At 55.2% G+C, this 69,854-nt stretch overlaps 2 protein-coding genes and 1 non-coding gene across 13 annotated transcripts in view; 1 reads left to right on the top strand and 2 right to left on the bottom strand.

Moving 5' to 3' along the window:
• Window positions 1-11,905: 11,905 nt before the first annotated feature.
• ASPG (asparaginase) lies at window positions 11,906-35,481 on the bottom strand. 11 transcript variants are annotated; one of them, XM_029238130.1, is made up of 17 exons: window positions 35,348-35,452; window positions 31,080-34,697; window positions 30,440-30,548; window positions 29,700-29,820; window positions 28,336-28,461; window positions 26,760-26,843; window positions 26,027-26,153; window positions 22,574-22,686; window positions 20,293-20,475; window positions 20,083-20,196; window positions 19,464-19,580; window positions 18,026-18,121; window positions 17,620-17,783; window positions 15,121-15,207; window positions 13,107-13,206; window positions 12,681-12,761; window positions 11,906-12,193 (listed from the first exon to the last, which is right to left on the bottom strand). In XM_029238130.1, the coding sequence occupies exons 2-17, from the start codon at window positions 31,147-31,149 to the stop codon at window positions 12,128-12,130; spliced, it is 1,758 nt and encodes a 585-aa protein (XP_029093963.1). In that variant the 5' UTR covers window positions 31,150-34,697; window positions 35,348-35,452; the 3' UTR covers window positions 11,906-12,127. The 11 variants fall into 11 exon arrangements, 7 of the variants coding, with proteins under 7 accessions (XP_029093963.1, XP_029093964.1, XP_029093961.1 ...); XM_029238131.1 differs by having other exon boundaries at window positions 31,080-31,164; window positions 35,348-35,446; XM_029238128.1 differs by lacking the exon at window positions 31,080-34,697 and having other exon boundaries at window positions 35,348-35,481.
• A 9,424-nt stretch (window positions 35,482-44,905) lies between these two features.
• Window positions 44,906-45,012, top strand: LOC114905268. Its single transcript, XR_003796127.1, has one exon. It is a non-coding gene; the product is annotated as a U6 spliceosomal RNA (small nuclear RNA).
• Window positions 45,013-64,556: 19,544 nt separating this feature from the next.
• TDRD9 (tudor domain containing 9) overlaps window positions 64,557-69,854 on the bottom strand; it is an 85,698-nt gene continuing 80,400 nt past the window's right edge. Inside the window, exons 30-31 of the mRNA XM_029239270.1 lie at window positions 67,557-67,629; window positions 64,557-66,288 (exon numbers count right to left, since the gene is read on the bottom strand). Coding sequence (XP_029095103.1) covers window positions 66,187-66,288; window positions 67,557-67,629 — 175 coding nt within the window. The 3' untranslated portion in view covers window positions 64,557-66,186. The remainder of the gene's footprint in view (window positions 66,289-67,556; window positions 67,630-69,854) is intronic.

Here is a 69,854-nt window from a genome sequence, read left to right as displayed (position 1 = left end):
CTGGGCGTATACCCAGAAAAGATGAAAACCCTAATGTGAAAAAATACATGCACCCCAATGTTCATAGCAGCGCTATTCACAATAGGCAAGACATGGGAGCAACCTAAGTGTCTCTCAACAGAGGAATGGATTAAGGAGATGTGAGATATCTCTGTGTATGTATATGTCAGAATAGTACTCAGCCATAAAAAAGAATGAAACAATGTCGTCTGCAGTAACATGGATGGACCTAGAGATGACCATACTAAGTGAGGTAAGTCAGATGGAAATAGCATATATCACTTAAATGTGGAATCTAAAAAAATAACACAAATGAACTTATTTACAAAACAAAAACAGACTCACAGACATAGAAAACAAACTTACGGTTATCAAAGTGGAAAAGGGGGATAAATTAGGAGTTTGGGATCAACACATGCACGCTACTAGATCTAGAATAGATAAATGACAAGGATTTACTGTATAGCACAGGGAACTATATTCAATATCTTGGGGTTTTTTAATTCTGGTTTGTTTTTGGGTTTCTTTGGCTGCATTAGGTCTTAGTTGCGGCATGTGGGATCTTCGCTGAGGCACATGTGATCTTTCATTCCGGCACACAGGCTTCTCTCGTTGTGACGTGTGGGTTTTCTCTTCTCTAGTTGTGGTGTGAGGGTTCCAGAGCGCGTGGGCTCTATAGTTTGTGGCACGCGGGCTCTCTCGTTGAGGCGTGCGAGCTCAGGAGTTGTGGTGCGCGGGCTTAGTTGCCCTGTGGCATGTGGGATCTCAGGTCCTCGACCAGGGATCAAACCCATGTCCCCTGCATTAGAAGGTAGATTCTTTACCACTGGACCACCAGGGAAGTCCCTCAATATCAATATCCCTATAAAGCAAAAGAATCTGAAAAAGAATAGATAGATAGGTAGATAGATAGGTAGATAGATAGATAGGTAGATAGATAGGTAGATAGATAGATAGGTAGATAGATAGGTAGATAGATAGATAGGTAGGTAGATAGGTAGATAGATAGGTAGATAGATAAATAGATAGGTAGATAGATAGATAGATAGATAAGTAGATAGATAGGTAGATAGATAGATAGGTAGATAGATAGGTAGATAGGTAGGTAGGTAGGTAGATAGATAGGTAGATAGGTAGATAGATAAATAGATAGATAGGTAGATAGATAGATAGATAGGTAGGTAGATAGATAGATAGATAGGTAGATAGATAGGTAGATAGATATGTAGATAGATAGATAGATAGGTAGATAGATAGATAGATAGATAGATAGGTAGATAGATAGGTAGACAGGTAGATAGATAGGTAGATAGGTAGATAGATAGATAGGTAGATAGATAGGTAGATAGATAGATTGATAGATAGATAGGTAGATAGATAGATGTATACACACATAACTGAATCCCTTTGCTGTACACCTGAAACGAACACAATACTGTAAATCAACTATACTTCAATAAATAAATAAATAACACGCACACACACGCACACACACACACGCACACACACACACACACGCACACACACACACAGAAACAGACCCAGAAGTGATGTACATGATAAAATCAGTTCACAAGAACATTAAAACTACTGTTGTAACTATTGCAGTTCAAGAAGGTCTAGGAATGCTTAAATACATTAAGCAGAGATTACGCTATTAAACAGACCCAGTCAAGCTTCCATAGGTGGAAAATATAATGTCCAGGATGACAATTACACTGATGTAATTAATACCAATTAGACACTGCAGAAGAAGCAATTATTTAGCTGGAAATAGAAACTATCCAAAGTGAAACACAGAGAAAACAAAACTGTAAACAATGAACAGAGGGGCTCCCCTGTTCCAGTGGTTAAGACTCCGCGCTCCCAATGCAGGGGGCCCGGGTTCCATCCCTGGTCAGGGAACTAGATCCTGCATGCTGCAACTAAAGATCCCTAACACAGCAACGAAGATCCCATGTGCCGCAACTAAGACCTGGCACAGCCAAATCAATCAATCAATAAATAAATATAAAAAAAAACAATGAACAGAGCTTCAGGGAGCTTTGGGTCAACCTCAAATGGCCTAACAGACACCATCTTAAGAAGCTAGAGGGCTTCCCTGGTGGCGCAGTGGTTGAGAGTTCGCCTGCCGATGCAGGGGACACGGGTTCGTGCCCCGGTCCGGGAAGATCCCACATGCCACAGAGCGGCTGGGCCCGTGAGCCATGGCCACTGAGCCTGCGCATCCGGAGCCTGTGCTCCACAACGGGAGATGCCACAACAGTGAGAGGCCCACGTACCGCAAAAAAAAAAGAAGAAGCTAGAAAAGCAGAACAAAAAACAAAAAGAAAAACAAAACCTAAAGTAAGTAGAAGAAGGGAAATAACAGAGATAAAAGAGTGGAAATCAATTAAATAGAAAACAGAAAAATAAAAGAGAACATTAATCAAACTCACAGTGGGTTCTTTCAGATGATCAATAAAAATGATAAACCTCTAGCCAGGCTGAGAAAACACAAAATCATCAATATTAAGGGCGGGAGGGGGGACTTCCCTAGTGGTCCAGTGGTAAAGGATTCACCTTACAATGCAGGGGATGCAGGTTTGATTCCTGGTCAGGGAACTGAGATCCCACATGCCATGGGGCAACTAAGCCCGTGCGCCACAACTACTGAGCTTGTGCGCCTCAATGAGAGAGCCCACATGTCACAAACTACAGAGCCCACGCGCCCTGGAAACCGTACACCACAACTAGAGAGAAGCCTGTGTGCCACAACAAAAGATCCCTCATGACTCAGTGAAGATCCTGGTGCCACAACTAAGATCTGACCCAGCCAAAAATAAATAAAATAAATAATAAATTTAAAAATCTTTAAAAAAAAAATCCTCCCTGAAAACCATCAGGGAGTTTGGGTTTTAAAAAAAAAAAAAAGAAGGGGAGGGAACTTCCCTGGCGGTCCAGCAGTTAAGACTCCGAGTTTCCACTGCAGGGGGGTACAGGTTCAATTCCTGGTTGGGGAACTAAGATCCCGTATGCTGGGCAGATAAATAAATAAATAAAATTTTGAAAAAATAAAAGAATGTGAGATGGGACATTGTACAGATGCTACAGATGCCAAACAAATAATAATGGAATATCATGAATAACTTTATACCAATAAATCTGACAACTTAGGTTAAATAAACAAATTCTTTGAAAGATACAAACTGATAAAACTCCCCTGAGAAGAAATAGATAAACCAAATAGTCCTATATCCAGTAAAGATATTGAATTTGCATTTGAAAATGTTCCAAGAAAGAAAACTTCGTGTCAGGGGTGGGGGGCGTTGGGGAAGGGAGGAAGTAATCGCAAAGGGCTACGTTAACCCCGTTGGGGGGTGGATCTGCTCCTTACCTTGGTAATGGAGATGGTTTCATGGATGTATGCATAGGGCAAACGCCATCAGATTGTACGCTTTTAACATACATTGTAGATTTTACTATATGTTAATTACCTCTTTAGACACTGAAAAAATAAAGACAAGGGTGATCCCCATATACAATGGAATATTACTCAGCCATAAAAAGGAACGAAATTGAGTTATTTGTAGTGAGGTGGATGGACCTAGAGTCTGTCATACAGAGTGAAGTAAGTCAGAAAGAGAAAAACAAATACCGTATGCTAACACATGTATATGGAATCTAAAAAAAAAAAAATGGTTCTGAAGAACCCAGGGGCAGGACAGGAATAAAGGCGCAGATGTAGAGAATGGACTTGAAGACACGGGGAGGGGGAAGGGTAAGCTGGGACAAAGTGAGAGAGTGGCGTGGACATATATACTCTAACAAAGGTAAAATAGATAGCTCGTGGGAAGCTGCCTCATAGCACAGGGAGATCAGCTCGATGCTTTGTGACCACCTAGAGGAGTGGGATAGGGAGGGTGGGAGGGAGACGCAAGAGGGAGGAGATATGGGGATATATGTATATGTATAGCTGATTCACTTTGTTATACAGCAGAAACTAACACACCATTGTAAAGCAATTATACTCCAATAAAGATGTTAAAAAAAAAACAAAGAATACCTGATTAAAGTCATCAACTATGTGTATTCAGTAGTATCCATTGCAATTTCAGAGCTATTTTTTTAGATGAGGTATGATTAAAAAATAAAATAAGACTTCAAAAAAAAAAAAAAGAGTGATCCCCAACGACTGGAGGGCTTGAGGGAAGCTCTCTTGGACATGTCCCCTGCCATCTGTGTGCCCCGCAGTCTTCAAGAACCACAGCACCGTCACAGTGGACACTCACCAAGTCACCAAGGATGTGGAGAAAGTAGGGAACTGTCATCTGTCCCTCCTCCTCTATGAAGATTCTCAACCTCAGGGGCACTTGGATGTAGACTCACTATAGCCTGGGGGGAGCCTCCAGCAGGTTGCCCAAGCCCTAGGGACTCAGGCAGGGATGCTGGGGACAGAGGGACTGACAGGCAGTGTCTGTTCTGGGCTCTTGCTTCCCTGGGGATTAGAGGCTCGGGACATCTGCAAAAGCCACAGGTTCCGGGGTCTGTCTACCCTCATTCCTCCAATGCTTTTCTCTTGCTGAGATCGATCACTTAAGACAGTGGTTCCTGGCCTTGGGCCTCGATCAGAATCACCTGGGAACCTGGCCAAGGCGTGGGTTCCCCGTCCATCCTGCTCTGAGCCTGGGCCTGGTGACCTTCACCAGCCCTCCCAGTGACAGCCACATGGCAAAGCTGGAGACCACTTGCTCAGAAGACTGGTTTAGCTACTTTAACAGAGACCAAAATAACAGTGGCTTTAAAAAACAGAAGGTTAATTTCTCTTGTGGAAAAGACAAGCTGGTAAGTGGTCCAAGGAACCAGGGTGGTGGATCCCCCGAACTAGTCCAGGGTGGGGTGATCAGCTGTCCCAGTTTGCCCTGAACAAACAGGGTGCCCAGAACATGAGATTTCCAGTGTTAAAACCTGAAAGTCCCAGGCAAACCTTGATGAGTTGGTCAGCCTCATCCAGGGAGGCTCTGCCATGGCCCAGGGTGGCCCTCTGTCTGCAAGGCCAGGGCGGGCTTAGCACCACAGTGGCCTGGTTCCACCCGGAAAGGGGAAAGAGGAAGTAGAGGCAGGCCAGAACCCCACACTAGCAGCCCAGGGGGCCAAGTGCCCAGTGGACACTAGGGGCTTCCATTGCTAAAGAGAATGGGTACTGGGGACCCTGGGCATAATGCCAGAGAGAGGAGAGGGGCCGGGGGGCAGGGGCAGGGGCCAATGTATGTGAGCAGAGACAGGGCTTGTCACAGAAAGCCCCAGGGACCCAGGGGGCGTGGGCTGAGACCCCACCCCATTGCTACCTGGGCTCTTCCCCCCATCAGCCCTCCCACACGAGGTATTACCGTCCCTGCGATAAGCTCTAGCTCTGCCCCACATCAGCGCTCTGGGAGTGGCCCTGCAGCGAGCCCCGCGAGATGGGCACTACCAGCCCCGCTGCCAGAGGAAACAATGGGCTCTCTGAGAGGAGGGAATTGCCACGGTCACTTGCTTATGGGCGGCAAGGCTTGTAACCACGACTGACTCTCAGTCTGTGCCAGGATGGGGGAGGGGGGTGGGTACGGCCGAGGAGGGTCCTCCATCACTTCAGCCCCTAAGCCCTCCAACCTTGCCCCTCCCGGTGACCAGAGTCCAGCAAGGCTGGGCACGGTAGCAGCCAGCCGGGCGCCAGTATGGGGTGAGGCTGGAAGCAGGTGGAGCCACCTGAAGTTGGGGCCCCGGGACCAAGCCCTCTCCCCAGCCCGGCTCTTCAAGGCAGCAGCTCAAAACAGAAGGGGAAGAGGGGCCCAGGGGCCTGGGTCGGGGAGGTGGGAGAAGGTTTCAGGAGGTGTCCCTTCCCCAACTAAGAGAAAGCTGGTGGCAGGGGCTAGGGGCTTGCTGGGAGACCACGGGGCCAGAGGCAAGGCAGAGGCTGGCAGCCAGGCCAGGTGGGGACCTGGCCACCCCCCTACACAAGTGTCCTCATTTCTCTTCCTCTGGGGCTGGAAGGAAGAAGAGACCACGACGAGGCCCGGGGGAGAAAGGACAGCCAGCCCGGGACACGATGATGCTTTAGAACATATGTTTATTTTCATCAGTCTGTAATGTATATATTCACATCGTACAAAATGATTCCAGACCACAGACTAGGTAACACCCCATGACCCCTCACCTGGACCCCAGCAGGGGAGCCCCTGCCTCTGGGCTGCTGGGGGCACAGCAGGCGGGGCAGGAAGAACACTGTCGAATGAAGCTGCCACTGGCGGTCAGGAGACAGCGTCAGCAGCCTTGCTGAGACCCTCTGGGCCCCTCAGAGCACCGCGGACCTGGCCTGGCCCTGCTGTGCTCCCGAGAAGCGGCTGCAGTAGAGTTTACTGAGCAAAGGGGGAAAGTGCCGGCTGGAAGGTGGACCCTCATGCCGGGTACACGACCCCTCCCCCAGGCAGCCAGAGGGCCCACAGCCTGGGCTGGGGCCACATCCTGCGTGCGGCCAGCCTCTCCCTCCACACCACGTCTCCTGTCCTCACATCCACCCTGTAGAGGCCTGGCATCCGCCCTCCCACCCCGCGAACCACCACCACCACACTCACGAGCTGGTGACTGGCCCAAAGCCATCCAGCTGGTCCGCGCGCCTCCGGTGGGCCTCAAACCCAGGCCTGTCCGACCCGCCATCCAGGCTGCCCTTCGGCTCCCCTACTCCCGGGGGCCAAGGAGGCAGGGACCTTCCCTCCCCAGAGGGTGGCGCCAGACCCGCGGGCCAGGCAGGCTCCCGGGCAGGTCAGTCTCATCCTCCGGGAGGGACGCCTCGCCCTGGCGGGAGGTGGGAATGGGGTGACACTTTGCTGAGCCCCCCCTGGGGCCAGCCCCTCCCAGAGATACGCGGGCTCCCGCGGCTCCCACGGGACCTATCGGGCGCGTGCTCCCAGGACGCACTGCAGAGGGGACGCCCTGGCCAAGGCGGTCCGGCCCACCGAGTCCGCGGGCCTGTTCCCCTACCTGGGGCGTGGTCTCCCAACTTCCTCCCCCCCACACGTTTCTGTCCCTGGGGGTCCTTCATTCATTCCACACGCTGTCACTGGGCCCCTGCAATCGCCCCGCACGGGCCCTCTGCGAAGCGAAGGCTCCAGCTCTCCACCAGCAAGCCCGAGCCCACGACCCACTCCCGCCCCGGAGGGCGCGGCCTCCGCGTCACCAGGACCGGGAGGCCGAGGGCTAGGAGAGCTCCTTCACCCCGCGCGGCCACCGCCAGGGCCCGGCTGGGAAGCCGACGGAGTTTTAAGTGTCGAAGGGGTGGGGGGGGTGCTCGGGCTACAGGAGGACAGCAGTGGCTTCTCCGCGCAGGCAGCGCGCCAGGAGCGTGGGCCCGGCGCGCCCAAACCCCAGCCCTTCCCAGGGCTTCCCAGGGCTTCCCAGCGCCTCCCAGCGCTTCCCAGCCCTTCCCAGGGCTTCCCAGCCCTTCCCAACCCTTCCCAGCGTTTCCCAGGGCTTCCCAGCGCTTGCCAGGGCTTCCCAGCCCTTCCCAGCGCTTCCCAGCCCTTCCCAGCGCTTCCCAGCGCTCGGCGCCATCACGCCCCGCCGCCTCCCGCTGCTTTCGGCCCCAGGCCCGGCCTCGGGGTCTGCCGGGCGAGGTGCAGAGGGCCTGGGCCGGCCTAGGGTGCGCGGCGCAGGGTCCGAGGTCTCCTTCCAGGCGCCCCCGCCCCTGGCCCTGCTCCCGGGCCGCGCGTGGGCCGCTCCATTGCTGTCGCTGCGTGCAGGCCCGCCGGGTCTAGTGGTCCTAAACATTTCACAATTGCGCTACAGAACTGTTGAACTGTTAAGAACCACTGAACCCAGCGCGCGATCCGCGTCCGCCGCGCTGTGGAGAGAAGAGCCCCGCCGCCCGGGACCCCGGCCGCGCGCCCCGACGCCCGGACACGCAGGGGGAGCGCGGCAGCCGGACCCAGCCCCGACCGACCGACCGCGCCCGACGAGCCCCCGCGAGCCCAGCCGTCCCGGCGGCGCGTCCCCTCTGCCCACGGCCCCGCGATGCCCGGCGGTGCGTCCGTGCGGCGGCGGCCAGTGCCGCAGCGCCTTTTAAGCTGGTGGCCGCCCTCCCCCGCCGCCGGAATGCGCCCGGGCCGCGCCGGCCCGACCGGTTTTTCCGGGCGGGGCGGCTCCCGGGCCGGCAGGTCGCGCGGCCGGTCGTCCGCGGCCCCGGTACCTGCTCGGCGCGCCCACGCGGGGGTGGCCCTGACTCACCGGCCTCCCGGCCCCGCCCGGCCCGCTGCCCCCAGTGCCCCTGGGGTCCACGCTCCGGGCCCGGGGACCATACCCGCACCGTCCCGCCAGGGACCCGGGGCGCCCGGGCTCACTGCGGGGAGGTGGGGACGGCAGCCGAATTGGTGCCCAGGTGAGGACCGGAGCCGGCAGAAGCCCGGGACCCGGGTACCGCCCATGGGTGGCGGGAGGGCCGGCTGGACACGCCCATCCGTGTCCCTTCTCACTTCAAAGGGAACTTCGTGGGAGAGGGGAGGAAGGGAACAAATGGAAAGTGAAACTAGAGGGAGGGTGAGGACGCGCCGGCAGGTTTCTGGTTCTCAGACCCTGTCTCCTCCCAGAGGGTAAGGAGGGCAGCCCAGACCCCTCCTCAGAGCCCACGCTGGAAGCCCCATCCTGCGCCCACACTCCCCACCCTGGGTGGCAGGGGAGCCAGGGCACAACATTCCTGTCCCCGTCCCCTCCACGCCCGGCAGAGCCCTGGGCCGGCACCCCGCAGCCCCGTGCACCCCGGCCTGCCCACTTTAGTCACCCGGACATGTTGGGGCAGCAGAGCTGCCCGCTGGGGGCTAATGGCAGAGTCCAAGCTTTAGGAAAGAGAAAATTTGGAGGGAGGTGACCCCTAAAGTCCTCGGCCCAAACCCTGAGCCACTGGTGCGGCCCGGGGGTGGGGGGGCGGCGGGTGGTGGTCACCATCGTTTGGCTAAGTCCAGGGTGGCCACACAAGGCCGCGCCACCAGCTGCACCCCCGTGTCCTCTGGGCTCGGGAGCCCAGGCTGGTCCCAGGTCGGGATGCAGCCACCGAGTTGTGACGGACCCTCTAGACCTTGTCACACATGCTGTGTGTGGTTTACCTGCACCACCACCCAGTAAAGTGAGTAGCAAAGGTTTCATCGTTTCCATTTGCAGTTGGGGAAACTGAGGCTCAGAGAGAGGCAGTGGCCTCTCAGAGGTCACACGGCGCTCCACGGTGGAGCTGGGACCCCACAGCCCACGTCTCTGCTGAGCCTACAGGCCTGAGTGGCAGCGTGTGTGGGCAGGAGCTGGGGGAGGGGGCACAGAGGGGTGTAGCCAAGACAATGAGCTTGGGAGCTCCTGCCCCCCCACCCCCCACCCCCACCCCCCCACACGCGCACCCCCGTCACTGCATGGGCGGAAAGACCCCACCTCTCCTGTCCCCTGTTCTCGGCCCTGGTGCAGCCCAGTCCGGGGCAGACCTCTCCCTCCACACTGCCACCGTCGCCGGCACCAGAGGGGACTGGTAAGAGTGGAGAGGAAGAGGTGACCAGTACCAGTGCCTGGGGCCCCCACTCGCAGCAGGAGGTATTGAGGTGTGACCTGTAGCTGGGGTGAGGGCGGCCCTGACTGAGAAATCTAAGGACAGAAGACACTGGGTAAACGTGGATAACGGCCTAAATGAGAGATGTTTCCCAGCGATAACCCTGGGATCCCAGTGACAGGAGATGGGCTGTTGGGAGCCGAAGCGCCACCCCAAGTGAAATCACCGGGTGCGAGCCACGCAGCTCCGGCCCCTCCGAGACCCCGAGGGGATCTGGGCGCCTTGCACGTGTACCCCGCCCTCGCCGAGCTCGCCTCACTCCCGCATTTCCCACCAGCCCGGCGACCTCTCCCGGTGGCACTACCTTCAAGGGGTGAGGGGGCCGGTGCAGTGCCAGGCGGGCTGGTAGCCCAGCTCTGCCACGTGCCCGCCTGGGACCCTGAGCACAGGCCTGGGCCTTAGTTTCTTCAGCTGTAAAGTGGGAAGGAAGATGGGCTGGTGCCCATTCGGGGGCGTCGCGGGATGGAAGCTAGCACCTGGCAGGTGACCCTTCAACTTTGTTATTCGCAGGGCTATCCCCCCGCCCCCACCTTGCGCAGCGCTGGGGGCGAGGAGGGCGGCCCCTTACTCCCCTGCTGCGACTTGGCCACTCTCTGAGGAATGGCCCTGGGGAACTTTTCAGACAGATGTCTGAGACTTTCCAGAGCTTCCTGGGACACCTGCCCAGTCCAGGAGCCGCTCATTGTGGGGCTCTGCATCCCCCAAGTGTGGGGAGGGGCCTGAGAAGTGGGGGCCTGGAGGGGAGCTGGCAGAAGCCTCTCCCCTGCCCTCGATGACCCACTTGGGGAAAAGCCAGTGCAGCGAGTGCTCTCGCCCTGGGACACCGGGTTCCAGTGGGCACTCCTCCACTGGCCGGCTTTCTGGGAGGGAGGGCCCACGTGGGGTAACTTGAGGCACTGCAGCTCTCACGATCTGGGCTCCGCGGGGCCTGGGAGACGCGCTGAGTGTGGCGTGGCCGTGAGCACAGGCTCTGCCCCATCCGGTCCCCCGTCCCTTGGCAGCAGAGCCAAAGGGGATGGCTGTGTCTGGTGAGCTGCTGTGTGCCGGGCGCCACGGAGGACGTGGGGATGGGTACCGGCAGTGGGATGCGGAAGGTGCTCTCCAATTGTCCAGGTATCTGTCCAATGGTCCTGCCACCCTCTGGCCTTCTGAGGGTCCCAGCCCACCGGCAACTGCAGGGGCTCCCGGCTCTGGAGCCCCAGGGTCCCTCTTCCCCCCAGGCCCCCGCTCACTGGGCTGTCGTCAGGGTATGGGGCCCCACCACGCTCGTGTGGTGTCACCTGTTTGTGCAAGGCCCAGGCACACCTGTGTCTGGGCAAGATCTGGAAGGCTGCCAGGCCGGGCCTGGGAACCGGGCTGAGAAGCCTGGGGGTGCGGGCGGAGCCGCCCCCGGCCCAGCGCCTCTGGGAGAAGCTGCATGGTGGGTGCAAGGGAGAGCTCTTTAGGGTCACCCTTGCCCTCAGGTTGGGCCCAGCGGCTTCCTGAGCCCCCAGCTCAGGGGCCAGACGGACAGATTGAAGGCAGTCCTTATGGGGGCAGTTAGCGAGGGGCCAAGGTGGTGGGGGACCTGGAGCGGGGAGGCTCCTCACGCCCAGCAGGGCCAGGGGCGGGGCAGGGGCGGGAGGCCTCAGGCCAGCCCAGGCCCAAGGTCATGCCCTTGTCGCCCCACCGGACTGCTTCCGGTGCTTCCAGTTCAGGCCGTGGGTCCAAACACCTGATTTCAGCCCCAGCGGGGCCTCTGGTAAGGCAGTGACACTGGCCTCAGAGAGCCACACCCACCAGGCCCGGGCCTGCCCTGCCCATCCCACACCTGCGCACAGCAGGGCGCTCCCACCCACCCAGGCTCCCCAGGATGGGCCTGGCTCATAAGAGGCAGCAGGTCCCGCGCTACCAGCAGATCAGGGGCTGCAATGAATGGGGCCAAGGGGCCGGCACACCGCAGAGGCCCCCGTGAAGAACGGACGAGGGGCACCGGGAGAGATAGAGAGATGGTCTCCATGAGGAGAGTTCAGCAGAAGAAGATGTGGGTGGGGGCTGCCTGGAGGAGGTGGCCCCAAGCTTCAAGAGGAGGTCTGGGAGGAGAGGAGATGGGGCAGAGGCTGTCTGGGGAGGGAACAGCCTGCCCACCCCACCCAGGGGCCCACACTCACACTCACTCCTGGTGCCTTGGGAAGGATTGGCGGAGCGTCCCTCACCCCCAGGGTGCTGAAGACACCGCCCTTTGACCCAGAGCCTGGGGCCTGACACCCCACACACATACCCACGGTCCTGGGACCCAGACAGACCCACTGGAGCCGGGCTTTGGGGATCTCGGGAGGGAATGGCCCTCGGAGAGATTTTATTGCCACTCTACCCAACAAAGACCTTTAGGCTGCATTCTGCAAACAGAATGGGAAGCAGCTCCAGCAGCGAGGAGGGGGGCAGGGGAAGGGGGCGCACAGCACAGTCAGAGCCGCGGGGGTGGGCCTGCCGTCATCCTTCCGGCAGGTCTCAACAGGAAGGAATGGTTTACGCTGCAGCAGGACAGCTTCAGGTTAGACACCAGGCAGCACTTCCTGACAACGGGAGGTCTCTAGAGGAGTGGAGGCCCAGATACTGTATGGAGGCAGAGCAGACAGACAAGCCCGGGCACCTGTCAGTGGGAAGCAGGCTTTCACAGGGGAGGGACCCAAGGACCTGAGCAAACCCAACCAGCCTGGAGAGTTTTCCGGAAGGCCAGCTGATGGGGTGGGGGTGGGGAGTCAGCTGGAACCTGGCCCACCCAGCCCAGTGGGTGCTGGTCCTGGTGGGGCGGGGCAGGGCGGGCAGGCCCCCTCCAGGCTCGGGGAGCTTCTTGACCATGGCTGGGGCCTCCAGTGCCGCGGCAGGGTGCGCCATGGGGCAGGGTGCACTATGGGGCGGCCTGACAGGACGGAAGCAGGGGGTCTGGGGTTGGCCCTCCCTCCAGGCAGTTTGCAGCTTCCCACAGAGGGTGCGCCCCACCCACAGGAGGGGCTCTGCAGGCCCCACTGACTTAGACCGGTTCTGTCCCCAGGACACAGTCCCCACCAGGTCCAACCCCACAGGGGGGTGGGGGACTTACTGGGCCCAGGGCCTGGTCACCAACCCCACCCTGAAGGCTCTGCAGAAGGGCCACCACTTCCAGGTTCCCAGCTGCCTCTGCCTGCAGGGTGGGTGAAGGGGAATGCGGGAGGGGCTGCCTCAGGGATTCGGACCAGCAACCTGGCCCTGAACCCCGCCTCCCACCCCCAGTGGCCCACCAGGCTGCCCTCCCACCCATGTACCAAGGACCCCATGACTCCTCCGTTGCCCTTGTCCCCACAGGTCTCGGCCCTGGGAGGGAACCTGGGACAGGAAAAGGGACAGCCCTCCCACCCCTGTGGTTCCCGCATATGAAGTGCATCCACCCGGAGAGCAGGAGTTGGGCATTTGGGAAGCGGGAGCCAATGGAGCTGTCAGGGAGGCCTTCCTGGACGAGGTGGCCTCAGAGGGCACTGGTGGCACTCACGACATGCAGGGCGCTGCGCCCATCATAGCCCGGCTGCCTCAGGTCGGCCCCTGCCTGCCACCATGCCCGCAGGCCTTCACAGTCTGCCCTGGATGCCAGCCTGGGAGGGGGAGCGGAGGACGGGGAGCCGTCAGAGACCACCGGGCACACGTCCATCTGCCCACCGGCACTTTTGCAAAGCCAGCCCCAAACAGCTGACCCAGCAGTGCCCGAGCCCTGGGGCAGGAGCGCAGGAGTCGCTGCGGGCCAGCTGACGGCCTGGAGTCTGGTTTCACCCAGCAGGGGTGACTGGGACTCAGGTCAAGGGTGCACACACGAAGGCACACGCGTGAGGATGCACGCACACGCGTGCACGTGCACACCACACACACCCCACCGGCTGAGTGCCGCCCGCCAGTTTCATATTTCACAACACAGCTCTCCCTGGCGGGGCCCACAGAGGCAGGCCGCATGGGGGGGTCCTGGCTAGGAGGGGGCCTGGGCCTGCCTGCCCTAGGGAGGTGGCGGGGGACTCACAGCGCACCTCCCGGGCCCTCGTGGGGTCGTCTGCATCCTCCCTTTGCTCTCACCCTGGGACCAGGCAGGGAAGGGGTCCAAGCCAGGTGTGCTGGCCAGGACTGCCGGGCAGAAGGGCCATCCCCCAACGGGGCCCTAGGGACTCCCTCTGGGTCAGGAAACGGCAGCAGCAGCCCCCGAAGCGGCGCTGGGTCATCCCTGAGGTGAATCACGCTGACGGCACCACCACCCGCCCCGCCCCCAGATCTGCCTGCAGGCCTCTCACGCTGGTTCCCACACACACTCACCTCCTGGAAGAGCTGGCCAAGGGCCCCCAACAAATCCAGCCAAGCAGCTCAGGTCGGATGACCCACTCCCGTGGGAGCTGGCTGCCACTTCCCCCCTCTGCCTGTTTCCCCATCTGTCAATGGAGCCATCGAGGCCCACCTGGGGTGCAGCTCTGAACCAAATCACCCCAGAAGTCCCTTCAGAGCCAAGACCCTCCCCGCCTGGGCCCCGCCACCATCCCGCACATCTGACACCCCCCAGCCCCGCCCGCCTTAGCCCTGTCGGTGCTGAGAAGAGGCAGGTCAGCCAGCAGGATTCGTCCCCCCAGGGACGCTGCACTCCAGGGAGGGAGGGGCTGAGGCTGGGGCCAGTGGGCTCTCTCCACCCCACTGTGTCTAGGACGGGGGCCTCCAAGGCTCGGGGGTGGGGGGATGCTGGCCGGTGGGGACGAGGGGGCCAGAGCTTCAGGTCCTCTTCCTGGAGAGCAGGCAGCCACCCCTCCTCACACCACAGCAGCCACGGTCTAAGACACCGCCCTTGTCACCCAGCCCACGCCTGGGGGCTCTGACTTCCAAGGCGCTTCCAGCCCCCAGCCTGCCCCCCCTCGGCCCCTCCCCTCCTCGAGGCCTCAGACCTGCCCAGGGCAGCCCGGGCTGGACACAGGAGGGGCTGGTGGGCAGGGCGGGGTGGGGGGGAGCCAGCAACAGAACATCTGCAGCGCCACGGGGAGGGTCCCAGGGGACGGAGGAAGGAGCGGAGGCTGCCTGCCCCCTGCCCAGCCTACCACCACCCCTCCCGGGCCTCAGCCTCCCCAGGTCTGCCTGGTGGTCACTCAGAGCGGCTGAGGTCAGAGTCCTGCTGGCAGCTGGCAGCCGAACGCCGACCAGGGCAGGGCAGCTGCTGGGCCTTGGTGTCCTCCCCACGGGGGAGCACGGCCACGCGTGAGAGCTGCCGACTGCCCTGCCCCCACCCCGTGCCCCCAACCTCCCCAAACGCAGCCCAGGCTCCCCCGAGCCCACACCCAGGCACCCTCCCAGCCGACCCCTCCACGGCCCTCCTCTACCCACACACACTCACGCACACGCCCACACGCACCCCCTTGCTGGACTGCTCCCTCTTCTAGGAACAAACCCCACCCTCAAGTGCTCCAAGGGCCCAGCTGGTGCACGATGGGCTCTCCCCGCTCTGAAGCCCACGTCCTGGGAAGCACAGGTACGCCTGCGACCCTCACCTGCAGAGCTCTGTCCCCGAGTCCTCCAGTTCCTGGGGGGACAGGCAGGCCCCAGCCGCCCGCAGCAGCCCAATGACACCCTGATGCCTGCCGTGAGAAACAGCGTGGTGACCGCCTGCCCGCCGCAGCCTCTGTGAGACGCCAGCAGGGCCTTGTCCTGTGCCCAAGACCAGGAACCCACCCTCCCCAGACTAGGGCCACCCCACCTCGGTCCCCAGCACCCAGAGCCACGCCGGGGGGGCGGTCAGTCAGCCCTGGCTGTGCAGCACCTCCGTCCGCAGCACCCCCGCCAAAGGCCCCGAGGCCCCGCTCTGGGCACCTTCGGACGGCCCACACTGGAGGAGCCTCCCTGCCGAGCTCACACCCGCCAGGGCCGAGTCTGGGAAAACGGAATCCCTTGGGCCGGTAGTCTGCCCTTGGGGATGGGGTGGGCATGAGACATTGACGGAAGAACATGGGCGTCAGGCTGGCCCGGAGCAGGGCCCAGAGGCCTGTGGGTGTCGAGGCACCTGCTCCGAGCCCAGGAACAGAGAGCACAGAGCCCCGAGTTTGGGGGTGTACCATCAACTGCATGGTCACCCCACTTTTAGGGAGCTGGGGAGGAGAGTGGGGCCCCCCCACCCCCCCACCGGAGCCCTCCAGGGTGAGGCCAGCCCCTCCAGGGCACAGCAGGGCCCGCTGGGGGGTGAGCCGGGAGACCGGTTCGGGAGGCGAGGGAGCTGCCGTGACAGCCAGCTGGGGACGAGCGGGTGGGACCAGGACGGGGTGAGCTCACCATGCTGCCACCCACACCCAAGTGTGAGCCGCAGAGTCTCCAGCCAGATCACCTGGCCTGGGCGCCACGGGCACACCCCATGTGAAGCCCTCCCCCTCGGTCCCCCGCCTGTTCTGAGAACCCTTTGATGCTCCCAGGAGGCTGAGAGGGAGGGGCTACCGCACTGCCCACTGCCCCAAGGGTGAGGCGCCCTGGCCCAGGACTGAGCCGAGCGGTCTGGTGGCCTGGGCTCTCCATAGGACTCATGAGACCCCCAGAAATAACCCAGGGTCCTGCAGGCCGAGAGCCCCTGGGGAGGGCCCGGGGCCTGTGGCAGACGCTAAACTGAGACCAGCTCTGCATTCGGAAACAGCAAGACTACAAGAGATGGAAAGCAAGGCCTGTGATCCCCGTGTCCCAGACACACCCTCACACCCGTGCTCACCAGTGCGCTCACACACACACTCACACACACATGTATGTGATGCCCCTCCCAGCTGCCAGGCAGGGGACGGGGAAACAGGTGGGAGAGTGGTCCCGCCCCTGCCCCTAGGTCTTCCCAGAAAGTTCCAGGCCTCGGAGCAACGTAAGCCCCTAGAATGCAGGGCCAAGTGGCTACCAGGCCCCACCGTGCCCATCCGCCGTGAGTTCCAACTGTCCGTCAGAGCAGGAGAGGCCTGACCCTCGGAGAGATGCCAGGCGGGCCTGGGAGGGCAAGGAGACAGCCACCCCAGCAGAGGACACGGGTACAGGTGTTCACCAGCCCCGATGCCTGCTCCTCCAGCCTCGGCTGGCTGGCTGCCCGCCCGCCAGGCCCAACCCCAAGGGAAGGGGTCAGAGCCTGTGACCCCGGCTCCCGGGTGGTGATCACCAGCTCGTGTGTTTTCCTTCACGTCGATCCTCACACGACCCGCCCTGCAAGGTGCCGCCGCCCCAGCCTGCAGTGCACGTCACAGGTGAGCACACAGGGTGGCCCCTCCAGGGGGCCCCAGCCTCTGGCCTTGGTTGCAGGGCAGGGGGCCTCTGCTCCTCCTTAGAAGGAACCAGACGTCAGGTGCCCACAATGACTGCCCAGGGCCCTCGGGCCTCAGCAAGAGCTCAGCTCTGCAACTCTCCACTTGGGCAGGGGCCCCCAATAAAACCCAGGCTGGGGCCCTGCCCTAAAAAGCCAGGGTTTGTTGGATGGGGCCAGCTTGGGGGACCCCCCCCACTAGCATGCATGCTGAGCCTGCCCCCTTGGGGACCTGTGCTCACCCAGCCCAACGTCTGGCACTATGTCACCTGCTCTGTACCTGCTCCATCCCAGTGCTGGGTTGGGGGTTTCTCCCCTTGCCCCACCCCCAGCCCCTCAGGTGGAGGACGGAGGGAACACACATGAGACCCCTTGTGCTCTGTAAGCGTTTTTCTTTTCTAGAAATTCCGTGCCAGGGCCTTGCCGGGCCTGCCTGGCTCAGCTTGGTGGTCACCTCCAGGAAGCCCTCCCTGACCACCCTGCCCAGAGTCAGGCCTCCCAGTCTGGGCCCTGTTCACACCTGGCAAGGTCACCGCTAGTGCCTAGGGCCCAGCTGGAGGTGGGTGAGGCTCCAGGAAGCAAGCGTCCTTGGTCCCACCTGGCTTTGCCTGGGCATGCTGTGTGACCACAGGCACACTGAAGGCCCCCTCTGAGGCATTCCTGTCCAGGCCCTGCCCCACACGGCACCCCTGCCCGCACATCCGCCACAGTGCCCACCCCCCCAGCCCAGTACCTGCCCCTCACGGCCAGCAGCAGCGGGCTGAGGCCATCCTTGTCCCGTGCGTTCACGTCCAGCCCTCTCTGCAACAGCATGGTGACCACCCCAGCCTGGCCCCCTCGGGCAGCCGAGTGCAGCGGAGTTTGACCACCAAAGTCCTCCAGGCTCAGGTCACTGCCCTGGGGCGGTGCAAGGGATCACCACCCACTGAGGGGAGGCCGGACAGGGCCAGGAAGGCCACAGGGAAGGGACAGGGTCGGGGTGCACCCAAGGGGGGCCTGACACAGCCACGTGCCCCCCTCGGCTGCAGGGAGGTAAGCAAGCCCCGGGACAGGCAGTCCTGCCCACATCTGGGCAGCGCCCCACCCCCCGGGGCCTGGTGCAGCTGGAGCTGGTCCCCGAAGGCGGGCAGGGGTCTCACCAGCTCTGCAAGCGCCTGCAGGGCCTCCAGGTCGCCGGCGTGGGCCGCGGCGCAGGCCAGGCTGGGTGCCAGGGCATCTCGCACATCCTCAGCCTCCTGGGGTGAGGGGGCGCCGCAGCACCTTGGGACCCCTGCCGCTTCCTGGGGTCCTCACCACCCCCAGGAGTGGGCAGGGCCAGGAGCAGGGGAACAGGTGGGCAGAGGTGGGGCGCAGGGCCCGTGGGAACCCTGCTGGCCCACGCACCGTGTCGGCAGTGAGTCCCAGGATGGGGTCCAGCGCCCCCTCAAGTCTCAACATGGTAAAAGGAAGGGGCTAGGCACCACACCCGAGGCCTACTCGGGACCCCCAGCCCTGGGAGCAAAGTCCAGGCAGGACACAGGCCAACACCTGGCTCTGTCCCATCAGCTGTGTGACCGGGGCCTGCCACCCGCCCGCTGAGACCCATGTCCTCGCCTGCCTCTCCTGCGGGCCAGGAGGCAGGGGTAACTCATAGGGCACCTGCCTGGGGGAGGGTGGGAAGGGGTGCCTGGCCCTCCCCAGCAGGAAGGGACGCCTGGACCCCGTGCTGGGAATTCCATGGGTCGCCTAACAGCTCCCCAAGGCGCCAGACGGCTGGGGGTCCCATCAGAGGCCCCCGTAGGCATCCCCGCGCCAGGCACCATGGCGGGGCCTGAGATCTGGAGTCATTAAGGCCCGAGGCATCCACTGTGACGACAGGCCGCACACGTCTGGCTGCTGCCCATCCCTGGCAAGCAGGTTAAGTTCCCGCCACTCTCCACTCTCCCACCCTCACTCTGCAGAGGGGAAACTGAGGCACGTGGTGTGACCCGGGTCAGCAACGGGACACAGTGCCCGTCTCCTGCCAGGTGCACCAGGTCTGAACACTTCTCCCAGAGGCCAGTGCCGGGGGTAGTGGTAAGGTGGGGCACCAGGAGGCCCCAGTCACCCCCGTGAGCCTGGCCCAGCTTAAATCTCAGATCCCAGGCCCTAAAGCAAGTCCTCGGTCCCTTCCTGGGCCTGGGCACCCTGGCTGAGAAGGGGAAGGAGCTCCAAGCCTGGCCCCTCTTCCCGGGGAGACCCCAGAGCAGACACCTCTCTCCCGCCAGCAGCAGGACGGACGGAGCGCCCATGCTGCCTGAGAGCGCCCCCCTCACGAGGCGGCCCTGCACCAGGGCCAGCAGGCCCGGCCCGGCTGCCCACCGGGTGAGCGGCCACGTTCTGAGCACCGTGTGCACGCTGCAAGGGCCCCTCTCGACTGCCTGGCCCCTTCCCACACACTGGCCCACGAGTCCCTGCAAACCCTCCCCACTGTGGCCCCGAGCCCAGAACCAGTTCGTGCCTGGTGGTTTTCTGCTCCTGGCACCAAAATGCCAGGGGGCGGGAGCCCATCCCTCAGGGACCCACCGCCCAGACCCCCTCGCCCACGCTGGACAGTACCTGGCTCAGACTAAGGAGCTGGGCAACCCCGCGGCCCAGCGTGCTGCCCCGCAGAGAGGGCCGGAGCTCGTCCACGGCAGGCAGCGTCATCTCCCCGCGCAGGTCCCTGGCCAGCAGCTGCCGGGGGGACACACGGAGAGCCGGGCCAGCTCCATCAGGGCCCGGACCCAGCAGCCCAGACCAACCTCGCAGGCCAGGCCCCGGGAGAGGGCTGCCCAGGGCCTGAAACTCCTCCCTCGGGCTCCATGCCTGAGGCCGGAGCCTAACCCCAGGCAGATCCCCACACCAGGCCGGCCCCACCCTCCAGCCCTCCAGCCCAGGGTCTCCCCAGGCCCCTGTGGCCTCTGCCCAGCCCCAGGGCCCGGGGACAGCCGTGTCTGAGGCCAGCCTGAAAAGCAAGAGGGAGGGGATACCCTGGGAGCAGTTTGGGGATCCTCAGCCCAAGCCAGACCTGGGGCTCCTCGAGGTGAGGACAGGCAGTGCCCGGGCTTGGGGTTGGCAACCGTTCGGGGGAGCCCCCCCGTCCTCGCCCCCCTTCCAAACCCAGGCACACATCCCCCGGACTGGGCCCCACCGCCCACCAGTGCGGGCCCGGGTCCCCAGCCGGAGGGGCACGCACCTCCTTCCTGCCATCCAGGCTCAGCCCCGGCAGGCCAAGCACATACGACAGCTTGGCCAGGGCCGCCTCCGATGTCATGTCGGAGCCTGAGATGGTGCCGGCTCCCGCCAGGGCCTGCAGGAACGGAGGCACCGGCGGACGATGGGGCACGGGGTCACAGCCAGACTTGCCCCTGCCCTCCCTCCCAAGGGCTCGGTGTCCCCGCCCCACCGTGCCAGCGCCATAGTCTGAGGTGACGGCGCCCTGAAGGCAGTGGGTGCAGTTGACGATGACTAGGCCTCGCTCAGCTGCCACCCGCAGCTCCTGAAGCAGGTCGGGCTTGGTGGGCCCGTTTCCCGATCCGAAGGTTTCCATGACCACGCCCTTTAGGGGGGGTTGCAGGAAGACCCGGACCTGCGGGGGCCAGGAGGCGAGGGTGAGGGGCCTGGCTTCCTGCTCCAGCAATGGGGACCAACAGGCTGGCCCTGCACCCTCGGTGCCCACCACGCTCCCCAACACATCCCCCCAAAGGGAACCTTGTCCCCTTCTAAGTGTTAAGGCCACAAACACCGTGGAAATGGGTCAGAGGTCACAAGGAGCCAGCTGGAGATGAGAAAGGGCCATCAAAGGTCTCACGGAGTGAAGGGCCCCCCATCCCAGCTGGGCCACCACACCGCCCCTCCCGGCCCCTGGCCCCTCCATCCGGTCCAAAGCTCTGCCCCGTCTGACACACAACAGGTGATGCTCCCAGCAAGCCAGTGTGTGGGGAAAGGGCCCTGCAGCTAAACACACATGCAGGGTTCTGCTTAGGCCAGGGTGCTGTCCGCACATCCCACAAGGCTGCAAGGCTCCACTCGGAAGACAGGGGACGGGGGCTTCCCTGGTGGCGCAGTGGTTAAGAGTTCACCTGCCAGTGCAGGGGACACAGGTTCGAGCCCCGGTCCGGGAAGATCCAACATGCTGTGGAGCAACTAAGCCCGTGAGCCACAACTACTGAGCCTGCGCTCTAGAACCCGCACGCCACAACTACTGAGCCCGCAGTGCCACAACTACTGAAGCCCGTGCTCCTAGAACCCATGCTCTGCAACAAGAGAAGCCACCGCAATGGGAAGCCCACACACCGCAACGAAGAGCAGCCCCCGCTCGCCACAACTAGAGAAAGCCCACGTGCAGCAACGAAGACCCAACACAGGCAAAAATTAATTAATTAATTAAAAAAAAAAAAGAAGAAGAAGAGGACAGGGCCTGGGGTTTACCTCGAACAAGGATGGTCCCCTCAGAGTCCACCCTGCGGGGACACCTGTTGCCCAGCTCAGCCATGCCCTGTGTCAGCACGGAGGCCCCAGGGCTGAGCACTGTCTGTCCCTGAACCTGCTACACGGGGGAGCCCAGAGGCCAAGCTGCTGGGATGTGCAGCAGGCGTCCAGCCCTCTGGCTGTGCCCCCATCAGAGCCTCTCAGAACTGCCATCGGCTCCCTCTGCTTCTCCAGGTAGAGACCAAAGGTGAAAGCAGACCTGTTGCTGGCAGGTACCCGGGAACGGGGAGACTGGAGACCAGGACCCGCTGCCGCTGGAGACTAGGTCACCAGCAGCGGGCCCTGCCCCGACAGCCCAGAAGTCCCCGTCGAGCGAAGCCCTGGGGGTCCCGTCCCCCCGCCTGAGCTCGGCGCAGCTTATGGCTCTGCACTCCCCCAGCTACAGCATGTTCTAGAAAGACTTCACAGGCCGGCATGCTTTCCCAGAAGGAGCCTGTGCAGCTAAGCCCCACTTAAGATGGCAGCCTCGTGCAGTGGCCTCTGGCTACTATACGACGTGAGACCCGTGCGTGGGATCCAGCCACCAGCCCCCGGGACGACCCTCATCTTTGAGGGCAGCCCTCACTGGAGCGCGCCTCCAGCAAAACCCTTCTGGTCCCAACGCGGCTCTGCCCAGTCTGTCCCCAGCGCCCTGGGAGGGGAGCAGGCTCCAGTTCACAGACTGTGGCCCAGAGGTTAAAGGCAGCCCGATGCCAGGCCACCCCAGGTATAGCGACACACCTGGGAAGCCACGTGTGTAGGGTAGAAGAGGGGGCTGCAGTGCCCTGCCGGTCACAGCACTGAAGCAAGCGTGTTCTGAGCCCCTGCAGCCCCGCACTCAGTGCCAGAAATGCCCAGAGACGCTTTTACCCGAGACCCCTCCATCCAACTGGCAGCCCAGCATCTGGGCCTGACTCACTGGGCAGGACGGAGGCAGGCGCTGTGTCCGCCCCAGGAACAGCTGGTGGCCAAGGGGTGGACGGCAGGGACCACCAGAGCGGCCACAAGAAAGAGCAGAGTCCAGGGCCACACTCCCTCAGCCTCAGAGGAGCCCTCGGAACCCGGTGCTGTGACATCCGCGGGGACAAGCCCAGGTCACAAATAAGGTGAACGGGCTGAGAAGGCAGCGGAGGGGGTGCAGGTCCCAGTGACATGAAGGTGGGGAGGGGAGGGGGTACAGGAGGCAGGCACCGTGGGGGCTGAGCCGGGGTCCCTACCAGGGTGGCGGGGATCCCGGGGTAGAGGCGCAGCAGGCCCACGTCACGCTCCATGCTGCTGTGCACCACCAGCCGGCCCTGCCCACGGACCTTCCGCACCAGCTCCCAGTTGACTGTGAGGACAGAGGGACCGAATACACACCTTCCAGCCATCTGCAGGACACGGTCCCGGCCCAGCCTCCCCGGAGCCCCCGGTCTCTGTCTGGTGCCTCCGGAGTCCCGTCCCCTGCCCCCTCTCCCAGCTCGCTCAGGCGAGGGGCGCAGCTCCAGCCTGAGCCAGCCCCCGTGGCAGGCGTGGGGTTCAGGGGCCGAAGAGGACCCTGCAGGGACAGAGGCCTCCAGAGCCCAGCAGGCCACGCCAGTGCAGGAGAGGGGAAGGGCAGGTGGAGGAAGGGCCTTCCAGGCAGAGGGCACGGCACGTGCAACAGCAAGAAGCACAGCAGACGGGGCAGAGCTGGGGGATCACCAGGAACCTGCAATCCTGGGTCCCAGGAGCAATCAGGGCGGCATCCTCTGACCAGCCAGCCTCACGAGCCCCTTACTGGGCACCAACCTGGCCCACGGCCTAGCAAGTCAGTGAATGAATGAATGAATGAGTCTTCTGGATCCCTAACCTTTGGGGAAAGAAAACCTCCATCTCATTCACGCCAAAGTCTCAGAGGCCTAACGTGAGCCCAGCCCGCTCTCCACGCCCAGGGCGGCTCCTAAGCCCCGTGGAGCGTGAAGGGGGCAGTTCCGTGGGGTCAGTGCCTGCCATGCCGAGAACTCCCCAGAGGATCAGCCTCTCCGTGGGTCTAAAGGCTGCTGCTCTGCGGGGACCAAAGGCCTCCCAGGCCTTCTGCTCCAGCCATGGGCAGGGGGCAGGCATCTGGGCGGCAGGCCTGGCCTTCGACCCTCAGGAGCCCGGCGCTGAGCCCAGGGTCCCATTCTCTCGGCCCCTCGCACATGGCAGCCTCGAGCAGAGGCCGGGCTGAGGGAGCAGGTACCAAGGAGGCCCCATTGTCCAGCCCAGGGAAACTGAGGCCCAGGGAGGGAAAGGGCCTTGCCCAAGGCTGCCCAGAGTCAGGTGCGGAGCCCGGAGGGGAATGCGGGCTCCAGGGCCCCCGCCCAGGGCTCCTCCACCAACCCGGTCGCGTGGAGCGGGGTGCAAGCCTGCGGGCCTCCTGCTGTTTCCACCAGAGCAATTCTCATATGATAATAAACTGAGGAACGTTCCAGACACGTGCTGCCCTTTCACAGGGAGCTGGGAGGGTGGGAGACGCGGGGGCTCTGGGGGATGGGCTTGGGAGGAGGGCGGCCGTCAGCAGCAAGAGGCGTCCTTCAATTTCGGGCCCCGGCCCCAGCTGGGCGAGCAGATAAGACGGCGGCGGGTGGGAGCGAGGCCACCAGCCAGGAGTTATGGCTGCAGAGGGGGGTTTACGGAGACAGAGCAGGCCCACGCCGCCCTGCCCGGCCAGCCCATCCCCCTCAGAGTCCATGGGACCCCAAGTCTTTCCACCTGGGCCTACTGGACACCAGGGGACCGCTGTCCCCATGCGCAGAGGGGCCGAGAGGAGGGAAGGTGGTGTGAGGACCACCGTCCCTGCTCGGTCCTAACACTGCCACTGCAGGGCCACACAGCGGAGCCCACGTGCACAGGGGACACTGGGTCCCGCGTCCCCTTCAGCTGCTGGGACCCCGCTGGCCTGAGCCTGTCGGCCTGACTCCCCCTCCCTGGGGCCAGGGCTTCTGCACAGCGAGAACCTGGGGCTCCTGGAGGCCAGGTGTGACCGCACGTGCCTCACCCACTCGGGGAAGGGCGGTGCCAGCACCCACCCCCCCACCCCCCGCTTGCCCGGCACAGCTCCCCCCCCCCGAGCCCCGAGCCCCTCGTCTGTGACAACCTCACAGAGGGGAGGGAAAACGCAACAAAAAGCAGTGAGAGGGCGCCGGCCGCCCCAGTGCTGGTGGCAGCCCCCAGCTCCCCGCCTCCCCAGGGGCCCCGCCGGACACACCCCGGGCAGAGGCTGGTGTTTCTCAGCACCAGGTGCCGGGACCAGCCCGGGACCCTCACACACCACACGGGCACCCTGGCTGGGGGGACACAATCCTCCTGGGATCACGGGCTTGGGGGTCCAAGGGCGGCCTCTCCTCTCGGGGCCAGCCTCAGCCCCTCACCCGGCCAGCCGCCCAGCCCAGCCTGCACCAGTGTGCCCTGCACCTCAAGGCCGGCGCGGGCTTGGCGTGGCACAGGTAGGGGCCTGGGGATCCAGGGTGAACTCCGCACCTGCCAGTGGGCTGCGTCCTGGGAGCTCCCCTCTGAGCCCCAGAGAAGGTGTGACTCAGCCCCCACGGGGGAGGGAGGCCTGCACAGCGGCCGCCCCCTCCTTCCCGCCCACTCCTCCTTCCTCGGCTGGCTGGCACCAGGGCAGGAGGGGCTGAGCGCCACTGCCCACCACAGCAAGGAAGCGATCCATCTGCCAGTACCAGCACATGGGCCACCTCCTCCAGGAAGCCTTCCTGACTCTGGCCCCGAGAACCCGGGCGTGCTATACACACCTTAGATGCACCGACCGTTCTGGGCCTTACCAACCCCCAGGCCGCTCCGGCAAGCAGGGTGGGTGGGCAGGGGGAGGGAAATGCAGGGTAAGACCCCCAGAATGAAGTCAGGGCTTGGGGCCGCAATGCCTCCCTGCATGGTCCTTCCCTCCTCCTGCTGTAGCCCCACAACTGCCTGGCAGAGGTCCTGCCCACCACCACGCCTGGATGCCCACGTCTCGAAGGCACAGGAGGAGACACGGTGCGGGGGGCGAGGGGGCAACATGTAGACGGCAGGGACCGGGCGGACAGCAAGGCCACCGGAGTGAAGCCGTCACGTCGCCTCGCGGAGGGGCTGGCCATGCCCACGGCGGACCCGGAGCGGGGGCGGGGGGCCCCGGAGACACACAGGAGAGCGGACATCCTGGGTGGAGAGAGTCTCCACGGCCTTGAGGGTGGCTGAGTAGGGTGAGGCCTGAGCACCAACCCCACGGCGCTCGCCGAGGACTGGGCTGGAGACGGCTCCTCACCAGGGCCGGCGTCGGGGGTCCCCCGGGGGGAGGGCTCAGGGTCCACCACCCACGGGAGGCGTCGGGCAACCCCACGACAGGGGCTGGGCGGCCTGAAACATCCCTGAAAGTCCCCAGGATGAGGTCGCACTACGAGAACCACGTCCCCGGGAGGCCGAGGCGAGTGGCAGAGCCACTGACCGTCACTGAGGGACTCCTGGGCCTGGGGCCACGTGGCCCCTCCCGGGATGGCCCCCCGGCTCCGAGCCGGGGTTACCTGCTGGGGCCTCCCCACTCTGAGCAGCGCCCCCCAGTCCCCGGCTTCTCCGCAGCCCAGGGCAGAACCCCGAGCCGTGCGCTCCCACCCAGGAGGCCCCGCACAGTCCCCACAGCAGCTCCCTGCACGACGTGACCCCTGCTCACTTACTTGTGACATCAGCGCCCACGGTGGCCAGAGGGGGCAGGTTGGGGGAGCAGAAGGCCGCAAACCTGCGCGTGTCCACCTTGGTCACTCGGTTGCCCCGAAACAGCTGGTTCTGGAAGAACAGGCAGACCTGCGGGGGGCGGGGAGCAGCTCAGCGCCGGGGAGCCCCCACCCTGCTCAGGAGCTGTTCGCGTGGGGCGGGCTGGGCACCTCGGCAGTGAGACAGGCCCTGACGGCGTTGCATGAAGCCCCTCCCCAGGGCGGGCGACCCCCTCGCAGGGCTCCTCTCCCCGTCCCCTGAGATGTGAGGGGGGATCTTGTAAATGCCTCCCTGTGTCACCACGTGACCAGGAGAGATGAAGAGGAAAAAGAGCCCGCTCCAAAACCAGTACAACCTACTAATGGGAACGTGCACACGTACATATGCACGTGGTGTAAACAAATATACACCATATCATAGGCATGAGACAAATATACGTAAACCACATATATATGCACGTGACCCGGAGAGATCCACCACACTGCCAGCAGCAGACGTCTCGGGGGGTGAGAGGCAGTGACTGTCTCCTGCCGCCTTCTCTATTTTCCCATTTTCTCTACGGTGTACTTCACGTTCAAGGGGAAAGACAGATCTTTAAACCCTTCCAGACGCGCCCCCGTGTGTCCCCCTGAGCACCACACCCCGAGCCCCGGGCCTGGGTTCCCAGGAGCCCGGGAAGGAGGCAGGAGGAGGTACCTCGGGGATCACGTACTGGCCAGCCAGCAGCAGGGCACCCAGCAGGTTCTCACGGCCGTCGTTCCACAGGGCGTGGATGGGCACCTGGAGGAGAGGCCACGGAGAGGAGAGGGGCTGAGGCTCAGGCAGTGTAGGAGGGAGCCAGTGCGGAGCCCGGGCAGGGGTCCAGGAGAGGGGGCAGGCAGGCTCGGGTCGGTGGGGACCGCTGCTCGGGGAGCTGCACCTGCTGGGCATGCCAGTCTGGCCTGCACCCCAGCGCCCTCTGCTCCCCGCAGGCCCCAGTGCCCGCTGCCGGAGGCCGGCCGGATGGGCTCCTGCCCAGGGACCCGCCACTGCCCAGCCCATCTCCCTGGCCCCGGGGCACAGAGGCCCTGCTCCGTCACTGCCCCAGCCAGTTCTGGACCGGGTGGCCAAGGGCTGACCGTGGGTGGACGCGACGGCCAGAAGCCTCACGCGGGACCTCCGAGCGCCAGGTCCCAGGCCTGCTCCCGTGTCTACGTGAGGGCCAGTGCCCCCGGGGCTGACGCTGACCCGTACGCAGATCCCCACCACTCCTGCCCAGGAAGGCAACAAAGGGGTATGCAGACGGGCCGGCTGGGCAGGGGTGGGCCCAGGGCCTCCAGAGGATGAGCCCTGGCCTGGGGCCACAGTCCTGGGTCCTCAGAAGGGGTGTGGCAGTGGGCCAGCAGCCCCGCGCCTTGAGCCTCAGTCTCCCCTGCGTTATAACAGGGACGCTTCATCAGGGCCGGCGCGGGGGTTAGAAGAGCACGAGCGTGATCCTTCCCCGGGGCCGGCAGTGCTCAAAACCCTCCCCTTCGTCCCTTGGGAGAGGCCTGATGGCGACCTACACCCAGGGGCTCAGGAGGGTCTGGGAAGGGCCAGGGTCAGCCTGCACCCCATCCCTCCACTCAAGCTCCGAGTGGGACGTGCTCGGCAGCAATGGGGTGTGTGCGGTGCGTCCCTGGGCCTCCCCTGAGTGGGGCCGCCCCACTGTGACACCCGCGGGGACCATGGACAGAGCAGGGCAGGCAGCCGGGTCAGCACCTGGCAACGGGATTTCCCGACCTCTGACCCCGGGGAAGGCTCTCCAGGGCCTTGGGGAGGGCTGGCCCCGTGGCGCCACCGCAGGCAGCCTCTGACGCAGGCCCTGACGGGGGTCCAGGCTTCCCCCACCACCCCCCTTCAAATCCAGCAGTTTTCTAGAATATTCCACCTGTTGGCTTTGGGGGTTGTGCTGGGTCAGGGTGAGAGAGGAGGGGGTAGCATGTGCCCAGGTGCCCAGGGATGGCATCGGTGGGAACCACAGTGGGAAGAGGATGACAGCGACAAAAGGAGGGCAGCTGGACAAGGCTGGCAGCAGGCTGTGGACCCACCCCCAGGGTGGCAGGGCTGGCACCAGGCAGGACCAGGGCACTGACCAGCGCTGGCCGGCTCAGGCAGAGCAGGAACCAGCTCGGGGAGCTGCTGGACCGAGCAAGGAGCCCGGGGACCCACCTGGGCCCCCAGCAGCGCTGAACTGCCCTGTGGCCTCAGGAAGGCCCGGACCTTGTGCCCACTGGGCAGCCCGGGTTGTTACCTGGGCACCAGTGAGGATGACGGTTTTCTGCAGGTTTTCCAGCATGAAGGAGAGCACGGAGGCGGCGAAGGCCATGGTGTCGGTGCCATGGATGACCACAAAGCCATGGTACTGCCCGTAGTGTCTCTGCAGGAGGGGCGGCAAGCTCAGGCAGGCCTGGCCTTCGGGGCCACCAGGAAAAGGAAGGTAAGGGCCCCACATACAGCTGGAGGGACCCGGGGAGGTGCCAGTGGGACCCGGGTCACCGCTGGCCGGGGAAGCGCGCTGGAAATGGAGCTTCTGCCTGGAGTCCCGGCGCCTGTGCTCTCCTCGCGCCCAGGACAGCCTCCTCCCGTCCCCTCGGGCCTCCCCGTGACACCCCTAACCCATGGGAGAACTCAGGTCGGGGTCTCTGAACACTCTTATCTGAGGATGGGAAGGTCTGCCCCGTGCAATGCCCGGTCTGGGCTCCCGAGCACACTGGTCAGCTCGGTGCTCCTGGAGGGCCCCTTGCTCAGTGACCACTGCCCCTGGGGCAGCAGGGGCTGAGGGGTGAGCAAGCCCGCCAGCCTCTCGGTCCAGTGGGAGGGCCAGGTGCGGACACAAGGCACAGCCAGTGCTGGGAGCTGGCTGTGATGTGAGAGGTGGAAAGGATGCCCACAGGCGGACATGGGGAAGGTGCCTCCAGGCACACAGGCCACCTCTGCAGGGATGCAGCCCCGGCCACCACCTCCTAGCGGGCAGCCAAGTCTGGGCCTCAGTGGGCAGCTGACCTGGGTTGTGGTTGCGAGGGGCACTGTCCCGGGAGGCAAGGGGACCTCAGGGGACCATCTCTCGCGGCCCACTGAAAGACCAAGCCAGGCTGGGCCCGTAGCTGCAGGGGAGCCGAGCCACGTGGCGGGCTGGGGCGCCCTCTGCTGGCCACACAGTGAATCTGCGCATGGCTGGCCTCTGCGGCCAGGACAGCGGCCCTAGGCGTTCAGAGAAGTGGTCGGGCCCCAACTGTAGGATGCTGCTGGCCACAGAGCAGGGACACTGCCCCAGAGCACGGCTACGGACATTCAGAGACACAAGGGCCGGGCCCAGGGCCGCACGCGGTCCCAGGCGCTCACCGTGAGAGGGGTGAGGCCCCGGAAGCCGTCCTGCCCCAGCAGAATGAGACAAGTGTGGAACTGGGGCCAGCGCCCTGCGGCCAGGAAGGGGCAGGCTGTGCGACAAGCCTTTCTGTGGGGAGCGGGCTTTCTTAAGGGAGGAAGGTGAGAAATGGGGTCCCTCGATGCCCACCCTCACGGGTGCAGGTAAAAGGGCCTTGGGAGCCTTGCAGCTGAGGTGCGACCCACTTGGCTCCTGGCCCCAGCCCCGCCCACACTCCCCCGTCACCTCACCTCAATGGTCTGGGCGATCTGAACCCACTCAGTGATGGTCATGTCACTGGAGTCGAAGAGAGGCTGGCACTCCAGCACCGTGTACATGACCCTCTGGTCGGGGCAGGTGGGGCTGGCAGGCCTGCAGGAGGTGGACAGCAGGCTCGCACTCTGCGCCCGCCTGCCTGCTCGCTCGGCGGCCCTGTTCCCTTCTGCCCAGCCAGGCCCCCGCACCCAGGGCCGTGGCCGTGGGCTCTGCATCCCCACCGGCTCCCTTCCACTCGAGGCCCCAGGAGCAAGGACCGTGGTCCCGGGAGGGGCCAAGGACAGGCCAGGCCAGGTTGCTCCAGAGCAGTGTCCCCTCCCCTCGGTGAGCCAGGACGACCCTGGGAGGAGGGCTGCTGGCAGGAGGGAGGTAAGCGACCGGGAGGGCAACTCCCCGCTCAGCCGGCCAGCAGCGAAAAGCAGCGGACAGCCTGGGCCACAAGCTGGGAAACAGAGGGACCTTCACAAGGCGGGGCACCTGGGGCCAGCCCTTGCCTCTCCTATGGGCTTCAGTCCCCACGGGGCTCACTTGAAAGGGGGCTGTAGTCAGTTCTAGAGCCATCGAAGTGGGAGCCCGTGGGGACAGCATCCTCTAGCAGCTCGCCATGGACACACTGAGAAGCCACAGCCTGGCAGGCGCCAGTCTCAGGATGCCCCCCACCCCATGACAGCTGGCCATCGTCCCTGCCCGGGACCCCCGAGGAGCCGACACTCACGGCAGCACTAAGGTGTCCTCGGGGAGGCCACAGGCCTGGGCATGCCCCTCATCGTGGAACATGGGCAGTGTCCTCAGAACGGCGGCCAGGCCCTTGCCAGGGACGAGCACTGCAGGCGGGGTCGGGCAGGGAGGCAGGGTCAGAGGCTGGTAGCCACCACCAGTACCGCCCCCTCCACACACACCCTCCACCACCGGCCCCTCCCTCCTCACTGGGGGCTGGGCAGCAGGGGTGGGGGGCTGGGAGCTGGCTGGGTGAGCTCTGGCCCTCAGGGAAGTCAGAGGCTGGGCAGACGGGCCTGCAGCTGCCCCGGGCCCTGGCAAGGATGGGCAGCTGCCCAGTGTCGGGACTGCTACTCTCACCCAGACAGCCCCAGGGCTCCGCCACCGAGGCTCAGGGGGCCCTGGCCCTCTCACAACTCGGACACATGTGCCCACTCTTCTTCCCCCACTTCCCAGAACATCCACACCGCTCTGCCCGTGGACACGCTGTTGGCTCTGCCTGGAAGTCCTCTACTCCTTTCCGCTTCTCACCCAGCAGGTGCTTCATCCCAGCTCAGGATACCACTTCCAGGAAGCCCTCCTTGATGTCCAGATGCTGGTGCCATTCCCACACGCTCCCTGTTACCGTTTCTCCCTACCTGGACTGTGTGTGACACCTTCAGGGTCCAGCCCAGGCCCTCTGCCTGCAGCCTCCATGTCCAGAAACATGCATCTAAGGAGGCACTGGGCAGAAACGGTGTGTGTTCTAAGAAAACCCTGAGAAGTCACAAGTGTTTCCTGGAAACAAACAACTCCTCAGCAAAGGCTCCCAGAAGAATCTTTGCACTGGGGCCCTGGCTTTTTGCCCCACCCTGCTCCCTGCAAGCTCTGTGACCTTGGTCAAGTCGGCTAAACTTCTCTGGGCATATGCACCCCTCACTGAGGTTCTGTTGGGCGTCTCCCACACTCCTGGCTATGTCGAACACCTGGACACAGAGGCGAGAACAGCAGGGTTCCCCCTCGAGAAGCACCCTTGGCTGAAACATGTAAGACCTTCAGGACCAGGGTCAGTGGTCACCCTGGGCGACAACATTGCTCCCAGCCTTCACCCTTTGCCCGGTGTATCAGTCTCCTGCTGCCGCGTAATAAACTGTCCCAAGTAAATCCCAGGCCCAGCTCTTGCCAACCCCCAGTAAACACAGTTGTGTTGGCCCAAGGATCTTCGTGGTGCCGTCTCCCCAGCCAGAGAAGGAGACCCAAGGGGGAGCACCTTGAACAGCCCCCCAACCCAGGAAGCGCCCTTTAGGGGCTCCATATGCTTTGCTGCAGGAGTGACGGGGCTCAGTAGACAGAGGGGACATCCGTGTGTGACTGCCAGCCCAGCCACCCTCCCGAGATGCCTGAAGTGTGGCCAGGACACACACCTGCCTCCACAAAGGTCTGGACTCGCCAGCCCTGACAGCAAGGAGGCCTGAACTCCAAACCCTGGGCATTGAGGGAGTCTCAGAGCCACCCACTCTTCTGCGTCAGGCCCCAAAAGGTGTCCCCTCCTGACCCCCAGGACCTGAAATGCAAAGGTTTTGAGGCCGTGATTGAGTTAGGGTCCTGAGATGATGAGATGATGCTGGCTTATGCGGGTGGGTGCTGAGTGCCACCACTCACATCCTTGTAAGACAGAGACAGAAGAGAGTTGACACCCAGAGAAGGCTGTGTAAGGACAGAGCAGAGACACGAACACACCAGCCTGCAGTGATGGAGCATCTCCCGAGAGATGCTTCTGCTGCTCTAGGCCCCCGTTTGTGGTCATGGGTCAGGACAGCCGCAGGAAGCCCGCACGCCACTCTTCACGCTAGCTGCCCTCCCAGTGGGTGGCACTGGGGTGTCCATGTAAACCTGGGATCCACTGACGGGGCAGGTGATGTGCACGGTCACCTCCACCCAGAGCGAGGCTATTGCTAGTGGACGGTGGGACACTGGCTTCCGGGGACACTCCACGCCTCGGGGCGGCAGGAAGGTGCAGGGCCAGCGAGCCCCACGGGGCCTAGACCCTGGTGTCCCCACCTGGGGAGCGTGTGGGTGGACAGGCAAAACCAGCCGAAGAGAAGGCTAAACTCTCCTTCTGTTCTATTCGCTCTGTGCAAAATTCTGCCGACACGTCATTACACCAATCAGCCAAAGGTGTGGGGGAAACAGCCCTGAGGGAGGCTCAGGAAGTCAGCGGACAAAACATATTTTTCTGGGATTTGGAATGTTCTTGGCTTTTCAGAACTAGCAGTTTGTTGTGATTTCCTTCGTCATTCTAAATAAACACCTGTTCCCCCCCCCAAAAAAAAACAAAAACAAGGGGACTTCCCTGGCAATCCAGTGGTTAAGACGACCACCGCAGGGGGCATGGGTTCGAGCCCTGGTCAGGGAACTAAGATCCCACGTGCTGCGCGGTGCAGCCGAAAAAACTAACAACAACGAGACAAACAAATAAACACCTGCTTTCTCATCTAATTCTGATTTTGTAAATTGTAGTCTCTTTCTTAGCACGGGCCCCCAAGCTTCAGGCCCTATAGAAGCAGAAGCCGTCCTGCCCGGGCCTTGTCCCCAGGCCGTGCAGGCAGGGAGCTGTCACTGGCAGCGGCTCCACGAGACCCACTCATCTGTAAGGGCCATCCCAGCACAGCTCAGGCTATAAAACAGTGAACTTGTGAACGTGTGGCAACTCGCTCAGGAAGGGGGTCTAGGCCAAGGGCGCAAGAAGCCATGGACATCACCCCTCCAGATGCGGCTTGGCTGCCAGGCCCTCCGGTGGCCTCCTGGGATGTCCTGGCACCTTCAGCTGCCAGGCTCCGAGGCTCTACTCACCCTGCTACGCCCGCCAGGAGCCAGGCCCACGAGGGACACTCAGGGCGTCAGGGCTCCTGAGCCGTGATGCTGCTCGGCCTTGGGCTTGGGGTGATCGGCTGATTTGGGATTCACGATGTCCCTTGACCAGTGACATCTTCCCCAAACTCAGAGAGGGGATGGGTGACGGGCGTCCCTAGCTGCCACGGCCTCTGCCCTCCTGCCACCATCCTGACCTTTGGCAGAGCTCACGTGTGGGGCGCCAAGTGCCCTGCAGGCCACTGTTTACCAGCAGGCGCAGAAGGGCTCCCAACAGCGACAATCCAAACAGCTTTGCTGTGGCTGCCCCTCACCACCCCCTCGTGGGCCGGAGCCCATATCAGCAGTGCCAGGCGAGTTAATCATTGATGCCCTCCGCCCTCCGGATCAGAATTCCCCGGGCAGGAAGGGCCTGGAGTGTCTGCGTCCCCCCAGCCCCCAGCTGGGCTCAGAGAGGGCAGAGGCCGGCAGAGCACGGCGGCCCACCGGGCCCAGGCCTGGCTCCTCCATCCATCTGGCTCCGTCCCCAGCCTGGGGTGCTGTCCTGAGGTCTCGTGGATGACTCCTGCCTGTCTGAAAGGCGCTCCCACTACACCCCGTCTTTCTAGAGTCAGTCTCCAGGTCACCTTCCAGACGTGGGAGTTTACATCCTCTCTGGAAAATGCAGCGCCTGGGAGAGTGAGCCTAAGGGGCCCCGGGGAGGTGGGGGGCTGTGAGGGGACACGACGCAGTGCAGGTGGGATCCAGGTCAGAGTCCACCTTGTCCCTGCAGCCTGGACCCTGGAGAACAATGAGTCGAGCTCAATGGAATCTCAGCAATCACAGTTGGCCAGGTGCCAAGCCTGGAGGGGCAGCGACAGGGGTGGGCCAGGGCCCCAGACAGTCCAGGGATGCAGACAGGGCCAGCCACTCCCCGCTGTCTGCCCCAGCCCTGGGGCAGCACTGGGCAGACTCCCCAGCAGCCCAGGGGGAGTAACTGGGGGGGGGAGGGGGTGAGGGGGTGTGGAAACCATGCTCTCCATCCCTGAGCGCCTCCAGGACAGGGCTCTTTGGGGGTCTGAGTCCTGGGGCCCAGCACGGAGTGGGCCTCAAGAGACGTCTGCGAATTGGCAGCCAGTGTCGGGGGATGGCACGAACAGGCCCAGAGGACCCAGAAGCAGTTGCTGGAGCGAGAAAGTGCTAGTGGCATCTGCATAGCTGCTTCAGTGGAAACGGTGGCCAGGAGGGGGCGCTGGGGAAGTGGCCCCAGGACCAAGGGCAAAGGCGACCGTCCTGTTAGCACGGGGCAGCTCTGGCACGTCCCCCGCCATGGAGCTGGCAGACGATCCGAGTAGGGGGACACTCCAGGGCCAGGTGTGAGGACAGCCCGGACAGGCACCTGGGGCCAGGGAGGGAGCCCGGGGGGCCTGTGTGGAGAGCACAGACAGTGTCCGCTCTCCCTGGAGCGCTGGAACATTCTGGAGGTGTGTACAGTCCTCTTCCCACCCCTGCGGGGCCCCAGGCTCCCCAAACCCGGTCCCTGCCCAAAGGTGCTCTGCCCGGCCTGGGGGCACCCCTGCCCCAGTGGCCCGCAGAGCTCAGCGCCCGGCCCAGCAGTCACTGCCTCGAGGACCCACTCAGGCCAACGTCACAGGGGCAGAGAAACGAAACGCCCAACCTGCCCGGACTGTTCGTGCACGTGAACACTTCCCAAAGGTGTCTGGTGCCCGCTGCCCGGCCGAGCCCGGGCCGGGAACAGCGGGGAACGGCTGGGGTCGCCTTGCAGCCGCTCGGTGGTCCCCAGTGAGGGGCGTCGGCAGACTCTGAACACCTGCCCACCGGCTTGTCTGTGCGGGGTAGGGCGCTCAGACAGACGCCACGGTGGTCGAGGCTCGGCCCCGGGAGGAGCCGACGACAGCGCGGGGGAGAGGCTGTGCCCCCGGGCGGGCTGACCGCCCACCGGGAGCGGCGGGGTCAGGGGCGCGGCCCCGCGGGGCCTGGCGACCCCCGACAGGCCAAAGGGCGAGCGGACGACCCCCACCCCACCCGCGGTGCCCGGGCGCCGGCACCCACTCACCGCCGCGCTCGCTCCGCATGCCGATGGTGCCTCCGGTGTAGATGGCCAGGAGCCGCCGCTCGGGCCCCGCCGCGCGCGCCATGCCCGTGAGCCAGGGGACCGGGGACCGGGGGGACTGACGGCAGGCGGGGCGCGCAGAGGGCTGCCGGGGGGGAGGGGCGGAGCCTGCCGGGGGCGGGGCGGGGGAGGGAGGGACCTGCGGGGGGTGTGGAGGGACCTGCCTGGGGGCGGATACTCGCCGGAGGGTCGGGGCCTATCCCGGGATGGGGGGAGGGGGAGAGGGAGGGGAGGGGGAGGGGCGGGGCGGGTCCGGTCCCGGGTGGGCGGATAGGGGACAGGTCCCGAGCGATCCCAGGCGATCCGACTTCAGTGCAGCGGGCCGGGGCGTTTTGAGTAGCTGTGACTTGTGGCTCAAAGGCCAGGTGCCTCACGGACAGTGGTGCCAGAGGACCCCCAATGCGGAGCGGGGTCGCCCTCCCCTCCCAGGCAGTCCCCCCAGGCCCTGGCGCTCCAGTAGATCCAGCACTGTTGACCATGCCCTCGGTGTCCAGTGTCTGGGATGGCGGGGGCAGGCAGAGACCCCAGCCGGCCCACTCACACCGTCCAGAAGGGCCCGAAGGGACCCCCTCCAGGGCTAGATAGAGCCCACCACCTTCAGTCCCAGGAGAGCCTACGGAGGGAAGGGAAGGGGGATGCAGGGTACCGGGAGGAACAAGCCGCAGGCTTCATCTCAGATGCATTGAGTCCGTGTTTCCCTCCCTGGGTGCCGGCACACCAAGGCCCTGTACCCTGACTGGCGGCGGTGGTGGGCTGGGGGGACGACAGGGACCACGACGTGGTTCGCTGGAAAACTGATTCCTCTCCAGAGAGAGCCCTCCCCGTACTTGATTTTGATTCCATGGAAGTGATGAGATAAAATTCCTATTTTCTGTCAAGACAAGAGTAAAAGTAATTCTGGCCTTAAGGGAACAAAATCTTCCTAGGAGGAACTTTCTTTTCTCCTATGCCTTTCAGATGTCAATGTTCTACCTGGTCCTCTCTGGGAACTTTAATCCCGGCCGTCTTTTAAAAATGCAAATTTCAGGACGGTAACTCTTAACCTAAGAAAAAACAAAAGGGAGGGGAGGGATAGGTAATTTGGAACTTGACTTGTCAAGGACAGATACAAATGTCTTCTCCCTGTATATTAGTAAAAACGATTTAGCCATCCAAACAGGTGACCTTGATTTGTTCCATCTGCCAGAAACCCAATTTGAAGCCAACCCCTTTTGTAACTGATGAGATTTTTTGCGGGGGTAACTTTACCTTTTATTATTATTTTTTTTACTGCAGTATAGTTGATGTAGACATTATATGTTATAGGTGTACAATATAGCGATTCACAATTTTTAAAAGTTATGCTCTATTTATAGTTATGTGAAACAAAATTCATATTTTATGGCAAGACAAGAAAAATTTGAACATAAAAACTTTTCTCTGCCCTTTGGCCTCCTCACTTCCCGCACCGTGCACTGTGTGTCTGCGTTAGGCATCGACCAGACCTTCCCCTCCCCCATCAGCAGGAATACCTGCTCAACCGTGAAGAGGAACTTTCTCCTAGCGTCGATAAGACAACTCCTCCAATGGTCACATTCCTTCTTGATCTTGTAAGGGGTCACATGACTCACCAGGATGACGCTTAGATCTGGATTATGTAAACTGTCAATAATAAGTCATCTGGCGTACAGCTTTCTGTCTCAACAAATTATAGAACTGTGCCTTTACTTCTAATGGGCAGAACAGTTCTCAGAGCTTTCTGAGATGCTCTTCCCAGGTGAGAGTCCTCAAGTCTGGCTCAAATAAAATTTTCCATTTCTTTCTTAGATCGACCGATTGCTTTTTCATTGACAGTTATTATAAAATATTGGCTATATTCCCTGTGTTGTATGTAACTGATGGATTTTGTACTATTGTACCTGACTCATGGCTGAAATTTTGGAATGGGAACTATGGGGTCTCTGTGTCTGTGTGTTGTATCTATATGTATGTGTGTGTTGTAGATGTGTGGTGTCGCCAAATTTAACTAGTAAAAGAGCTCTATTTAACTGGCTTAAAGGGAATTAAGCAGTTCTATAAACAAAGACCCAACGCAGCCAAAAATGAATAAATTTTTTTTAAAAATTTAGTTCTTTTAAAAACAAAAATCTTATTCCTGTTGCAAAATTTGTCAGCAAGAAAAATAACATGATATGATGAAACTTTTAAGTAAATGAAATGTAAATAAGAGTTTCTAGGTGAATTCTTTAGGAAAAAGTATGTTTTAGGACTGTCTACTTAAAAATAGTTTCTCCAGGTTTTTGGTAACTTGAAACTGCTAAATTAAGTTAAATGATGGGAATTCATTGAATATCCATATCATTTCCAAATAAGATACTGAAACATTCATTGCTAAACAAGTCTAAGTTTACCTACTTTTGTCTTTTATTTATTTATTTATTTATTTTATTTTTGGCTGCATTAAGTCTTCATTGCTGCACGCGGGCTTTCTCTAGTTGTGGCAAGCAGGGGCTACTCTTCATTGCGGTGGGTGGGCTTCCCATTGCAATGGCTTCTCTTGTTGCGGAGCACAGGCTCTAGGCGCACGGGCTTAAGTAGTTGTGGCACACGGGCTCAGTAGTTGTGCCTCGTGGGCTCTAGAGCGCAGGCTCAGTAGTTGTGACGCACGGGCTTAGTTGCTCTGTGGCATGTGGGATCTTTCCAGACCAGGGCACAAACCCGTGTCCCCTGCATTGGCAGGTGGATTCTTTACACTTGCGCCACCAGGGAAGCCCTTGCTTTAGTCTTCTAATTAGAGAAAAACTAAAGATGTTTTGTTCATTGGACAGGTCTTGTATCCCACTGAGGAAAGAAATTAGTTTCTAGACTATGTTCTTAAATTTGGCAATCAGGAAATGCTGGTATGATAAATAGTTCATAATTAACTTCTCCTTGGTTTTCACTAAGGTTTTTTAAGGTTTTAAAACTAAGGTTAAAAATTGTAATTAAAATATATAATTAAAAATTAATAAGGAAAACACTAGTGTATGCAAGGAGAAGGAAGGTAAAAGAAATGGACGTGTGTTTTTGTAAAGGAAAAGGAAGTAATTTTGTCCTAAAGCTGGCTATTTCTAAATAGTATAGAAAGTAAAGCACAACTTAATATGGATAGAGAAAGTTGTAGAAGGTTTGCGGGGGCGGGGGAAGATCTTTAGAAGGGAATTCTAGGGACTTCTTTGGTGGTCCAGTGGTTAAGAATCCACCTTCCAATGCAGGGGACGCAGGTTCGATCCCTGGTCGGGGAAATAAGATCCCACATGCCGCAGGGCAACTAAGCCCGTGCGCTCTGGAGCCCCCGCACCACGACTAGAGAGGAGCCCACGCACTGCAGCAAAGAACCCGCGCACCGCAACAGAAGATCCTGCATGCCACAACAAAGATCCTGTGTGCCGCAACTAAGACCAGATGCAGCCAAATAATTAATTAATCAATTTTTTTAAATAAAAAAAATAAAGGAATTCTACGGTGGTCAGGACTAAGATTTAGATTGAATTTGAGTAAATGAATTTTGTTATTAAAAATAAGCTGGTGGGGGCTTCCCTGGTGGCACAGTGGCTGAGAGTCCGCCTGCCGATGCAGGGGACACGGGTTCGTGCTCCGGTCCGGGAAGATCCCACATGCCGCGGAGCGGCTGGGCCCGTGAGCCATGGCCGCTGAGCCTGCGCGTCCAGAGCCTGTGCTCCGCAACGGGAGAGAACACAGCAGTGAGAGGCCCGCGTACGGCAAAAAAAAAAAAAAAAAAAAGCTGGTGGGAATTCCCTGGCAGTTCAGTGGTTAGGACTCGGCACTCTCACTGCTGGGGCCGCAGGTTCAATCCCCGGTTGGGGAACTAAGACCCCGCAAGCTGTGCAGCGAGAAAAAGAAAAAAAAAGGCTGGTGCAAAAATGGAGTATGATTTTCTCTTTGTTAAGAGAACAAAGTTTTCTTAGAATATCAATCTGCTTTTGATAACAGATTGTAAGGTTCCTTTACCTTTTAATTAATCTATTGTAACTTTATGTATGTGCCTTTGAAATCTTTTATTGTCACTTGGTTAAGTCAGTAAGTATTGTTTCACAGAGACCTATGATCCTATTTGACAAAGGGTTTTTAAAGCCTTTTTGATATTTTTGACAAAGATCAAATTCTAATTGAAGTTTGTCTGACCTCTGACTAACTTTGAGGTTTCCCAAAGGCCCCCAGAACACCTCAAGAGAATTGTTTGCTCTTCTTATCAAAGAAGCATATTAAACTAATTAGGCTTATTTGGTTGTTAAATTACAAGGGAAGCATCATCAAATGAGTGATAAACCTTCTTAGGTTATATTGTATGGGTAAATTTTATTAAAATAGATAGTCTAGAAATTATACAGGGACGTCCCTGGTGGCGCAGGGGTTAAGAATCTGCCTGCCAATGCAGGGGACACAGGTTCGAGCCCTGGTCCGGGAAGATCCCACATGCCGCGGAGCAACTAATCCCGTGTGCCACAACTACTGAGCCTGTGCTCTAGAGCCCGCGAGCCACAGCTACTGAGCCCACGTGCCACAACTACTGAAGCCCACACACCTAGACCCTGTGCTCCTATACAAAGACAAGCCAACCCAATGAGAAGCCCACACACCACAACGAAGAGTAGCCCCCGCTAGCCGCAACTAGAGAAAGCCCACGTGCAGCAATGAAGACCCAACACAGCCAAAACATAAATAAATAATAAATAAATTTATTTTTAAAAAAAGAAATTATATGGAACTCCTAAAAATCGGGTATATCCTGATAAAATGTTATCAATTATAATTCTAGTTAACATCTTAAAATGTTGTATGTCACAACAGTAACGAAGTTTGTCAATTGCATTGTAATCAGGTCTTTAACCACGCCTTTCAAAGTCTTTTGTCATTTATAGATAGTTATTGTTTTACTCAGATGCTTTTGCAAAAATGCTCCATCTTCAAGAAGATTCATATAAAGGGCTTTTGGACAAGTACAGGTTTCTGATCACTTTCAGGTCATACTGCTGAGCTGGGTAAGAAATTAAAGAATTCTTTAACCTGGTGACTTCATAAAGCTGTTAAAAGAAGATTAAGGATTAGTCACATAGACTGAGCAACCTGATGAGTATGGTTATAATTTTTTGGGTTTTTGTCTGGAATATTACTGGTTTTTAATCTGTGTTTTCCAGATATAAGGAAACCCTTCCCCTTAAGCGACTTATGACTTAAATTTGGTAAATTATACCTTTGTAATTAGAACTGAAACATTTATCTTTTCTTTCTACCTGATCCCTCCAGAAACTGGAAACTCTTAAGTTCCCAGCAGCCTTTCCAGGTGAACAAGGAAGGCCACCTCCTGACAGGTGCAAGAATCTCAAGATATTTGGGGGACCTCTAGAAGAAAGGAATCCACCCAAATCTGTAGATATTACAGGCAGAATCTGATAACAAGACCTTGGCATGGCTTTCCTGGCCTTGAGAGGTCTTTTATTTTTATTTTTATTTATTTATTTATTTATTTTCAGTACGCGAGCCTCTCACTGCTGTGGCCTCTCCCGTTGCGGAGCACAGGCTCCGGACGTGCAGGCTCAGCGGCCATGGCTCATAGGCCCAGCCGCTCCGCGGCATGTGGGATCTTCCCAGACCGGGGCACGAACCTGCGTCCCCTGCATCGGCAGGCGGACTCTCAACCACTGCGCCACCAGGGAAGCCCAGAGAGGTCTTTTAAAAGTTCAATTTGAGATTCTTTATAAAAAGTTCCAGCACAGCCATATTGTAAGAACCCGTATGATCAATTACACTTACGGAAATAATCAGGCCAAGTTTATTGAAACCAGACTTATTTTGCAAATTAATTAGTCTTAATTTGGCTATATCATTGGTAGAAATGAGGGTAACTTTAGAGAGAAAAATATTACATTTCAGTGAACATTAAGTTCTAGTGTTGTTGTCTTTAAGGGTGTTTTTGCTTTTGTTTTGTATTTACTACCTAAGAATCACTTCCCAGATGGCTCCTTGTTGCTATGTTACATTACCGTAAAGTTTAACTGGATTATATTAAAAGGACATTCTAAGTTTGTTTCTGAATCTTATCACAATAATCTATCTTTGGATGAAGATCAGATGCCCCATGAACTTCGAAAAGGAGATTATGCATACTGGAAAAGGCATCAGATAAAGGATTCTTTACAGCCAGGTTGGAAGGGACCTAACAGTCCTCCTCTCTTGAATTGACTGCAACTCCTGTTTCTGACACCCTACTTCAACTAAGACCAGCACTACCAGACCAGGATGAGGAGAAAACAAACGTCTGAAGTAGACGCCTGACCCAAGATGGTATACAAGACCAGGCTCGTATACCAATTACTTTGACAATTGTTCACACTTTTGCTTATGAACCAAATGTTTTTCTCCCTTTGGCTCAAGGTCAGCTGTGGGTAGTTTTGGAGACAGTCCCTGCCAATCTGCCTGTAATGTGAGCACACCGGGTTTGATCGATTTTCCAATGGTATGACCACTTGGTGGCAATATTTGTTCCTTCACTTGGAATAGAATATAACATTAACCACAGAGGCTTTAACAAAATTTACTCAGCAAGCTTTGAATGGTAGTCATCAAGCCATTAGCTTGCTTGATTCAGAAGTCTTCATGATGAGAAAATCAGTCCTGCAGAATCGTATAGCCCTAAATATTCTCTAACTGCTCTCCAAGGGGGAACGTGTGTTATGACACACACTGAATATTGGGTTTTTATACCTGATGAATCTTCTAACATAATTCATCTTAAGATACATATGAAGAATCAAATTTCAGCTCTGAAGAATCCTCTTCCCAATGTAGGGGAGATACTAGGAAAATGGTATGGTTTAGCAGGATCTTTGCTTAAACCTTTACTAATGACATTGTTACTGTTATTGTCAATTTTGATTACAGTTTGTATAACATAGAAAGTGATAGTTTTTTGGGACTTCCCTGGTGGTCCAGTAGCTAAGACTCAGGGCTCCCAATGCAAGGGGCCCGGGTTTGATCCCTGGTCAGGGAACTAGATCCCACATGCATGCCACAACTGAGAATTTGCATGCTGCAACTGAGAATTTGCATGCTGCAACTAAGAAGTCTGCATGCCACAACTAAGACCCAGGGCAGGCTAAATAAATAAATAAATAAATATTTTTAAAAAGTAAAGTGATAGTTTCTTGCCTTTCGGTCTGTGTATCACCTACTTCTATTAAGATGATATCTAAACGACTTGAAACTATTGCTCACACCTATAGTTCTCTATAAATTAATGAACATGCACAATGCACATGCAAGGTAAAATTGGCATAAGTCCTATTGGACAAATTGGAATTCACCATTAGTCCTTGCCAAATATCTTACTAGTGCAACCCCTAAAGGGAAAGAAAGAACTGGGTTTACTAAGACCCAACATTGAGGGACATGATGGACTCAGGGCAGGTAAGCAGCCACCCTGATATTGAGGGACCAAATATTTGACCACCTAATGCTTTCTATCAAAAGATTAATGATCAAAAGGGGGAAATTGATGAAATAAAATTCATATTTTATGGCAAGACAAGAAAAATTTAAATATAAAAATTTTCTCTGCCTGTTTGGGTTTCCTCCCTCCCCCGTAGTGTGCATTGTGCATTTGCATTAACCAGACCTCCTTAGTAGATAACATTCCTTCTTAATCTTGTAAAGGTCGAAATGACCCACCACATTCTTAACTTCTTAGGAGACAAGCTTCCTTCTTAATCCTGTAAGGGGTCACGATGACCCACTACTCACTTTGAACATGTAGATCTGAATTGTGTAAACTGTCAATATGTCATTTGACATAAAACCCTTTTTCTCAAAATATCTTACATAAGTGTGCTTTGACCTCTAACAGACAGAACAGTCCTCAGAGCTTTATGAAAGACTGTCTCCCAGGTTATAATCCTCAGGTTGGTTCAAATAAAATTTTCCATCTGTTTCTTAGATTGACTGTTGATTAATGTTTTTCATTGACAGAAGTTATTTTGATAACTGACAACAATGCAAAAGTAATTCTTGTCTACACACAAGCAAATGAACCTGTCCGGGGAGTGTTTGTGTTAATCTGCTCAGGCTGTTACAACAAAGTACCACAGACTGGGTGGTTTAAACAACAGAAGTTTATTTTCTCACAGCTCTGGAGGCTGGAAGTTCCATGTCAAGCTGAGAAGGGTGGGTTTCTTCTGAGGCCTCTCCTTGGTAAGTGGATGGCTCTCTGCACACACATCTCTTTGTCTCTTTGAGTGAACACATTTCCTCTTCTTAAAAGAACACCGGTCAGATTGGATTAGGACCCACCCTAATGGCCACATTTTTTTTTGTTTGTTTTAACCTAATCATCTCTTTCAAGGTCCTGTCTCCAAATACAGCCAGTCACATTCCAAGGTGCTGAGGAGTCAGGGCTTCACCATGTTAATATAGGGGGAGACACAGTTCAGCCCCTCCACCCAGAAAGCCCAGTTTTGCATCTGTTTGCACATTCATATCACCGTTCCTGCTCTATATGTGTGTTTGTCATTGGGCTTCTCCCAGGAGCGGGTCCTAACACCTGCCTGGGCCCCTGCCTGTGGGGTAAGTAGACTCTTTCATACATGCTCCTCTGTCTATCTGAGCCACAATTCACCTTGGGAAGCCATTCCTTTACAACTCACTGGTTAACCGTAAGTCCCAGGAAACCAAGTTTGTATGTCGGGCAGGGCTTTTCTGGTGATATCCTAACAGTGGCTTCTTTTCCAGGGTGTGTGACTGAATGTCATTTGCAGACACCGTCTGGCAGCTCAGCTCCTCTGCCAGCCTTCCTCACTATTCTGCTTTGATTGTATTTTTGCTTATGGTTACCTACGTCTAAACGTTCTCTTACTTAACTGTTTACGTGACACGTGTGTGGGTCCCTGCTGTGTGCCAGGAGCTTCTCTAGGCCCTGGGGACTCAGCCCCTGTCCTCCTGGAGCACACCTTCTGGTGGGGAGGAGCAGCAACAGACAACCCTCCCCCAGTGTCGGGCGATGACAAGTGCTGTAAGGAACAACAGGGAGTAGAGTGATAGATGGTCCTGCTTCCAACAGGGTGGCAAGGGACAGTCTCTCTGAAGGGCTGATGTCTGAGCAGAGCCTAAGCAGAGAGCAAGCATGCCAGGCAGAAAGAGGCAGGTGCCAGGGCCCCAGGCAGGCACAAGCCTGAGAGTCTGAACAATGCCCAGGAGGTCAGATGCTGGCTGAGGGGCCGTGGAGCCAGGTAAGGACCCTGGGTTTAACCCTAAATGTGACTGTCAGCCCCCAGAGGGCTGGCTGGTTCGACTTAAGCTCTGCTGTGTGGAGAGAGGCAGACAGGAGGGGTCAGGAGAGCCGCTGAGGGCTGTGCAGTCAGGGTCCCGCAGAAGTGTGACAGTAGCTGGGGAGGAAGTGAGAGGTGGTCATCCCGGGAGCATGTTTTGAAGCTTGGGGTGTGAGGCAAAGACAAGACTCAGGGACGACTCGTGCTCACTCTGGCAGCACATATATGAAAACTGAAACGATAGAGAGGAGATTAGCGTGGCCTCTGCACAAAGATGACACGCAAATTCGCGAAGTGTTCCATATATTTAGGGGAATATAGCCAATATTTTGTAATAACTGTAAATGGAAAGTAACCTTTAAAATTGTATAAAAGGGACTTCCCTGGTGGTGCAGTGGTTGGGAGTCCACCTGCCAATGCAGGGGACACGGGTTCGAGCCCTGGTCCAGGGGATCCCACATGCCGCGGAGCAGCTAGGCCTGTGCACCACAGCTGCTGAGGCCCGCGCCCCTAGAGTCCGTGCTCCGCAACAAGGGAAGCTACCACAGTGAGAGGCCCATGCACTGTGGCGATGAGTGGCTCCCGCTCGCCGCAGCTGGAGAGGGCTCATGCACAGCAGTGAAGACCCAACGCAGCCAAAAGTAAATAAATTATTAAAAAATAAAATAAAATAAAATAAAATTGTATAAAAATAAAAATCAGGGCTTCCCTGGTGGCGCAGTGGTTGAGAGTCCGCCTGCCGATGCAGGGGACACGGGTTCGTGCCCCGGTCTGGGAAGACCCCACATGCCGCGGAGCGGCTGGGCCCGTGAGCCATGGCCGCTGAGCCTGCGTGTCCGGAGCCTGTGCTCCGCAACAGGAGAGGCCACAGCAGTGAGAGGCCCGCGTACCACAAAAATAAATAAATAAAAATCACTATAAAAATTTTTTTAAAACACACCACTGGACAGTGGATTAATGCAAAAGTGGAAAACAGTGACCCATGGACCAAATCTGACCCACCACTTGGGCCAGTTCCAATAAAGTTTTTTTTTTTTTTAGTAAATTTATTTACTTATTTATTTATTTATTTTTGGCTGCGTTGGGTCTTTGTTGCTGCACACAGGCTTTTCTCTAGTTGTGGCGAGCGGGGGCTACTCTTCGTTGCGGTCCGCGGGCTTCTCATTGTGGTGGCTTCTCTTGTTGTGGAGCACGGGCTCTAGGCGCGTGGGCTTCAGTAGTTGTGGCTCACGGGCTCTGTAGTTGTGGCTCGTGGGCTCAAGAGCACAGGATCAGCAGTTGTGGCACACGGGCTTAGCTGCTCCGTGGCACATAGGATCTTCCCGGACCAGGCCCGAACCTGTGTCCCCTGCATTGGTAGGCAGATTCTCAACCTCTGCACCACCAGGGGAGTCTCCCAATAAAGTTTTCTGGTTTTTTTTAACATTTTTATTGGAGTATAATTGCTTTATAATGGTGTGTTAGTTTCTGTTCTACAACAAAGTGAATGAGTTATACATATACATATATCCCCATCCCCAATAAAGTTTTATTGGAACACTAAAAATAAAAACAGGGACAACTCAAGTTTGGACCAGAGCAGCACCTTTGATGGAGATGTTCTTTCCCAAGTCCAGAAAGCCTGGGGCAGGAATTGGGGCCATGCTGGGTGCCTTATGTTTGAGATGCCACTTGGAGAGCCCAGAGGAAACAACAGCTGTATGCTCTAGAGTCAAGAGCACAGGGATGACATTTAAAGTCATGGCAACAAGGTGTCTTGGAGTGGAAGCAGGGAGACCGAGGCCCAGCCTGAGCCTGGCATTGCAGCTGTGAAGCCAGGAAAAGGGGAGAAGCCAGGAGAGTCAGGGGTGAAGGTGGGGTCCACATGCCAACACCAGGGCTTGAGTGTGTGTGTGTGGATGGGTGGGTGGGGTGCCCAGACCCTAAGGAAGATGAAGGCCCTGGGCAACCTGACCCCCTGTTGTAGAGCAGAGGGGACAAACAACCCCTGGAGGGCTGCTTCAGTGCCCATCGTGCCCCTGCCAGAGGATCTGGCTCCTCCCACAGGGATTGGTCTTCCCAACTCAGTGGTTGGGGGTGATGACATGTGCAGCCCTCTCCCTGGGGCGGGAGCTGTCCCCAATCCTCTCTCTCCCCCTGGGGGCAGGGAACTGTCCCAGACCCTCTCCCTGGAGTGAAGAGCTGTTCCAGGATCCCCCAAGGCTCCTCCACTGGTCAAGCCTTGCCAGTGGTGCCCAGACTGGGAGGTGGGTTTTGAGGACCTGGGCAGGGCCATCAGTTCTCATCAAGGTCACCCCAACCCCTGCCTTTATCTGTTTTACTTCTCAAGTTGTTCAGAGGAACTTGTTTCTTGGACCCCCAGGGACCCCTCGTACCCTCTTTTCTCTCTCTCTTCCCATCCACACCCTTGCTAGAGCCATTCCCTGCCCCCAGCGCAGGGGTGCTCGGGGTCAGAACCCCTCCCGGGGCATTTATAAAATATGACGCCCGGCCCCATCCCAGACAGCGGGATCACGGCGGGGGAGGCGTGTCCCAGACAGCGGGGTCACGGCGGGGGAGGCGTGTCCCAGACAGCGGGGTCACGGCGGGGGAGGCGTGTCCCAGACAGCGGGATCACGGCGGGGGAGGCGTGTCTGGGGCTTGGAAGCTCCTGGCTGGTCCCAATGCACCCACAGCCCCATCTACTTGCTCCCTGCCCACCCGGCACTCGTACCCGTCTTCCGGAGCAGGGCTCTCAAAGCCAGCCCTGGTCTAGAGCCTCACCTGGAACTTGGAAAGGCACACTTGGCAGACGGCCTGACTCAGAAACCCGGGGGTGGACCCCGACAATCTATGCTCCGATACCCCCGCGGGGGAACAATGACGCAAGCACAAGTTTGAGAACCACGGGCCTAGACCAGGGGCCAGCAAACCATGACTCAAGGGCCAAATGTGGCCCAGCTGTCCCCGCAAATGAAGCGTTATGGGGACAGTCACGTCCACACACTTATGTGCGGTGTGGGGAGCGGCCGGCGGAGAACCAGTGGCCACGTGGTGGCTGGCCTTCCGGTGGCAGATGGGGACCCCCCTCCACTCAGCCCACCCACTGGGGCAGGCTTTCGTCCCTGGTCGTCGCCTCCGCCCTCACGGGTCTCGAGCAGCGGTCCGAGGGCCCGGCCTCTGCAGACAGACACGTGGGGACTCCATGGGGGCAGAGCAGCCGCGGGTCCTGAAGGTATGGTGGGCACTGGGGAAGCAGCCCCCCACCAGTCCTCTGGGAAAAGCGCACCCCCTCTCTCCTGAGGCCCTGGCAGACACCGGGGGGCCACAGGCTCCCTCAGCTTCTCCCCCTTTAACAAAGCCATCCGAGGGGCCAGTCACTGCGGGACACCCTCACGAACACGATTCCTTCGGCCTGGGACGCACCTGTGTGTCACATGAGACCCCTGAGGCTCCCAGAGGCTCCTGTGGCCAGTGAGCAGGGCGGGCCTGTGGACAGCACGTGGGGGCAGCAGCAGGCACCGGCTCAAATGGCTGCAGTGGCGACTGAGGGCCATCAGGTGGGAATGACGAGGTAAGGTGATTTTTAAGGCAAGAAAAGAAAAAGTTAACATAAAATTTTCTCTGCCGTTGGCCCCCTTCAGCACGCCCTGTGCGTCTGCATCACACACTAACTAGACACCCCCACCGCGAGACACGCCCAAAAGGCCGGTTCCCCCGGTGCCAGCAAAGTCACTCCTTAGGAGATAACATTCCTTTCTCAATCCCATAAGGGGTCACGATGACCCACCACTCCCCTTGCTGGACTCTGTAAAGTGTCCACATGTTACCTTGACGTATAACCCTTTGTCTCAAAAACATATACAACTGTGCTTTGACCTCTAAGGGGAGGAACAGTCCTCAGAGCTTCTGAAAGACTGTCCCCCGCGTTAGAATCCTCAGGTTGGCTCGAATAAAATTTTCCATTTTTTCTTAGATTGAATATGGATGAATGTTTTTGTCAACAGGAGGCTCGAGAACAGAGCAGGGAGAAGAGCTGCACCTGGGACACGGCGGGAGGCGCGGGAGGGAGAGGCGCCAAAGAAGCCCTCCCGATGGGGGATGGGAACCGGGGAGAAGAGTGGGGAGCCTCTTCGGCTAAGCCCAAATGGGCTAAGCCCGGCTCGGGCCTTCCTCCCAAATGCTGCGGCTCTACACACCCACCGTTGACACGCTCCTGCCTGAGCCCGGTCACTGGGGGCAGCAGCTGTTCCCACCCCGGGACTCAGCCCCGGGAGGGTGGCAGCAGGCTCCCTGGCATGCCCACCCAGGCCGCTGGTAACTGCACACCGGACTCAGGCCTTGCCTCTCACTGCCTCGGGACACTCTGAGCTGTCACAGGGTAGCCCACTGCTCTGGGGACAAAGGGCGGTGTGGAGGACGAGGGACGGGCTAGAAGGGACCCAGGGTGACCCGGGCACCAGGCTGAGCCTTTCTGAGCCATGCAGAGGGTGGTGTCGGGCTGCAGGGCAGGGCCCTGCGGGGATGCAGGGTGTGGCTTGCAGAGAGATGCCACTCTTCCTTTCACTTGAACACTTAGGGGCCTTTGTAGGGGGATTAACTGGCCTGATTTCGTGCTGTCATGCCGCAGGGGATGGGGAGGCCTGGGGGGAAGAAGCAGGGGGGGGGGGGGGACGCCGGTCAGCAGTCAGAACACAGGCACATCCGTCCATTAAGGTTGCCGGCTGACATGGGTGCAGTTCAAGGCGCCCCAAAACAATGACAACATAACTTCAAAGGTCACAGGTCACCATAACAAATACGGTAATAATAATAAAGTTTGCGATACTGAGAGAATTACCAAAACGTGACAAAGTGAGCAAATGCTTCCGGGAAAACAGTGCCAACAGACCTGCTGACGCAAGGTCACCACAAAGCTTCAGTTTGTAAAAACACACGGTATCTGCAAAGGGCAACAAAGCAGCGTTGGTCTGCAGTGTCCACCCACCGGGAGCTGCACTGATGTGAGTGGTCCGTGATGAGGGCGCCCCCTCTGGCCTCCTGACCCCGTTTCAGTGAGGTTTCCCTCCATTAATCTTCACACCCCTTTTGGACTAATCTGGTGTAAGCACCATGTTTCCCTGAGTTCTGCGAGCCGCTTTAGCAAGTTAATTGAACCTGAGGAGGGGGTCACGGACACCTTGATCTACAGACGGTCAGTCAGAAGCCCAGGTGACAACTGAGCCTTGTGACTGGGGTCTGACGTGTGTGTGAGGCGGGGGGACCATTCTGCAGGGCTGATCCCTGGACGTGAGAGCTGACGGGACGTCCCAGGCACCTGCTGAGGCCCAGGGATTGCTTGCTGGAGGTGAGGAGGAAAACACCCCGCCTGGAAACTGGTACAAGGAGCCGAAAGGAACCAAGTGGATGCCTTGCACGCGAAGACCGTGCCACGTGTGTGACCAGGGGCTCTGGGAAGAGTAGGCCGCTGTTGCCCTCCCACTCCCCGGAGGGTCCAGGCGCCCTGCAGGAGCCCCACCCCTGCCCCCAGTCAAGGAGGTGTGAGGCGTGGCCGGGCCCTGGCGTAGGCTGATTGGGGGGTGCTCTTGGGACGCAGCCCTGCAGGGGAGGGAGGTCCAGCCCCAGGGAGACCCCAGCCAGCCCAGGGCCTCGGGGCCGGCCTGCACAGCTGTCTGGATTTCGAGAGAAGGTGTTTTCAAGCCCTGTATGGATCAGTCACTGGACGCACACTTCCTCTGGAGGAAAGTGTGATTTGGGAAGCAGGGGAGGGCAGGGCTTCTTCAGCAAAAAACGTCCTCAGAGAGAACTGACAGCCGAGGGGCCCTGCCAGCTGGAGGAGAACATCTGCCACCTTGAGGGGAAGCCAGTGGAGCATCGCAGCATCCAACAGGACGGGGAGGTCTGCTGCAGTAGCCCCTCCAAGGGAAAATACCCTCCGCCCCGACCTCACCCCACACAGGAGTGAACCTGACGTGGGTCACAAGCGCAAATACAAACGCTGAAACTATAACATTTCTAGAAGAAAACACAGAAGCATTTCTCTGTGACAAAGATTTCTTAGGAAACTCAAAGGAACTAACCATAAAATAAAAATTTTAAATTAATAAACATCAAAATCCCAAACTACACTTCATCTCAAGACACTGTTAAAAAATGAATAGACCACATATAATAAATAACTCAAAACAGCTAAAAGACCTAAACGTAAGACCTAAAACTATAAAACTCCTAGAAGAAAACATGGGGGAAAGCTTCATGACACTGGACTTGGCAATAATTTCTTGGATGTGACACCAAAAGCACAGGCAACAAAAGGAAGACAGACAAATGGGACTAGATTAAACTTTAAAACTTTTGTGCATCAAAGGACACAATAAACAAAGTGAAAAGCAACCTACAGAATCAAAGAAAATATTTGCAAATCAGGTACCTGATAAGGGGTTAATAGAATATATAAAGGATTCCTACAAATCAACAAAAATCAAATAACTCACTTTAAAAATGAACAAAGGGGCTTCCCTGGTGGCGCAGTGGTTGAGAGTCCGCCTGCCGATGCAGGGGACACGGGTTCGTGCCCCGCTCCGGGAAGATCCCGCATGCCGCGGAGCGGCTGGGCCCGTGAGCCATGGCCGCTGAGCCTGCGCGTCCGGGAGCCTGTGCTCCGCAAAGGGAGAGTCCACGACAGTGAGAGGTCCGCGTACCGCAAAAAAAATAAATAAAAGAAAAGAAAATAAAAATGAACAAAGGACTTGGATGGACATTTCTCTAGATTATATACAAATGACCAATAAGCACCTGAAAAGGTGCTCAACGTGACTAGTCATCAGAGAAATGCAAACAGCGTCACAACGAGACGTCACCTTATACCCAATAGTGTGGCTGCTATAAACAACAACAACAACAGAAAACAACAAATGGGGTGAGAAGGTAGAGAAATTGGAAGCTTTGTGCACTGCCGGCAGGATTTTAAAATGGTGCAGGCACTATGGAAAACAGTATGGAGGGTTCTCAAAAAATTAAAACTAGAACTACCATATGGTCCATCAATCCCACTTCTGGGTATTCATCCAAAAGAATTAAAAGCAGGGTCTTGAGGACATCTTTGCACACCCATGCTCACAGCAGCACTATTCACAACAGCCAAGAGGTGCGAGCCACCCAAGTGTCCATGGATGGATGAACGGAAAAGCCTAACGTCCATCCACACAATGGACTCTTACTCAGCCTTAAAAAGGAAGTAAGTTCTGGCACAGGCTGCAACACAGGTGAGTCTTGAGAACATTACACTAAATGGGATAAGCCAGTCACAAAAAGACAAATACTGCATAAACCTACTTATGTGAGGTAAGACAGAAAGGAGAGTGGTGGGTGTTGGGAGCTGAAGGAGGAGGGGGGCGTGCTCTTCAGGGGGGACAGAGTTTCAGATCCACAAGATGAAAAAGTCCTGGAGACGGGTTTCACAGCAATGTAAATACACTTAACATTTTGTAACGGTAATTGTTTTGTGTTTTTACTACAATAAAATGAATAGGCAAGGATAGACTAGGATAAAATTTTCGCAAAACATATACCTGACACAGCACTTATATCCTGAATAAAGAACTCCTACAATTCAGTAATAAAAACACCAACCCCCAGGGGCTTCCCTGGTGGCGCGGTGGTTGCGAGTCCGCCTGCCGATGCAGGGGACAGGGGTTCGTGCCCCGGTCCGGGAAGATCCCACATGCCGCGGAACGGCTGGGCCCGTGAGCCATGGCCGCTGAGCCTGCGCGTCCGGAGCCTGTGCTCCGCAACGGGAGAGGCCACAGCAGTGAGAGGCCCACGTACCGCAAAAAAAACAAAAACAAAAAAACAAAAAAACACCAACCCCCTAAACGAGGCATAAGACTTGAGCAAATACTTCACTGAGGAAGATACAGGTAAAATTTAATACAAAGAACAATTCATAAGAGGGGCTTAACTACTTTAGTTTAGTGGGGTAGACAGAATTCTAAAGACTACAGGAAGAGAAGGCTCCAAGCAGCCACCACTTGGGAAAGTTTGGTCAACTCCTTATAAAGTCCAACCACCATCTGCTCTATGACCCAGTAATCTCACCACTCCTAGGTATTTATCCAGGAGACATGAAAACATGTATCTACAAGGACTTGTTCACAGCAGCTTCATTCATCATAGGCCCAAAGTGAAAACAATCCACATGCCCATCAGTAGGAGAGTGGATAAATAAACCGCTGTTTTCGTACAATGGACAATAAAAGAACAAATGATTGATTTATACAACAACACGAATGAACCTCAAAAATATTATGTTGAGCAAAAAGCAGCCTGACCGAAAGAGTACGTTCCGCTGTAGGATTCCACTTACATGAACTTCTGCAACAGTCAAGACTACTGTACAGTGAAGGAAGTCAGAACGGTGCTTGCTGTGCACGTGGAGGCTTCAGTGCTGATGGAGACATTCTGTTCTCTTAGTAGAGGTGTGGCTGCACGAGTCCGTCAGCATTCGCTGAACTATGACTCAGATCCATACACTCCCTGTGTGTAAACGGTGCCTCCATTTTTAGAAAAGGCAAAAATAACCGCTGACTTAGAGCTATATGAAAAAAGGAGAGAACATAAAAAGACCGGGCAATATCTTTTTGTTTTATGCGCTCCCAAATCAAGTTATTTTGTAATAAGCCCGAGCAACCAATAACATACAAACAATAAAACTTATATAACGCTCCATATTGTTTATAAAAATGCTTCCACAAAGTTGGAAGAAATTCTGCTTTCTGGCCATAATTTCTCATCAGTACTTCCAATTTTTTTTTCATTTATGAGGTAGTCCCTACCATTACCAGTTTGCAAGCTAACATTCAGAAAAGCTTCAAAAGCGTTGCCTTTTGCTGAGGCAAAACCTGTAGTTCCAGGAGAGAGGCGCCAGAGGGCAGTGCTGTCATTCTGATGTTTCTCCACTTGCGAGGAAAAACATGTTCCCCACACTGGAATTGGTTTCCTGAAACCCAAGTATAAGTAGCTCATTATGAAATGTAATTTAAGCAAGAAAATATTATGTAAGAGATAACACGCCTCTCTCTAACTGCAGGTCTTCAAAAGCACAGTCTAATTTAAGATTCCTCTGAAGTCTTTGCCTATCATCTTTCAACATTATACTACTTCTCTGAGGTTATAAAGCCATTTTTCTCTTTTGCTTGAAAAAAAAATCTTTTCCAGTTAATGTTCTAAAACGATTGTTCCGACTCAAAAGCAAATCCAGGGAATAATCCATGACATGACAGAAAGCAGAGCGCTACATTCTGCAGCACTTCCTCACGTGGTATTTAATTGCACCCTCAGCCATTGTTCTCTAGTTTCTAGGGAGTCTTAACTTGCCGTCAGGGGCTGGATCAGATCCATCTTTTGCATTCCTTAATGTACAGAGTAACTTCATGGTGGAGAGGGAAGACACTTAGTAGAAGATGCTTTACTCACTTGGATTCTGGCAATTTGGATAATGTCTATGCTTCTAAAAGGAAGCCTGGACTTTGCAGAGTGGGAAGCAGGTGGTCAAGAGTTACTTTGAATTCAGCCAAGTCAGAACGTATAGCCTGGAAGCAAATATCCATGACTGCACTGAATCTAGACGATATCCATTTGCCTTGGTCTCTTCTTGCGATTTTTAATACTCCTCCTGTAACTGAGCCCTTTGTTGATTGAATGTGTATTCTTTTACTTTTTAAGTTCTTTTTTTAAAGTATATATTGTATCAAACAGGAACTATGTTCTGCTGCTTGTAACACAGACCAAAAGTAACAGAGAGTTTAAAAAGTTAGTTTCCCTCTCACATAAAAGAAGTCTAGAGGTAGGCAGTCCAGGGCTAGTGGGATGGCTGGTTGACAGGAACCCAGATTCTGCCATTGTATGTGGGTGGTTTCCACTATCAAGGTCATCTCAAGGTTGAAGATGGCTGCTGAAGCACCAGCCATCGGGTCTGTGTTCCAGGAGAGCAGCAGGAAGAAATCTAAAAGGGCCCATCCCATCCCAGATGACAGAGGTCATTATCTAGAATGTATCCTTCCACATTTTTCTCTGTGCTCTTAGTCCCTTCCAGACAAGCATAAGCATAAGCACAAACACACACACGTGTACATGTAACGTGGTTACTTATTTTTAGAATGAGATAATATGCACATTTCCGCACCTCTCTGTTCCCACTCGCCCTTCCTTGTGGAATCCCTTCAGGGAGCAGCTCTAAATCTCAGCTCACTCTTTAATGGCGGCGGCCGGATCTTTTTAAAAGTGCTGTATCATTTTAAAAGTTGCTGATGTGGAGATGGAAGGGAAAATATATATATATATTGCTGGTAAAATATGAAGTGTTTTAGCTTCTTAGGAAGTCAATCTGGCAACATCTGTGAAAATTGAAAACAGGCCTCTCCTTTAACTTTGATATGTCAGGACAGCTGTACAGTGTGAGGCAGAAGAGAAGTGGTGACTACCCGTCGCCGGGGAATAGTTGCAGCTGTATGATACAGCACTTTAAAAAGTCTTGCCCACCAGTCTGTGGGTATAAAGCTCGCTGGTTTCTATTTCCCTTACTCCTAAGGAATTTGAGCATTTTCATGTTTCTGGCCATTAAGATTTGCTCTTCTCTAGACCTTCTATTCATATAATTGTTGTTTTTCTGTTTGATTGTTGCTCTTTCCTGATGGGTTTTTTTTTTAAGGTTTTTGCGTAGTATATATTAGCCCTTGGTCATCCACATCACAAATATTTTCCATTCTACCCGTTGACTGGTTATGGTGTCTTTTGCCATACGACGTTTTTCAGCGTTAATCAAGTATGTTTGTATCTCCTTGTATAGCTTCTGGTTTTCCCACCTAGGTTAATAAGGGGCTGCCCATACCTCAAGCAGGATTCTATCCTCGGGCATTTACTCATCCGCGTACAATTTCAAGATATTTTCATCCAAATCCAAAAAGATACCTCATTGGGATTCTTACTGGAATTGTACTACATTTGCATATCAACGACATCTTTCATGATGTAAAATCTTCCCAAGTATGCTTTTTCATCTGTTCAGATTTTGTTTCTGTCTTTCAATACCGTCTCAGTTTTCTTCATGAGGGTATAGATGCTCCACCTTTATTCTGAAGCATATTTTTTCAGGATGTACATGGAAGGCCTTCTAGGCTCTCGTTGCCACGGAAGCTAATGACTTTTGTATCCCTAGCGTGTGTCCAGAAGCCTTACCAAAGGATCTTGTTGTTGCAGAGCTCACACAGCAGGCACGATCCTGGACTCCTGGAAAGGCCTCTGCTTGCAGGGCTGGCCTTTGCCTGGCATCTGGGAGCTTAGACTTCAGCAGGGTTCCCGCCGTTCTCTAACTGATAAGGGCGACTCACTGAGCCTAAACCCTTTGCATAAACGCTGAGGTTTATGCCGAACTGGGAGACTGTCATCGCAGCGCATGTGGGACAGAGGGGGCCTAGGCGACCAGCCTCCAAGACGACCGACCCCCGGGCACTGAGACTCCGAGGAGATTCCCAGTGGACAGCACTTCACACAGGCTGTCACAGCTCATTGCCGGACAAATTAACGGTGTGTGACTTCCCTGGGAGAGGGCTCTTGGAAGTTTGCACCTGCTGTTTTCATGGACTTTGCCCATGTGCCTGCTTCCTTTGCTGATTTTACTTCATATCCTTTTGCTGTCATAACTCTTAGCTGTGAGTCCTGCTAGGGAATCACCAAAACTGGAGGAGGTCTTAGGGACCCCAACACACAGATTATACATCATACCGGCAAAAAAGAGCTTTATCTATGTCTAATGTTGTATCAGTTATTCCATCTTTCTAGGTTTATTGCATTTGCTAGAACCTTCAAGTCGTTTTATTTTTTTTAATTTTTAATAAATTCATTTGTTTTTATTTTTGGCTGTGTTGGGTCTTTGTTGCTGCACGTGGGCTTTCTCTAGTTGCAGCGAGCGGGGGCTTGTTGCGGAGCACGGGCTCTAGGCGCACTGGCTTCAGTAGTTGCGGTGCACGTGCTTAGTTGCTCCGAAGCATGTGGGATCTTCCCGGACCAGGGCACGAACCCATGTCTCCTGCATTGGCAGGCGGATTCTTACCCACTGCGCCATCAGGGAAGCCCCTTCAAGTTGTTTTAAACAATAGGCACAGGAGACATCCCCGTCCAGTTCCTAATTTTAACTGAATGGTCTGAATGCTTTGCCACTGAAGAGGACACTTACTGTGGATTTTGGGCTTTCATTCCTTTTCCGGAGCACCAGCCTCCCAACAACTCCGTTTAGACCCCAGTCCCCGCAGCGTGGTGACCGTGAGCAACTGCGCCCGGGACGAGCCGGGCGCGCGCTGAGCTCCTCCGTCCACACTGCGTTTCTCCCGAAGTCCGTCGGTCCCTGATCACCGAGTGTGTTATTTCACTCACACACAAACTGCAAAGTCTGTAGTGGCGTCGCCTCCTTGCCTCACCAGGGACAAACTCACATGATGTCTTACAAAAACGGACACTTGAAAGAGGAAACCGGCCAATTGAGGTGAAAGTGCAGCAAAGATAGGAAAAGCGCTGATAACACTGGCAGTGAAATCGGAGTGGACCCTAACGCCCCTAGAAGAGAGGCTGCAGGGGACGCAGGCCCTGTTGGCTGCTCTGGGGCTGGAGGTGCGCGGCCCGGGACCTGGGGCAACGGGGAGGAGGACGCCGAGGGAGCAGGGCCAGCTTTCCGGCAAGAGGGTGGTGCTGGATGCTCGTTCCGACCTAGGAAGGACTGTGAAGGTTCCGCGCCAAAAGTTAGACGGTGAAAAGAGGGAAGCGCTGTTCAAACCACTGTTTTTTCACTTTAATTCTCAGTGTTTCCAATCTTTTAAATTACAGTGTACGATATGCACTAGATTGACTATTCTTTTCATTATTCTCTGTATTTGAAGCGGACAGTGTTCTACTGTTCTGACCACGCATCTCACAGGACAGCTTCGCAGACTGTCTGCATTTTCGCCGCCCCGCCTGCTGTGCAAGCAAGAACTGCCTGCAACTCTCTACTGTTTCTGCTTTACTTCATTTTTTTCTTTTGACTTAGCAATTGATGCTAAATTTCATGAAATGCCTTTTCAGCATCCATTGAATAGAACCACACACTTTTCCTCCTGTATTTATGTGGGACTTGACTGATGGTTCTTGACATGAAACTGCTCTTACGTTCCTGGAATAGGCCCTGCTTTGTCAGTTTATTTATTTATTTTTTTTAACATCACTGGATTCCGTTTGGTGATAATTTAGTTTTTTCTGTCTGTATTCCTAAGTGGGCTCTGTGTAGTGACATTAAAGTCATGCGCCAGCTTCTTCAGATGAACTGAAGGTGGCTTGAGAGAGATTAGTCAGCATTTGGGTCATCTGTTCTCTGCAGGCTGCGAGCCAAGCTGATGCCAGACCCTTTTTTAGTGGAATTTTACTCCATTTAGCCTGTTTTGCTCCCGTTCTTATTTTTTCTCTTAGTCAGACTTGTGACGGGCTTATCTATTTTTATGAAACCAGCTTTTGGACTTATTTATCCTGATTAATTTCTATTTCCTGATTTTATATCTTTACTATATTTCTCTTCCGAGCAATTAAAAAAAATTTTTTTTAATATTTTATTTATTTTGGCTGCAACGGGTCTTCATTGTGGCATGCAGGATCTTTAGTTGTGGCATGCGAACTCTTAGGTGCAGCATGTGGGATCTAGTTCCCCGATCAGGGATCAAACCTAGGCCCCCTGCACTGGGAGCACAGAGTCTTACCCACTGGACCACCAGGGAAGTCCCAGCAATTGCTTTTCTTTGTCTAATTTCTTAAGAATACTTAGTTCCTTTTTCTTTTAGCCTGAGAATCGTACACATTTCAGCACAGAGCATCTTTTCATTGCATTCTTGGCAGTTTGTGATTTTTCTTTTAATTTCTTCTTTTGATTCGAGTTATATATGTGCATCTTCTTTTTCTAATTTCCAAGCAGTTAAAATTCGGAAAGGAGGGGGACACCTTTTTATTATTTATGTCCAACTTTAATGGATTATAACCAAAAAAATGTGGCCTTTAAATTCTCTGATTTAAAAAAAGTGTTTCTTTGTAGTCACGTACGTGATCTATTTTTGTAAACATTTCACAAACCTAAGGGAAAGGATACTTGAAATGTGAGGGATGCGGGATTCTACATACATATTATATCAGCTTTATTGACTGTATGATTTAATTTCTGTATCCTAATTGGTCAATTAGAATGCTCAGGAGTGAACCCAGGTGTTCCGAGATCACCCATTAGCACTGTATTTGCATGAAATTCTCCCAGCATTTCCAGAAACTTTCTGTTCAGGCTCTCCATCACTATGCTGCTTGGTGCACACGTGTTCCTAACACACCATTAATTGTGCCTTTGACATTACATAACATTCCTCTTAATTCAACACACTTGACCTTAAACATCACCTCGTCCGATGTTAACTGTACATTCTGCTTTTTGTTCTCATTTATCTGGTATCTTTGCCCTCGTCTTTATTTTCAACTTTCACCACTTTGTGTTCTCTTAAAACACTTGAAGCTGTGTTAGCTGTGTAGTGTAGAGCTGGGTTTTGTTTATTTCTCAGCTCTATTTAGGTACCTGTCCTTTGGTGGGAAAATTCAGTCCACGTAATAACTAACACTTGATTCTGTTCCCTTCACCTTCATCTTTATTACTCATCACGAAGGGACTGCCTCTGACCACTCCCTCCCCAGTTTCCTGGTCTGCCCAGGTTGCAGCCACTGCATCTCTCCCCTTGCTTGTTTATAAGTCCCCATTCAGGGCTCCCCCCCCCCACGGCCCTTGTGACCATGGCCATCACGTGAAGACTAGTGTCTAAGTACTTCCCACGCCAAGATGTTTTCTTCCCCCATCTCCCCAACACACTAACCATGGCCCAGGAGGCCTGTGGAACACTGAATTTTATGATCGGATCCCTACTTCTAAAAGGAAGAATGGGCAGAAGCGGAGGAAAACAGAAGCCACGGAGAGACTGGGTCAGGAAGTTACTGGATCAGAGATGCTGGTGGCCACCAAGATGGTGACACATGATGGAATTGCAGACATGTTTTGGAAATTAAATTCTAAGAGAAAAAATAAAATAGTTCAGTGACCACCTGTAAATTGCTCCATCCAAGACCCTTCCCTCCACCCAGATGCCTCTCCTGACCTCCAGACACCTCTCGGCTTCTTATACATCTTTGCTCAACTACCCATGGGTGATTCAAGCTCAAATCCACAATCTTCCCCATTCCACCAAAACTGTTGTTTTCCTGGCAAAAGATGTCACCATTGACCCAATTATCTAAATTAAACCCTAAAGGCCACCCCGGAAGACTGTTCATCACCCAGTTATACATTAAGCCTACCTCCTTCAGGGGTGTGAAAATCCATTCTTCTCTCTCTCCCCAGCTCCTGCCTGCCTCGGTCCTGGAAGGTCCCCTCCTCCTGCCCGAGCAGCTGTTCTCCCAGTCGTTGGTCTCATCATTTTCTGCTCCTATTCATCCCATCTATTCATCACCCTGAAGCCGGAATTATCTACAGTTCAGACGTCATCATGTCACTGCTCTGCTTAACACCCCTCGCTGGCAGGCACTGCCTTCATTATAAAACCCCACACTCCATTGTCTGCTGGCATTCTCTCAGACAAACCCCAACCTGAACCAGCCTACCTGTCAAGCAGAGTTTATTATTAGACTTCTGGACGGTGTCACGGACCCCAGGGGCAGGACTGAGGCCAGAACAAAGGACTCAAATGTCCTTCAAGCTCCCCTGCCCCTCCCATCCCTGCTTCTCTGGACATGATGGCTTCAGCCATCACTCAGGCAGCAGGTTGGCCTTCTCCCCACGGAAGAGAACTCCAGAGCTTCAGGCCTTCTCGTTTCAGCCACTCGAGAGTGGCCTGACGCCCTGATCTCCAATTTAAAAACCTGACGGGCATAGTGGTCCAGTGAAGGCAGGTGCCCACTTCTGGATCAATATGGAGCCCACCACACAGATGGCCTGGGAGGAGAAGCAATACTCAGAAGGGGGTGTCCAGTGTCCAGAGTTCTCAGGACAGGGTCGGGGAGGTACTGCAGGGCAGACAGAAAAACAGCTGCTCCCCACCCCTTCAGTCTCCCCTCGGGCTAGTTTCCCTGTCTTCGATCCTACACCTGAGCCTTCCGGAACCTTCCAGAACCACTCAGCCTCCCAGAACCGCTCAGTCTCCCAACCGTGCAGGCATTCCAGCGTCTTCACACAGCTGCCCCTCCGGGCCCCAACCAGTTTCCTCATCAGACTCTCCACCTGTCCTCAAAGCTCAGCAGAAACGCCGAGTTCGGGGAGACTCCCCCCACGCCCACCTGCACCAGGCTAAGGCCCACCCTCGACAAGAGCCCCCTGCGGCCCCGGCTGCCCCGTGACAACACAGACCGCGCTCCTCCTGAACACTGTCTCCTCACTAAACCATGAGCTCTTGCGGGCAGGAAGCCTCCTTCACTTCTACCTCCAGCGCCCTGTGCCTGGTGCCAGCAGGTATTCACCTGTCCAGAAAGCTGCCTCTTCCTAAAACTACTTACGTTGATAATCTCCTTCTGCACTTCTAAGTCAGAACTGCTGGGATTCACTAATCCACTTCACATTTAGCAAGTCGCTCTTAACATCTGAACACAGCACTTTGACATCTCCATGGCAATAAGCCCCGTGACAGGAGGTGGCTTTGCCAGCTGCCTCGAGGCACATGCACTGGCCAGTGCCATCGGGTTTCCCTGCCGGAGAAGCCTGGGCAGGCAGGAGCACCGTCTGGGTGTATGCCCGTGGCTTTCACCCCGCCCGCGGCCCTCCTGCTCCTCTCAACACAGGGCCACCCCTCAGCCCCTCCCCTCCTGACACTATGCCGATGCCTCCCTCCCTCCCCAGGCTGTGGTGGGTTCTATTCAAACCGTATTTGAATACCAAGTAGGTGTCAGGTATTTCAGATTCACAAATTAATACAGATTCTACCCTTAAGAGACATATAATGTGAAACCCCTCTCTTAGCATTTACTAAGGGGCGGGGTCATCAACCCTAACCTCTCAAAAGGCAATCCAAAAACGCTTGTGGAATAAACGAACCACTTAATTCTGGCAGCATAAGCAGATCCTTGGACCACCCAGGAGACGGGATACTTAATTCTGTCCAGAGACTTACGGACAGCTTTGCAGTACAAGGGGCACCGCTGCGGGTGTACAGAGGCAGAGGAGGAATTCACCAGGGGCAAGCAGGGGCAGAAGTCGGGGCAAGCAGGGGTAGAAGTCAATCCAAGCGGAAGGAACACTGTGTGCACGGACAGAATACCCAAGTACATGCAATGCTCAGGAAATGATGAGAAATAGCCCCGTGGCACTGGGACCCAGGCTGCAAGGTTGTGTGGTGACACGACAGCCAAAGGCGCGTCCAGGCTGGACTAGAGGCATCTGAGCACTGAGGTGACGTGCATGCCACAGGGCGGAGGACGGGAGAAGGGGCAGCAACTAGACATCAGGCAGGAAGTTTCAGCTACAAGGCATTCGCCTGCCATTCTGACACCATTCTGACAAAGTGTTTGTGAATCTAAAACACATTAATTAGCATTATATCAACAATGAAAATTTTCACTGAAAAAAGTATTTTCTGGAATGAATTTCACTAAATCTGTATAATTCCCTGCTCAATTTTCTAAACAAAGAATGTTTGGGGAGGTGTGTTCTATCTATAGTTGCATGAGTCAGAGCTTCTGTCACTGTGGGATTTCTTTGGAGCCATTTTTTCCCGTGTTAGATCTTAGAAAGATGACAGTTGTGTCCATTTTTTAGCTTTCTGTGACTGCTGTAACACACTGGGGGCTTGACACGACAGAAGTGGATTCTCTACAGCTCTGGAGGCCAGGAGTCTGAGAGCAAGGGGCCAGCAGGGCTCCACTCTTCCCACAGCTCTAGGGGAGGTTCCCCCTGCCTCTTCCAGCCTCTGGTGGCTCTGGGTGGTCCTTGCCTCAGGACCACATTGCTCCAATCTCTGCCTCCATCTTCACATGGCCTCTTCCCTCTGGGTCCTCTATGTGTCTGTTATAAGGATGCTGATTATCAGCTTTAGGGCCTACCCTAAATCCAGGATGATCTTCTCATCTCAGCATCCTTAACTTACCTAATCAGATCCTTTCTCCAAGTAAGATCACATTTACAGAGAGTCCCAGGGGTTAAGAAGTGGACACAGCTTTGAGGGGAAGTTCAGCCCACTACACTGGCGTCCTGAGAACGTTCTTCCTCTCTGATTTTTCAAATCCAACCCTGTTCCCTCGTGTTCCTTCCCCTCTGGAACACACCCCAGTCCGGCCACCTGCTCTCAGCACCAGTGTCTCTCCCTGGGCCTTACCTGCAGTGGTCTCACCCTGTGCCCCATGCAGCAGCCAGGATGGTCTTTCTCAGAAAATCAGTTGAGGCACGATACTACTGCTCAAGCCCCTCTGTGAGCCTGCCACCTCACTCAGAATAAAAGCTGGACTCTGCCCCACGGTCCCAGACCTGGCTTCTGTCTAATGTCCCCTCCTAACCATCCTTGCCCCCAGCCTCCTGGCTGGCTCTCCAAATACACCAAGCATGTGCTCCCTCCTCAGGGCCTGGGCACATTTTCCTCTGCCCAGAACACCTTTTTCCCAGATATCCCCAGATGGGATCTCTACTGGCTGTCCCCCCATCACAAAGGCTTTCCCTGACTGCCGTCTACAGGACAGTGTCACTGCCCTGCACCTGCCCCTGCCCCCTACTGCAGGGTCAGCAAACCAATAACCATGGTCTGACACTTGTTTTTATAAATAGTTTTTCTGGAATGCAGCCCACTCATTTGTTTAAGTATCACCTACGACAACTTCTGAGCTACAACTGCAGAGCTGACGAGCAGCACAGACACCACGTGGCCCACAGAGCCTAGGACATTTACCACTGGGCCCTTTATAGACAGCAGGCACCTTCTGCCCCATCCCTTCAGTCCCTTCAACTGACTTCACAGCTCTTACCACTGCCTGCCTGGTTGCCCGTCCTTTGCCTATACACACTCTGAGGTCAGCTCCGTGAGGGTGTCAGTGTCCGTAAGCACCTGCCCCAGTGCCTGGGGCACAGTATGTGCTTAATAAACACCCGCTGAAGGACTGTGCAAATGAAGAAACCACAGCCGCCTCAGAGGAGAGCTCAGCGCTGGTGGGATGGGAAGACAGACTTTTCCTACCTGCCCTTTAAAACCTTTTCATTTCACATCACGGATATGTATTACTAACTTTTTTTTTTTTTTTTTTTTTGGCGGTACGCGGGCCTCTCACTGCCACGGCCTCTCCCACTGTGGAGCACAGGCTCCGGACGTGCAGGACCAGCGGCCATGGCTCACGGGCCCAGCTGCTCCGCGGCACGTGGGACCCTCCCAGACCGGGGCATGAACCCGTGCCCCCTGCATCAGCAGGTGGACTCTCAACCACTGCACCACCAGGGAAGCCCCTAAGTAACTTTTTAAATAAAGTTACTTACTTAGCAAGTAATACATAACTTTCTAAGAATAAACAACTGTTTAAAAGTATGTGACTAGAGAATTATGCACATGAAAAGCAAGGCAATTACCCTCTAAATTAAAGTGATGTGGAAGGAGATGCCATCAAATACACTACCTGGTTTTGCAGAAAATAATATTTACAAAGTTAATGTTATAAAGACTGATGACTGATTTAACCAGCAATATTGACGTGACTGTATGAGGGATGGGGAAGATAAGGTACAGAAAGATGGAAAGAGCTCAATCTTCATCTATTATAGCAGCAATTAATTAATGACTAAAGCGGAAATCATGAAAAAGCATAATTTACTTAATAAAGTACTTATCAAGATGGAGGCAATTCCAAAAAACAAAACAGGTAAGAGTTAGAATGGTTTTCTTTGAGGGTGAGAACCAGAGAAATCAAAAAACTGTATTTTTTTTTCTTTTTTTAAACAAGCCTTTTGGTACTATTTAATTTTTTAACCATTCACAGAACTTTTATTCAAAAGCTAACAAGCAGAACGGGTGCTCATCGGCTCAGGTCTGTCCTCCTGCACTGCTAACCCCACAATGTGCTCACTCTGCAGACATGGGCTAACTACTTCCACCTGGCAAAGCAAAAAGCAAACAGCAGGGTCAAAATATCCTGCTTCTTTTCACAAGGCAGGTGAAATCTTAACCTTAAAGTTGAACAAAGGATGGTGTGTTGCTAGCTTGGTAGCACCACCTCCTGCATAAAGGTGGGAAGCGCATTCCCCAGAAACCCCCCACTGGAATGCTTCTGCTCTGGGCTGCCTCAGAAGCAGCTGAGCAAGACTGGGGCACAGGTGAAGTGGGGGCCATGTGCTCAGACGGTCGTGTCGGGTGCAGCCGCTGCTGCCGGCACACTCAGCATCCAGCGTGCTTCCTGGCTGCCGGCCCAGCACAGCCCTTGGCCAGGCCCCCAGTTTACAGAAGCTCCCCTAGACGGGGTGGTTTTCGAGTTCTCTACATGAGCTCCTGGTCATGACCCCACGTTGCCGACCAAATATGTGTGCTCTCACAAGCCTCAAACTGTCCGCCTGTAAGCAGCCGGCTCAGGTGGACCATTTCTCCGATCCGCCCACTGGCCCTTCCAGACCTTCACTCCAGCTCCTGTCACGCTCGTGTAAGAGCTAACTCAGATCTCATTTACTGCTGCATTTACAGTGGCTCTGCTTTTCTGGTGAAACCCTGTCTGACAAAAGTTGACTTTTAAAAAGAAGTCTATATTCCTTTATAAGTTTTAGAAATTTGGATTTTTTTCAGAATGAAATACCTTTTAATCTCCTCTGACTAATAACTGTCAGAAACAAACTTAGTCTAATGCTTTTATTGTTTTAACATAGATATACTAGTGACCAGGTAATCTCTCTAATTTCCAAAATGTGGACTAAGAATTTAACTTAAGTAGAAACCTAAAATATACAAAACTGAAGTAGTTTTACCAAAATTAGGTATTTTCCTTCATGGAAAAAAAATTAGAAAATGGCACATGGTTTTGAAAAAACACACAGCTTTCCCCTTGTGGTACACTGGGAGCCCTGGTTTCTCCTGTGCCCCAGGTTTAAACCAGTGTAACAAAATAGAACATACAAGCATGTTCTAGAACCTTACATGAAAAATTAGCCACTTATATTTACCTTAGTAAATTGAAAGCAAAATACAGCTCTTTTTCCAAATGAAGTCTTCTTTCAGAATAACTATTCCCAAAGTGTTTATTAATACAGTGATCTTCTGTTTCTAGAAAAGACTAGACTTTTCCCAATCTTTCACTTGAACAGAAATACCACTTTCCAGCCACCATCCGAAGAGGAAAGGAACTGGGACCGAGAAGGCCTTTCAGACAGAGTGGACAGAGGGAGGCAGCCTGCGGGTGGAGTCTTTAACAGGCCTCCATGGCCCCCAGGAGGGCTGGGTACAGCCTGCATCCCGTCTAGGACCTGAGGACGATCAGTTTGTGCAGCTGGTACAGAAAGGTGTTCTTCCCTCTGCTGCTCTCCCGGTCCGCCTGCTCCATCACCAGCTTCAGATCAACCTGTCGGGGCAAAAGGACCAGTCAGGCTCTGCAATGGGACTTTTCTAGACATAAAGTAAAACAAATAAAATTATACACACACATATACATAGACACATAAGATGGCAGAAACTACTCTTTTAATTTTCCAAAAATATTTACAGAATGCTTCTCTATTCTCACAACAATAAATACTATATATCTGCTATTTCATCTTTAAATTCATCCTAATAATATGGCAATCTTTACCCAGAAATCTCCCATACATTCCTTCCTATGTAACTGTGAACAGTAAACGTGAACAGAGGCATTAAAGCATGTAAGTTTTCTAAACCACATCAACCTCAGAATGAAATTCTGCTTTCCAATTAAGCCCTGCTATTAGCTTCAAACACCCCCATGGAGGCTGTAGGAGAGGTGGCTGGGGCACAGCTCTGTGCACATGATGGAGCTGGCTCCAGGGACTGGTCCTCAGGGCTCTAACAGGGGAAACCAGTCATGGAGCACATGGAGAGAAGGAACATTCCGCAGCAGAAGTAACTTCCAGACTCAGAGTGGGACAACACCATCTCCAGGGGTGGTAGCCTACTTCCACTGCCAAGGAATGAGGAACTAGTGCCCCAGCTGGTTTATTTATAAAGACATCCTTGGCTCTAGGATTAAAGCTTCAAATTCCTCCCTGAGTTCCCTTCCTGAAGTTACATTTTACTCTAAATCTTACAGACAGGAAATGTCAAGGTGCCCCATATGGGCCGTGCCCTACTTCACAACTGCTATGGACTGAATTGTGTCTTCTGAATCCCCAATGTGATGATATTTGGAGATGAGGCCTTTGCGAGGTTATTCAGGTTAGATGAGGTCATGACGGTGGGGCTCCCATGATGGGATTAGGATGGGATTAATGCCCTTATAAGAAGAGACACCAGAGAGACACCACTCTCTCTGCCATATGAGGGCACAGTGAGAAGGTGGATGTCTCCAAGCCACTCCAACAACAACCAATGTACCCTATCCAAACACTCATACCTGTTTTATCCAAAATTAAAGGATAATTAGCCTGAGGTCTAATTTTTCACCAAGACATTACACAGAGTATACTATCCAGAAACAGCCTGTGTGGCCTGTGACCCTGCCCCGTTAACCAAAGAACCACGCACTTTGCCGCCAGGCTCCCTCTGCTCCCCGGGCATCCTCCACCAACCCTGTTGGAGCCCCTGAATCCATCAAGAGTTCTGTTCTCATCAATCCTGGTGGTAGGCTGCTCACATGGCCACCTATTTCTCACTCACCTGATTCCACTCATATGGCTTTTCATGCCACTTAGGAACAATCTTCTCTCTTGGTTTCAATGGACAGAACAAACTAAAATTAAAAAAAAGAGAGTTTAAGTCACCTTAATTATACGTTAGCAATTGAAAACACTACTGTGATTTTTAAAATGAGATTTAAATCCTATGTACTTTGTACTTAAATCCTATGTACTTTCCCTCAGAATTGTAACTCCAATAAGTTTCTGAAAGGTCAAAATTTACGTAATTATGATCAGAGAATATTTTAACCCCCTATACATTCAAAAACAAAAAAAAATGGAGCAACGTGGGTCCATAAGACTGACCCTTGTTTTCTGTGTTCCCCTAGTAACCAGTGGAGCTGCTCCGTTACCACACGTCGCCTGGGTTACCGAGCCAAGTTCTAGGAAATGTAAGAGGATCTTTTATACCATTTATTCTTAAGCAGCCATGACAAGTTGGAAATGTCATCAGCTTAAAAAGGCAGAGATAGAGAATTCTAGCAATAAGAATGTAAAGAAGTCTGCAAATCTTGCACCACCCCCCCAAACAACTATAAAACTAGACAAAATCGTCCAAAAACCATGCCTGAAGACTCTGGATATTAACCAAAAGCAAATTCGGAAGCATTCATTCACGAAAAACTGCTGAACTCCAGGTAACAACAGTGGAGTCTGTGGAATTCATGCCTGGGGCTACTCCCACCCACCACTCACACCCACCCCACCGCTCAACCTGGCACCCTAGTGTTCCCAGGGTGAAAACAGGCATCTTCACTGCCAGACTGAATTTACTTGATTTGGAGCAGAGGGTAAAAACCCTCATGCCTGGCAGCACTGTCAGTAAAAATGGCAACCTCAGTAGGAAATAAATGGAGAAAGCCCACAGCTCTGGGAGCCTTCTGCCCTGGTCCTGCTTGGGGCCAGCAGCAGACCAGCTGACAATCCAGAAATGCAAGAGGGAGATCCTGGAAACGAGTGCCGCAGAGGCTAGTCGGGCTCACCACACACTCCCTAGCTGACGGAGAAGCTGCGCACACCCGTGCAGCAGAGACCTACGAAGGCCCCTGGCCTGCCACACAGCCCTGGCCGACTAGAAGGTGGCATACACGCACAGGAAAGCCCTGGCAAGAAATAAAAGCCAGATTTCAAAACTGCCTGAACTTTGGATGTACTACCTGACCCACACAGAGACCCACCAGCAGAGGGCAGAAGCCTTAATGACTTAGGTATTTAAGCACAACTTCTCACTAATCATTGGCTGAGCACTAAGCAATGCAGACACAAGGATGACCCCTAACAAGCCAGGCTGAAAAATAAAAAGGAGAATTAAAAAAACAGGCATTAATGGCCTTACAACATGGTGGGGAAACTGATTCTGCAGAATTCTGCAGGGAGTAATCAAAACCCTACATTAACACACTACATTATCTAAAATGCCCAATTTTCAGCAAAAATTATGAGATATTTTGTGAAGAAACAGGAATGTGTGACCCATACTCAGGAATAAAAAAAGAACAGCCAACAGAAGCTGATTGAGTGGACTCAGATGTGGTTTTAGCAGGTAAGACTTTAAAGCAAACTGTGTTTAAAGAAATAAAGGAAAATATGATGGCAATGACTCAAAGGTAATCTCAATAAAAATTTAAAACTATACACAGAACCAAAGAGAAATTTTAGAGTTGAAAGGTACAATAACTAAAATGGAAAATTCCTTATGTAGGAGACCAAAATCTGCAGGTGTGAGATGGACAAATAAAGAATCAGTAAACTTAAGGATAGATCAATAGAAGCTAACTAATCTGAACAACAGAGAGAAAAAGGACTGAAGAAAAATGACCAGAGATCAGTGGGACAACATCAATTGTACACAAACACATGTAAAATGGGAGTCCCAAAGGAGAGGAGAGCAGGAATAGGGCAGAAAAATCATTTATAAAAATTCAAAGATGCAAATAGGTTATAAGTAAAAGGATAGGAAAAGATATGCCATGCAAACAGTAACAAAACCAAGCCAGAGTAGCTATATTAATATCAGACAAAATAGACTTTAAAACAAGAAATATTACTAGAATAAAAAGATTTCATAATGACGAAAGGGCTAATACATCAGAAAGATACAAAAATTATAAACATAAACGTGTCTAACAGAGCCCCAAAGGACATAAAAGAAAAGCTGACAGACTTGAAAAAAGAAATAACTCAATAATTAGTTAGAAATTTTAATATCCCAGTTTCAACATTACAGAACTAGGGAGAAAACCAGCAAAGACAGTGAGTCCTAGAACACCAACTCAAT

Source organism: Monodon monoceros, unplaced genomic scaffold (assembly GCF_005190385.1).
Source record: "Monodon monoceros isolate NGI ecotype Baffin Bay Population unplaced genomic scaffold, NGI_Narwhal_1 Super_Scaffold_21, whole genome shotgun sequence".
NCBI lineage: Eukaryota > Metazoa > Chordata > Mammalia > Artiodactyla > Monodontidae > Monodon > Monodon monoceros.
Note: the sequence above shows the minus strand (reverse complement) of the source record. Positions and strands in the feature narration are given on the sequence as shown.

What these genes read in the sequence shown, in the direction of transcription:
- ASPG (XM_029238128.1), bottom strand. Translation starts at nt 35,429, where the DNA reads ATGGCGCGCGCGGCGGGGCCCGAGCGGCGGCTCCTGGCCATCTACACC. An exon ending in AGCTCCTTAGTCTGAGCCAG is followed by an intron (nt 18,122 to 19,463) that starts GTACTGTCCAGC and finishes CCCTCACCCCAG; the next exon opens with GAGGCTGAGGATGTGCGAGA. An exon ending in GGCGCAGCGCCCTGCATGTC is followed by an intron (nt 12,762 to 13,106) that starts GTGAGTGCCACC and finishes CCCACCCTGCAG; the next exon opens with GCAGAGGCAGCTGGGAACCT.